This window comes from Triticum urartu, chromosome 5A, assembly GCF_056163025.1.
Source record: "Triticum urartu cultivar PI428250 chromosome 5A, HENAU_Tu73, whole genome shotgun sequence".
In the NCBI taxonomy this organism is placed as follows: Eukaryota; Viridiplantae; Streptophyta; class Magnoliopsida; order Poales; family Poaceae; genus Triticum; species Triticum urartu.
The window spans coordinates 536928383-536989656 of record NC_141877.1 but is presented as its reverse complement, the minus strand read 5'-3'; the positions used below and the strand labels follow the sequence as shown (position 1 = coordinate 536989656).

Genomic DNA, 61274 nt, shown 5'->3' with positions numbered 1-61274 from the left:
ACATGATTAACATCACATGCAATCAAATAATAATAGTGACATGATATGGCCAATATCACATAGCTCCTTTGATCTCCATCTTGGGGCTCCATGATCATCATCGTCACCGGCATGACACCATGATCTCCATCATCATGATCTCCATCATTGTGTCTCCATGAAGTTGCCTCGCCAACTATTACTTCTACTACTACAGCTAACGGTTAGCAATAAAGTAAAGTAATTACATGACGTTTATGTTGACACACAGGTCATAAATAAATTAAGACAACTCCTATGGCTCCTGCCGGTTGTCATACTCATCGACATGCAAGTCGTGATTCCTATTACAAGAACATGATCATCTCATACATCACATCCTTTGGCCATATCACATCACATAGCATACCCTGCAAAAACAAGTTAGACGTCCTCTAATTGTTGTTTGCATGTTTTACGTGGCTGCTATGGGTTTCTAGCAAGAACGTTTCTTACCTACGCAAAACCACAACGTGATATGCCAATTGCTATTTACCCTTCATAAGGACCCTTTTCATCGAATCCGATCCGACTAAAGTGGGAGAGACAGACACCCGCCAGCCACCTTATGCAACTAGTGCATGTTTGTCGGTGGAACCGGTCTCACGTAAGCGTACGTGTAAGGTTGGTCCGGGCCGCTTCATTCCACAATGCCGCCGAATCAAGATTGGACTAGTAACGGTAAGAATATTGAACAAAATCAACGCCCACAACTACTTTGTGTTCTACTCGTGCATAGAATCTACGCAATAGACCTAGCTCATGATGCCACTGTTGGGGAACGTAGCAGAATTTCAAAATTTTCCTACGTGTCACCAAGATCTATCTATGGAGAGACCAGCAACGAGAGGAAGGAGAGTGCATCTACATACCCTCGCAGATCGCTAAGCGGAAGCGTTCAAGAGAACGGGGTTGAAGGAGTCGTACTCGTCGTGATCCAAATCACCGATGATCCTAGTGCCGAACGGACGGCACCTCCGTGTTCAACACACGTACAGCCCGGTGACGTCTCCCATGCCTTGATCCAGCAAGGAGAGAGGGAGAGGTTTGCACCAAAGGCAAAGGTAAGAAGTCCTCCATCTCCCCCACTATATATAGGGGGGAAAGGGGGGGGGCGCCGGCCCTAGGAGATCCAATCTCCTAGGGGGGCGGCGGCCAAGGGAGGAATCCCTCCTCCCCAAGGCACCTAGGAGGTGCCTTCCCCTTTTGGGACTCTTCCTTAGGGTTTCCCCACCACTAGGCGCATGGGCCCTAGGGGAAAGTGGTGCCCCAGCCCACTTTGGGTTGGATCCCTTCCCACTTCAGCCCATGGGACCCTCCGGGATAGGTGGCCCCACCCGGTGGACCCCCGGGACCCTTCCGGTGGTCCCGGTACAATACCGATGACCCCGAAACTTGTCCCGATGGCCGAAATAGGACTTCCTATATATAAATCTTTACCTCCGGACCATTCCGGAACTCCTCGTGACGTCCGGGATCTCATCCGGGACTCCGAACAACATTCGGTAACCACATACAAACTTCCTTTATAACCCCAGCGTCATCGAACCTTAAGTGTGTAGACCCTACGGGTTCGGGAACCATGCAGACATGACCGAGACGTTCTCCGGTCAATAACCAACAGCGGGATCTGGATACCCATGTTGGCTCCCACATGTTCCATGATGATCTCATCGGATGAACCACGATGTCAAGGACTTAATCAATCCCGTATACAATTCCCCTTGTTTATCGGTACGATACTTGCCCGAGATTCGATCGTCGGTATCCCGATACCTTGTTCAATCTCGTTACCGGCAAGTCTCTTTACTCGTTCCGTAACACATCATCCCGTGATCAACTCCTTGATCACATTGTGCACATTATGATGATGTGCTACCGAGTGGGCCCAGAGATACCTCTCCGTCACACGAAGTGACAAATCCCAGTCTCGATTCGTGCCAACCCAACAGACACTTTCGGAGATACCCGTAGTGTACCTTTATAGCCAGCCAGTTACGTTGTGACGTTTGGCACACCCAAAGCACTCCTATGGTATCCGGGAGTTGCACAATCTCATGGTCTAAGGAAATGATACTTGACATTAGAAAAGCTTTAGCATACGAACTACACGATCTAGTGCTATGCTTAGGATCGGGCCTTGTCCATCACATCATTCTCCTAATGATGTGATCCCGTTATCAACGACATCCAATGTCCATGGTCAGGAAACCGTAACCATCTATTAATCAACGAGCTAGTCAACTAGAGGCTTACTAGGGACATGGTGTTGTCTATGTATCCACACATGTATCTGAGTTTCCTATCAATACAATTCTAGAATGGATAATAAACGATTATCATGAACAAGGAAATATAATATAATCAATTTATTATTGCCTCTAGGGCATATTTCCAACAAAAAGGACTAAGGATATGTTTCTCGTATATGGAGGTGACAAAGAGCTCATCATAAACAGTTACGTGGATGCAAGCTTTGACACTGATCCGGACCATTCTAAATCGCAAACCGGATACGTGTTTACATTAAACGGTGGAGCTGTCAGTTGGTTCAGTTCTAAACAAAGCGTCGTGGCGGGATCTACGTGTGAAGCGGAATACATAGCTGCTTCGGAAGCAGCAAATGAAGGAGTCTGGATGAAGGAGTTCATATCCGATCTAGGTGTCATACCTAGTGCATCGGGTCCAATGAAAATCTTTTGTGACAATACTGGTGCAATTGCCTTGGCGAAGGAATCCAGATTTCACAAGAGAACCAAGCACATCAAGAGACGCTTCAATTCCATCCGGGATCTAGTCCAGGTGGGAGACATAGAGATTTGCAAGATACATACGGATCTGAATGTTGCAGACCCGTTGACTAAGCCTCTTCCACGAGCAAAACATGATCAGCACCAAGGCTCCATGGGTGTTACAATTATTACTGTGTAATCTAGATTATTGACTCTAGTGCAAGTGGGAGATTGAAGGAAATATGCCCTAGAGGCAATAATAAAGTTATTATTTATTTCCTTATATCATGATAAAAGTTTATTATTCATGCTAGAATTGTATTAACCGGAAACATAATACATGTGTGAATACATAGACAAACAGAGTGTCACTAGTATGCCTCTACTTGACTAGCTCGTTAATCAAAGATGGTTGTGTTTCCTAACCATGGACAAAGAGTTGTTATTTGATTAACGAGATCACATCATTAGTTGAATGATCTGATTGACATGACCCATTCCATTAGCTTAGCACCCGATCGTTTAGTATGTTGCTATTGCTTTCTTCATGACTTATACATGTTCCTATGACTATGAGATTATGCAACTCCCGTTTGCCAGAGGAACACTTTGTGTGCTACCAAACGTCACAACGTAACTGGGTGATTATAAAGGAGCTCTACAGGTGTCTCCAAAGGTACACGTTGGGTTGGCGTATTTTGAGATTAGGATTTGTCACTCCGATTGTCGGAGAGGTATCTCTGGGCCCTCTCGGTAATGCACATCACTTAAGCCTTGCAAGCATTGCAACTAATGAGTTAGTTGCGGGATGATGTATTATAGAACGAGTAAAGAGACTTGCCGGTAACGAGATTGAACTAGGTATAGGATACCGACGATCGAATCTCGGGCAAGTAACATACCGATGACAAAGGGAACAACGTATGTTGTTATGCGGTCTGACCGATAAAAGATCTTCGTAGAATATGTAGGAGCCAATATGAGCATCCAGGTTCCGCTATTGGTTATTGACCGGAGACGTGTCTCGGTCATGCCTACATTGTTCTCGAACCCGTAGGGTCCGCACGCTTAAGGTTACGATGACAGTTATATTATGAGTTTATGCATTTTGATGTACCGAAGGTTGTTCGGAGTCCCGGATGTGATCACGGACATGACGAGGAGTCTCGAAATGGTCGAGACATAAAGATTGATATATTGGAAGCCTATGTTTGGATATCAAAGTGTTCCGGGTGAAATCGGGATTTTATCGGAGTATCGGGAGGTTACCGGAAACCCCCGGGAGGTATATGGGCCCTAGTGGGCCTTGGTGGAAGAGAGGAGAGGTGGCCATAGATGGGCCGCGCGCCCCTCCCTCCCCTTGGTCCGAATAGGACAAGGAGAGGGGGCCGGCCCCCCTTCCTTCTCTCTCTCCTCTTTTCCCCCTCCGTGCCGGGGTACTGATCCACGGGCACCTATGGGACCGGCGGACCGAGTCCCTTTCGGTTCGGCGGGGGCGGAGATCGTGCAAAGAGCAAATCGAGGTGATGCACGCGAGCGATTTACCCAGGTTCGGGCCGCACGGATGCGTAAAACCCTACTCCTGCTTTGTGGTTTGTATTGATTTCTTGCTCGGGAGCGCGGATTGCTACAGTGCACTTCAGCAGCTAACGAGACCGAGCGTGAGTATTTCTGAGCTAGCTCCCCCCCTCTACGTTGCGCACGGGCCTCCTTTTATATGATCAAGGGGTCACCGACAGGTGGCAACGGAGGCAAAGGGTAGAAATGGAAAGGTGCTACGGTAGGCACAGCTACCCGCTACAGTGTATCGTACCTAACCCTGACGGCAGGAGACAAGGGCATTAAATGCCCGTCTGTGTCGCCTAAATAGCGCAAAAGGGACCGTTAGGGGCGCCACCGCTCGCCACGATGGCAAACTTGTCAGCGCCGCTTGCCACCGCACGCCGCTGGCTGCACAGCCTCCCGCCACGTACGCCTGGAAGGGCCCCAGAGCGACACGTTGGTGGATGTGCTGCAGCGGGCACGGAGAGGTGGCTTGCCGCGGCAAGCGCCTTGCCGCGGTCGTTGTCTTGTCGCGTCCGGGAGCTTGTCGCTCACCGGGCCTTGCCGGGACGCGTGGCGCGCCGTGGCAAGTTCCTTGAGATGCCTTGGGTGGCCTTCCCGGCAAGCTCCTCTTGCCGGGGTCTTGAGATGCCTTGGATGGCCTTCCCGGCAAGCTCCTCTTGCCGGGGTCTTGTCTCTTTGACTTGGATACTTTGTTCTTGAATGGCTCCAAAGGAACCACGGAGGACCTTGGCGGTTACCCGGCAAGCCTTGCCGCGGGATGCTGCGACTGCCCGTGCACAAGTTCGGGATACTAGGGTACCCCTACTCCAGTACACCGACACTCCGCGAATCCTATTCCAATTAGGAAAAGGGGGGAGTCCTACTCATAGAAGGAGTAGGACTCCTCCTGGCGCGCCTCCTGTTGGCCGGCCAGCCCCCCTCCCTTGAACCTTTATATACGGAGGCAGGGGCACCCCTAGAGACACAAGTTGATCCACGTGATCGTTTTCTTAGCCGTGTGCGGGGCCCCCTTCCACCATAGTCCTGGATAATATTGTAACGGTGCTTAGGCGAAGCCCTGTGACAGTAGTACATCAAGATCGTCACCACGCTGTCGTGCTGACGGAACTCTTCCCCGACACTTTGCTGGATCGGAGTCCGGGGATCGTCATCGAGCTGAACGTGTGTTAGAACTCGGAGGTGCCGTAGTTTCGGTGCTTGATCGGTTGGGCCGTGAAGACGTACGACTACATCAACCAAGTTAACGCTTCCGTTGTCGATCTACAAGGGTACGTAGATCACACTCTCCCCCTCTCGTTGCTATGCATCATCATGATCTTGCGTGTGCGTAGGAATTTTTTTGAAATTACTACGTTCCCCAACAACTTCGGCCTTGGAGATGAGACCGGATGGCTATAGGCCAAATATAAAAGTTTATTTTTTTGATGAAACGAAACTTTCTAACTTTGAGCATTTTTCCATTTAAGGCATTCTTAATTATATTTTCGACCATGCCAAAATCTGGTATCAACACCACACCCTCCCTCTTCTGGCGGCTTCGCAGCCGTTCCACTACTGCTTCCTCGCCTCGCACCGTCGCCCACTGCCTCCACTCCCCGCTCGTGCTTCCTCCGGGCTGCACTCCTCGCGGGGCGTCCAGCGGCACGGAGACCGTGGGAGGAACAGCGCCGCGTCAGGCTGACCAGCAGCGCCGGGCTCGTGGTGTTACCCAGCAGGTGTTCGACGTAATGCTGAGGGCACGACCGCGGGCTCTGCGGTTTGGTAGTTTGCGGAATGCATCACTATGCTTATCGTACCAGTGGCTCTATCACAATTTGGCAATCTTCCCGTTTTATAAAGGAATGCAGGCCGCTCTGCTGATTTTATCTTGCTATATTCATGACGAAAAGCAGCAACGGCTTTGCAGTCACAGTCCAGAAAAAAAAGGTCGAGGATCTAAGCCTGATCGGTCGATGGATTGGCTGGCTCTCGCCAGCTGCACCACGGTCATGATCCTTCTCTTCCTGCCGTTGAGCGCTTCCCAACACCGGCTTGTCCCCGGCAGGGCGCTGTCCCCTGGTAACACCATCGTCTCCGATGATGGTGGATTCGCCTTGGGCTTCTTCAACCCCTCCAATTCTTCTCCGGCCAGCTTGTACCTAGGCGTATGGTACAACGACATCCCTGAGCTCACCGTTGTGTGGGTCGCCAACCGAAATACCCCGGCCACCAACACAACTTCCTCAATACCGAAGCTCTCCCTCACCAACAGCTCTAATCTGGTTCTTTCTGATGGTGGTGGCGGAAGCCGTGTCGTTTGGACAACAGCCAACCTGACCAATGGTCTGGTCTCATCTACCCCGACGGCGGTGCTTCTAAACACCGGTAACTTCGTCATCCGATCGTCAAATGGCACCATGCTATGGCAGAGCTTCGACCACCGCACAGACACCTTCCTTCCCAGCATGAAGCTCGGCATAAACTACAGGACGCATACCACCACCAAGCGGCTGGTATCATGGAAAGGCCCCAGCGACCCCTCGCAGGGGCGCTTCTCCTATGGCAGCGACACAAACAGGTCGCTCCAAGTATTCCTGTGGGACGGCGAGCACCCGGTATCTCGTGCCGCTCCCTGGACAGGGTATCTAGCCCAACAACAACTAATTGGGGACACAAATATCAGCGATCATATCATCTACCTAGCCTATGTCAACAATGAGGATGAGGCATACGTCACTTATAGTCTCTCCGACGGCGCCCCGCGCACCAGGTTTGTGCTAACCTACTATGGCGAGTTTCAGATCCAAAGCTGGAGCAGTAGGTCATCAGCATGGGTTGTCATTTGGAAGTTTCCAACTGTTGAATGCAACCGTTACAGTTACTGTGGCCCCAATGGCTACTGCGACAAGACGGTCACGACACCCACCATGCCAACATGCAAGTGCCTAGATGGCTTTGAGCCAAGTAGCACGGAGGAGTGGACCAGCGGCAGATTCTCGGCGGGGTGCCAACGGAAGGAGGCACTGCAAGGGTGGAGTGAAGGCTTCGTGCCCTTGCCGGGGATGAAGTCACCTGACAGGTTTTTGTTTATTGGTGGAGGTAGGAGTAAGTATGAGGAGTATGCGGCAGAGTGTAGCCGCAATTGCTCCTGTATGGCATACGCGTTCGCCAACCTGAGCAGCAGCATGTTTGGAGAACACTGTAGGGTTTCGTAGTAATTTCAAAAAATTTCCTACGCACACGCAAGATCATGGTGATGCATAGCAACGAGAGGGGAGAGTGTGATCTACGTACCCTTGTAGATCGACAACCGAAGCGTTTGGTTGATGTAGTCGTACGTCTCCACGGCCCGACCGATCAAGCACCGAAACTACGGCACCTCCGAGTTCTAGCACACGTTCAGCTCGATGACGATCCCCGGACTCCGATCCAGCAAAGTGTCGGGGAAGAGTTCCGTCAGCACGACGGCGTGGTGACGATCTTGATGTACTACCGTCGCAGGGCTTCGCCTAAGCACCGCTACAATATTATCGAGGACTATGGTGGAAGGGGGCACCGCACACGGCTAAGAATATGATCACATGGATCAACTTGTGTGTCTAGGGGTGCCCCTGCCCCCGTATATAAAGGAGCAAGGGGAGGAGGCCGGCCGGCCCTATAGGCGCGCCAAGGAGGAGTCCTCCTCCTAGTAGGAGTAGGACTCCTACTAGGAGGGGGAAAGAAGTGGGGAGGGAGAGGGAAAGGGGGGCGCCGCCCCCTCTCCTAGTCCAATTCGGACCAGGGGAGGAGGCGCGCGGCCCACCTTTGGCTGCCCCTCTCTCTCTCCACTAAGGCCCATATGGCCCATTACTTCTCCCGGGGGGGGGGGGGGTTCCGGTAACCCTCCGGCTCTCCGGTTTTCTCCGAAATCACCCGGAACACTTCCGGTGTCCGAATATAGCCGTCCAATATATCAATCTTTATGTCTCGACCATTTCGAGACTCCTCGTCATGTCCGTGATCACATCCGGGACTCCGAACTAACTTCGGTACATCAAAACTCATAAACTCATAATATAACTGTCATCGAAACCTTAAGCGTGCGGACCCTACGGGTTCGAGAACAATGTAGACATGACCGAGACACGTCTCCGGTCAATAACCAATAGCGGAACCTGGATATTCATATTGGCTCCTACATATTCTACGAAGATCTTTATCGGTCAGACCGCATAACAACATACGTTGTTCCCTTTGTCATCGGTATGTTACTTGCCCGAGATTCGATCGTCGGTATCCCATACCTAGTTCAATCTCGTTACCGGCAAGTCTCTTTACTCGTTCCGTAATACATCATCTCACAACTAACTCATTAGTTGCAATGCTTGCAAGGCTTATGTGATGTGCATTACCGAGAGGGCCCAGAGATACCTCTTCGACAATCGGAGTGACAAATCCTAACCTCGAAATACGCCAACCCAACATGTACCTTTGGAGACACCTGTAGAGTTCCTTTATAATCACCCAGTTACGTTGTGACGTTTGGTAGCACACAAAGTGTTCCTCCGGCAAACGGGAGTTGCATAATCTCATGGTCATAGGAACATGTATAAGTCATGAAGAAAGCAATAGCAACATACTAAACGATCGGGTGCTAAGCTAATGGAATGGGTCATGTCAATCAGATCATTCATCTAATGATGTGATCCTGTTAATCAAATGACAACTCTTTGTCCATGGTTAGGAAACATAACCATCTTTGATTAACAAGCTAGTCTATTAGAGGCATACTAGTGACACTCTATTTGTCTATGTATTCACACATGTATTATGTTTCCGGTTAATACAATTCTAGCATGAATAATAAACTTTTATCATGATATATAAGGAAATAAATAATAACTTTATTATTGCCTCTAGGGCATATTTCCTTCAGACATGTGACAAGGTTCTTTGTGTGGTCTGGGGAGAATAGACACAGGAAAGGTGGGGGGGGGGGGCTCAGCGGCGAGACACTCTATCTTCGACGTGCAGGCATGGATACAACAAAAGGTATTAGATCTCAGTTGCTCCCTCTTTATCATATTGGTCTTGCCATTTCTCTCTTTTTACAACTTGTTTTGTTTTTAATACCATGTTTCTAGTTCTATCATTCATTTGTGACCATCACTCGATAGAAATAGTTATTTCTCGGTCAATATAATAGCTGCCGGATCAAGATTTTCTCGTCCCTCTTGTAGTTGCACAAATATGATGTTAGTTTGATGGTTGTTAGTGATGACTTAGAAATAGTTATTTCTTATTCAACTGAGAAATAACAAAACCATTTTTTCTTGTATATCTATTTGTTGCACAGGTAAAAGAACAAAGAGCAATGCAGTGAGAATTGTGTTGCCAGTTGTAGGCTCTAGTGTTCTGATGCACCTGTCCGCAACCATCCGTGTAACCGCGAGGGTCGGCTCTGATACCAACTTGTAACACCCTCGATGCGACTATATCTCCCACGTGTCGAGGCACGACTTAGAGGCATAATCGCATTGAAGGCATATGTCGCAAGTTAGGCAATCTTCACAACATCCCATGTAATATATAGATAATAAAAGAGGAGATAACATAGTTGGCTTACACTCGCCACGTCAATCAAGTACATAAATAACATTACATCATTCAAACACTCATGGCCCGACTACGGTGCCAAAATAAAAGATAACCCAACATGCAACACGGTCCCGATCACCCCAACCGGGCACCACTACTGATCATCAGGGAAAGACACGTAGTATCGTTGAGAGTCCTCGTTGAACTCCCACTTGAGCTCAAGCGCGTCACCTGGAGCGGGATCATCAGGCCCTGCATCTGGTTTAATAGTAATCTGTGAGCCACAGGGACTCAGCAATCTCGCACCCACGCGATCAAGACTATTTAAGCTTATAGGTAAGGCAAGGTAAAAATATGTGGAGCTGCAGCAAGCGACTAGCAAAAATGGTGGCTATCCTGTTCGCAAAAGAGAGCGTGAAGAGGAGGCAAAGCGCGAGCGAGAAACTAGAGGGCAACCTGCGCAAGCATTACTCCAACACCGTGTTCACTTCCCGGACTCCGCCGAGAAGAGACCATCACGGTAACTCACACTGTTGATTCATTTTAATTAAGTTAAGGTTCAAGTTATCTACAACCGGACATTAACAAATTCCCATCCGCCCATAACCGCGGGCATGACTTTCGAAAGTTCAAATCCCTGCAGGGGAGTCCCAACTTAGCCCATGACAAGCTCTCACGGTCAACGAAGGAATAGACCTCCTCCCGAGACGTTCCGATCAGACTCGGTACCTCGGTTCTTAAAGACACTTCGATAGGTTAAAACAAGACCAGCAACGCCGCCCGAATGTGCCGACAAATCCCGATAGGAGCTACACATATCTCGTTCTCAGGGCACACTCAGATGAGACATCCTACGAGTAAAACCAACCCTCAAGTTGCCCCGAGGTGGACCCGCAGTCTACTCGGTCGGACCAACACTCAGAGGAGCACTGGCCCGGGGGGGGGTTAAATAAGATGACCCTCGGGCTCCGGAAACCCAAGGGAAAAAGAGGCTAGGTGGCAAATGGTAAAACCAAGGTTGGGCATTGCTGGAAATGATTTAATCAAGGCGAACTATCAAGGGGTTCCCATTATAACCCAACCGCGTAAGGAACGCAAAATCTGGGAACATAACACCGATATGACGGAAACTAGGGCGGCAAGAGTGGAACAAAACACTAGGCGAGAGGCCGAGCCTTCCACCCTTTACCAAGTATATAGATGCATTAATATAACATGGCAATATAATGATATCCCAACAAGTAAATAATGTTCCAACAAGGAACGGTCTCCAATCTTCACCTGCAACTAGCAACGCTATAAGAGGGGCTGGGCGAAGCGGTAACATAGCCAATCAACGGTTTGCTAGGACATGGTGGGTTAGAGGTTTGACATGGAAATATGGGAGGCTTGAGAGCAAGTGGTAGGCATCGTAGCATTGGCATAGCAAAAGAGCGAGCATCTAGCAAAGCAAAGATAGTAGTGAATTCGAGGGTATGATCATCTTGCCTACAAAGTTGTCAGAGTTGACTAGATCCTCGAAAGCAAAATCAACGGGCTCCTCGTTAGCGAACTCGTCTCCCGGCTCTACCCAAACAAGACAAACAAGCAACAAGGACACAATCAACCACGTGCAAGGATCAAACAATATGATGCAAACATGGTATGCTATGCGGGATGCGATGCGGGATGCATATGCAAGATGAGACAAAGAATGCATGAACCTGGCATCAACATGGAAATCCAAGTGTGCCAATGGAAAGATGAGATGAAAACGCTTGAAAAAGATATAAAGAACGCCGGAATCGGAGTTACGGTTTGGAAATGGCAAGCAATTCAAAAATGACTCCGGTTTGCGATTTACAACAAGTAGCCATCTAAATGCAATGAGATGAACAAGCTACAACACCCAAACATGGCAACAAAATACATGGCAGAGATGCATTCATGGAGCTTAACAAAAGTCTAGCACTGAGCTACGGCCAATTCATCCATTAACAGGTTCAAACAAACATGGCAAAAATGCATATGGTAAACAGATTTCAGACTTAGTGAAATTAACACTTGTCTGGAATTTCAGATCAGATAGCACTCCTCGGAGCATGAAAACTATATGCTACAGGACCTGAACATGGCAAAGTAAAGCATGGCATGGAGCTACTCAAAGAGCTTAACAAAAGTCCCTTAGTGACCTTGAGCCAAAAGGGATCAGAAAATACAATTGCAAGCATGTGAACATGGCAAAAACATAATCAGATCACAGACTTAGTGAAAACTGGAGCATGCTGAAACAGATATGAAGTAGGCATGTTTACGAACTCGGTGCACTCACTACAGAGCATGTCATGACAAACTAAGCATACATCCATCAACAATACACAAAATGCAAGCTAGACATGGCAAGAACAATAACATAGCATGCACGGATCAACTACAACATCCTCGGCAAAATCGCTAACAAGTAGACAATCTACCCAGATTCATGAAATAGCAAAAGTAGAGCTCGATTGACTCAAGCTAGGGTGCTCCATAATTGCAAACAAATATAGGGATGGATAGAGCACTACAAGATTAATAAAACATCCTTACTGATTACCCTCAAAAGAGGCACGGATCACTAGGAAACAACATGAACATATGGCCATATGAGATAAACAGGTCAAGGACTTAGTAGAAATTGCTAAGTCCCTGAAATCGGCATTAACAAATGCCTCACTTTGCAAGCTTGTGCTAGTCACCACACACATCACAAAAATACATGGGTTGCACCTCTGGAAAGATGGCAAAACCCTTAACAAAACGTATGTAGAACTCAGGGGCATATCATGCACACAATAATCATGGCAAAAATGACAAATATCTAAATGGAGCAGCAGATCTGACAATTATCTCAAGTAGCACTCTTCTAACAACATTTTGGGCATCAAGATGAACTCAAATGAAAATGAAGCAATGGAATGAAATGATGTACTCTCTGAGACGAACATTTTGATATGGTATATGCGCAAAACGGAGTTATGGATGCAAAGTTATGGCACGATGAACATGGGCATATGAACTAGGGTTTCGGGAGAAAGTCAACCCACATTTTTGGATCTAGATCTGAGATCCGGTGCATGATTTACGAGGATGGCCGGCACTGTTCACCGGCGACGGGGCGCGGCCGGAGTAAGCGGGCGAGGTGGAGGTCGGCGCGGGCCGGCGCCGGAGTAAAAGGCGGCGGTGCGAGGCGGGTGGAGCGGCGGCGGTGGTCGCCGGAAGTGGCTCCGGCGAGGGCTTGCGGCAGTGGCCCGGTGCGGCAAGCCGGGCGGCGGCGGAGCCACCAGGGATGGCGGCGCGGTGGTCCGGGTCGCCGGCCTCGGGGAAGGAGGCGGCGGGAGGCGAGGCGCCTCGGTGGCGGAGGAACGGGCCGGGAGGGCCCGCCGTGGGCTCTTCGGGCCTCAGCGCAGGGGCGGCCGGCGGCTGCCACGTGGCGCGATGGGAGAGGGCGAGGGGACGGCGGCGGACGTGTCCGGCCGGGCGGACAATGTCCGGCGCGGCGGAGGAGATATTTTTTTAGGGTTTCGAGGAGGGGATCCGAGATTTGGAATGGGGGAGGTATATATAGGCATAGAGGGAGCTAGGAGTGTCCAAATGAGGTGCGGTTTTCGGCCACGCGATCGTGATCGAACGCTCCAGATGATGGAGAAGGTTTAGATGGGTTTTGGGCCAACTTGGAGGGGTGTTGGGCTGCAACACACACGAGGCCTTCTCGGTCCCTCGGTTAACCGTTGGAGTATCAAACGAAGTCCAAATGATACGAAACTTGACAGGCGGTCTACCGGTAGTAAACCAAGACCGCTTGGCAAGTCTCGGTCCAATCCAGAAATGTTTAATCCCCACACACGAAAGAAAGGTAGAAATGACCACCGGAGGAGAACGAAGCGCCGGAATGTAAAACGGACAACGGGGAAAATGCTCGGATGCATGAGATGAACACGTATGCACATGCAATGCACATGATGACATGATATGAGAAGCATGACAACGATAACAACACACGGAGACAAAATCCGAACCCGAGAAAATAAAATAACTTAAGGCCGGAAACGGCAAGAGTTGGATTACATATTGGGTAAATCATATCCGGGGTGTTACAGGAAGAAAGGACCAATGAGCTGCGGGACTCATCTATCTTACATACTTCACCAGATGAAATTCTGCTTTGCATCTATGTAGCACTCTTGTGTGTCCAGTAGAACCCCTATGATAGGCCGCTCATGTCATCTGTTGTGTTTGTCCTAGAGAACGGGAGCACCCCACATACATCCCCCAATCTCCCCGCCTACTTTGCGAGACAAAGTGCTGCAACGAATCAGATCAGAACTGACATTCTTAGACCCGTGAACAGTTTTACTCTTACTGAGATAGAGGGACGATGAAACATATCTGTAGTTTTAGCTGTATCGAAATGCTCTCGACGGAAATAATACATTAGATAAATCAAACACTATTGTTAAATATATGGCTAAACAAGTTAGCGATGTCATTTTCAAAAGAAGGAAATATGTATGTATCGTGTGTTGCTTAGTAGTCATTATCTTTGAGTATGTTCTATATTATGTTATTCGTTTGCAGAATAGTCTCAGTTACAAAAACTACTCCCTTCGTCCTACCATGTAAGACGTTTTTGCAAGCTATGTTAGCTTTTTGGGATTTTTCTGTTTTCTTAGTTTTTAATCGTTTCTTTGTCCATTCTTACTTTTTTCTTAATTTTCTTTCTCCATTTATTCTGTTTTATTCAGGTTGTTTTTCTTTTTGTCCTATTCCTTTTGTTTTTTCATTCTTTTTTGCATTTCTTTCTTTGGTTTACTTTGTTTCTTTTTATTTTTTATTTTATTCATTTCTTTTGGTTTTTATTCTACATTTTTTGTATATGTCAACAACATTTCAACATTTTCCCAATCAAATATAACATTTTAATACACAGTCAACTTTTTTTGTATACACATTCTAAGCATTTTTCAAATGCTTGATCAACATTTTCAAATATAAGATTAACAATTTTTGAATATATGGTCAACATTTTTCCAATACACACTTTAAAGTTTTTGAAATGCTTGATTAACATTTTTCAAGTACAAGATTATTATTTTTCTAATACATGATAAAAAATCTATTTACATTTAACAATTTTGAAATGTTTGATTAACATTTTTAAAATGCAATATTAACATTTTTTGAAGACATGGTCAACATTTTTTAAACACATTTAACATTTTTCAAATGCTTGTTCAATGTTTTTTTAAAATATTTGATTAACACTTTTTATATACATGATCAAATTGTTTCATCATTTTTTAATATGTGGCCAACATTTTTTTCTGTACACTTTAACATTTTTCAAATACTTTTTCAAACATTTAACATTTTCCAACTTGCTTAACATTTTGTATAAGATTTTCGTATACGTGATAAACATTATTATCTATACACGTTTAACATTTTTTAAAATTCTTGGTCAAGATTTTTCAAATGTTTTGTGTAAAGTCATTTTCGTAATATATTTATGTAGAATATTTAGACGTATAAATAAACGAAAGTAAAAAATAAAGAAAAACAAAAAACGTGAAAAAATGAACAAAACAAAAAAAGGAAGCTATTGTTTTCTGCGCGCCTGGGCCGGTCCAACTCGCGGCACCTCTTCAGCTTCGTTATCACATCGCCATGGCCCGTGGAAAAAAAAGCGTCGCTCCTCGCCCCCATCCCCTCCTCCGGCGGCTCCGCACTCCACATCACCTCCACTTCCCCTCTCGTGCTTCCTCCGGAGTCCGGACGCTGCAGTAGCCCTGGCGCGGCCTCCAGCAACACAGAGATTGGGGGAGGTTGTCAGCTCTGACCAGCAGCGGTCGGCTGGTGGTACTGGTACTGGTATATATACCCGACAGCTGTTCGACGAAATGCCCAGGCTTCGTCCAGAAGCAGAACTATCTATGGCAACAGGAAGGATGACTGATCAAATCAACCGACAATGCATCGCTATGCTTATATATACCATACCAATGGATCGCTCACAATTTGGCAGACTTGCTCTCTTACATGAATGCAAGTTCTTTCTGTTACAAAGGCAAGTCGTTTGATATCTATATATACTCTGGATCTTGTCCCGGTTCATCATATTTTGTCTTGCTTTATGACGACAAGCAGCAAGCAGCAACAGTCCATCAAATACTTAACCCTGGACTGGAGTACAAGCTAAATGCGGGAAAACTCACAAAATATAAGCATGGATCAGGAGCAGGAGATAGGAGGAGAATCAGAAAGCCCAAGCTGGTCTCTCTTTAGTCTCCGGTCTTCGGTGAAGCATCAGCAGTTTGTGCATATTTTGGCCACAGACATTTGCATCTTGCCCTGTAGAGATTATCTAACAGTTGGAAGTAGGCAACCCTCCAGGTCTTCACGAATAACAAGATGACAAAGACCATCCAAAGTCCCGTGACAAACCCTACAGCCAGTCCAAGATACAAATCTCTCTTCTTTGCATTGTTACCTTCATGGTGATCTTCAGTCACCCCGGGTCGTGAGCAGCTCATGGATAGAGGAGGTCCACATAGATAGTTGTTGCCGATGTACATGGATTCTGAATTAGACAGTGTCTGTAGCTGACTTCCCGAGGGTATTCTTCCAGAAAGATTGTTATAGGACAGATTTAAGCGGCTCAGTGTTGTTATCTCTGTCAAACTCCATGGAATTTCACCGTAAAGCTCGTTGAATGAGAGATCAAGAGATTCCAATCCTCGCAGCAGGCCAATCTTGTCTGGAATCTTTCCACTGAACTGATTATGGGAAATATTCAGAAGCTTCAGTCCAAAAAAGGATGCTATTTCTTCTGGAATCTCTCCAAGTAGATTATTGCAGGAGAAATCAAGGCCAACCATATATACAATTGCACTGGTGTAATAAAGTTGTTGACCTTTCATTACTATTTGTTGGCTGTCATCATATTTTATTGCTTCAATGTGGTTGTCTACTCCTGTACTTCCGAACTTGCTCTCCAAGGGGTTATCAGATCTTGTTTTGCTATATTGAGCCATTGCTTTTAATTTGGCCAAACCACGAGGTATAGCTCCTGATATTCTATTATTTGCAAGGTCCAAGAACTGGAGATGTACTTGCTCTGTTAGCTCAAGTGGAATAGAACCAGAGAACATATTATGCCGTAACAACAAAAAAGACAAATATGGCAATTTCCCTGATGTCCACGTTGGTAGCTCTCCTTCGAACTTGTTGTGGGAAAGATCAAGTAATGTCAAAACTGGACTGTATTGCAAGAATTCAGGGAATTTGCCAGATAGGTTGTTGCTGTGCAAGATCAGAGCCGACAATTGCCTGTTTCCGGGATCTACTGTTGTGTTCAGTTCTTCCTTATCATCTCTACCTTTTGAACATTGCGGAAGTTGTCCTACTAGAAGGTTTTCTGAAAGATCCAACACTTGCATATACTGCAGTTGACATACATATATTGGAATTGTTCCATTGATATGGTTTGCGAACAATACAAGCTCTCTAAGCATTGGAGCTCCAAAGTCCTGGGGAAGTGGTCCCGATAAAGAATTCCTGGAGATATCTAAGAACAATAACGATTCTGGTAGCAGTGGCAGCAAACCTGTGAAGCCATTTGAGTTGAGGTCAAGCATTTGTGCAGAAGTCATAAATTCCAGTGTTGCTGGCAGCCGACCACTTATTTGATTACAAGAGATATTTACATAGCTGACATTGGAGAATACAGTCCAAAACCAATCAGGGACAAGATCAACTATGCCTGCAGCTGAAATGTCAAGTTCGAAAATATCCTTCTGTCCTTCAAGCCACAATGGAAAATGAGGTCCCATTTTGGTACTTGCAAAATTAGCCACTTCCAGGTTAAATGTGGGGATCCAGTTTGAGCTGATAGTGATGTGTACAGGGTTGTGAGATAAACTCAGTTCCATCAAGTACACTAGACTTGCAAAATGTTCCTCTGATGCAGAACCATTCAACTGGTTGTTGTTTAGAATCAATGACCGTAGATTAGTCATCTTGCCAATTCCCAAAGGTATTGACCCCACAAGCCTATTATCAGAGAGTTGAAGATCAGTTAAATTTTCCCACTGTTTAATACTGCTTGGAATCCTGCCAGTAAGGTTGGTAGCAGACAGATCTAAGGACCGCAATTTACTCTTTGTACACGCCGGAAACCCCTCCATAAAATCTGACATATCCTGGTCGATCTCATTTGACCATAGCTCTAGCCAGCTGAGGTTGCACGAGTTTTTGAACAGTTCGGATTTTACACCTGAGAGGTAATTGTCACCTAGCCTCAGTGTCTGAAGAGATGTCATGTTTCCGATTGCATCTGGAAGTTGGCCAACTATTTTGTTACTTGAAAGGTCAAGTTCCTTGATGATGAGGACATCCCAGAACCAGTAGGTTGGATTCAACGTATCAATTCTGTTGCTATATAGATCAAGCACCTGAAGTGAACTCAGATTTGAATGCAGTCTGGGTTCATGTTGTAAACTGAGTCCACATTGACTGAGTTGAAGGACTTCCAGAGAAGGAAGAAGGGTGACCACCCGAACCCAATCAGGAATAGTGCTGAGGTTCACTCCACTCATGTCAAGGGATCTTAGTAAACCAAGGCGAGATAACCATGATATGTCATCAGAATGCAAAAGAGTATCAGAGAAAACAGTGGCCTCAAGGTTAAGGTGGAGCAACCTAGAGAGGTTACCAAGCTGAGGTGGCACTCCCTCATCGAAATTCATGCAAGCAAGGTTCAGATATGTCAAGCTCTTGATGGAGCCTAAGAATTTTGGTATGGTCACACCTACCCCCCCGAGGTTGTTTCCACTTAGATCAAGATGCTTCAAGTGTTGTAAAGCAAGCAAAGAAGAACTTATCTTCCCCTCCAATCCGCCGGATTCCCCATGAGGCATGCACCAAACAAAATTCTTGTCGTCGTTGATGATGGCATTGCGGAGGCTGAGCTTGACGACGTGGCCTGTCTTGTTGTCGCAAGTGACCCCGCTCCACTGGCAGCAGTCATGGCCTCTCCAGGAGTCCAGTCGTTTTGCAGGGTCACTTGTCATGCCGGTTTTGAAGGAGAGCAGCGCCGCCCTCTCAGCCGCGATGCAGCTCCTGTTGGATGTTTCTCCGACATAGGAAGAGGAGGTGGCCATGGACATGGTGGTGGCTGCTAGGACGATTAGAAGGCAGCTGGCTGCACCCGAGGCAGATCGTGTTGCTGTGGCCATTGTGTTATTTCTGTGCAAGGCTAAAACGGAAGCCCAGGGAATGTATACGGTTTATTGCTTGACGCGAGAGGTTGGAAATTCCTCTCCTTCAGTCGCATCGCAGTGAATGCGTCCACACAGTATCCGCCGAACGAAGGGTCAAGTAAGAGTAGTAACACGAAGGGGACGATTATGTCGTGAAAAGGAAAGATTTAATCTGCACAACGGACATTCAGAAATATTAGTGCCTGTAGCTATCAATCAGTTTCAGTGATCAATGAACAAGAGGAAGAAATGTGTGTTGTGTATTGTCGGAACCATGAGCAATCAGGACTTGGGTTGCGCTGCCTTGAATCTTCTATCTTCATTTTCAGTTGAACCATTCTAGCCCTTTCTTCCATGAAGGCATGCAATTGTTTTCCCTCTATCACACTCATTTTTTTCTTGCAAACAATCGCAGAGGAAGGGTCATCTCACGTACGTTTGAAGCTGGACAGATGGCCTGTTTTCCCTTAGACTGTTTCTATAAAGTAGTATAAACTAAGCTTTAATGCTAAGTGAGTTCTCAAAATCTGCTCAAGTTTCCAACATATGTAATCATCTTTCTCTTGATTGTGTGGAGGGAGGGAGGGAGGGGCGAACCCTATTTGACGCTCACTACATCAAATTGCTCGCGATTCACAGGAGGCGTCAAGCCAAGGTGAGTTGGGCTGGCCCATTAGCTAGCTAGTACCTGCTATAGCAATCCTGGTTTTGGGAACCTTCTGGAAGGTTCCTGTCTGGCCTTTTACATTTTTCCTTGTTTTCTTTTTAAAAAAACTTCAGAAATTTCATTTTTTTGTGAAGAATGTTTAATTTTTTTAAAATCTTTTGGAATTTTAGAAATGTTCATGTTTTTCAGAAAAAGATCAAAATTGTAAAAAGTTGTTCACATCTCAAAATTTGTAAAAATCTTCAGTATTTTAAAACCCCGGCTGAAAACCAAAAAATCGATCGCTACAGTGTATAGCTCGTGTCTGGCTCAAGAGAGGATGGAAAATCAGACTGAATGTTTTCACGGTAGCAACCTTTTTCTTTTGACTGAAGATGGGCCTTTTATTTTTTTAGTGGATGTACCCCTTTATTCAATAATAAAAGATCCCCAAGAGACACACACCAAATAAAATTCTCATATCCTTTAAAAAACAAATAAAATTCTCATCGTCTTCGATGAAGACATTGCGGAGATTGAGCTTAACTACGTGACATGTCTGGTTGTCACACGTAATACCGCTCCACTGGCAGCAGTCATGGTCTCTCCAGGAGCCCAGGCGTTTAGCAGGGTCACTTGTTATGCCAGTTTGAACTTTGAAGGAGAGCAGCGCCGCCCTCTCAGGCGCGGCACAGCTCCCGTTGGATGTATCTCCGGCGTAGGAAGATGGTTGTTAGAATAAATTCAAGACATACCGTTGATCATCCGAGAATCAAGCAATCATATGAGGCATGGCATCAAGATTTGTTAACGAGGTTCATTGATATGGCTACATCCCCGGGGCCTGACTACGGACGCTCCTCCCCGTGACACCGTCACAGTACCGCACACGGCCACCCAGGCGCCGGCACACGCGCCGGCTCCTCCTTGCGTGCCTGTGCTATTATGTTGGCATAGGTTACATCGTGTGTCTAGCCCCGCTATATATGAGAGACTTAGAATACAAGTGTCCTATTAGGACACGACTCCATATCCTATCTAAACACAATACAACTACAAGTCCAACTGTAACCTATCTCGTACACTATATTCGACACAATTCCAACAAACTCCACCTTGGCGAATATTCTCCACCATTCTAGATTAGTCAATGCGTCAAACTTCCATGTACATTGGACTTGAGCTTATCCCGTGAGTACCGCTGCTACTCCAAAGACTCGATGTGACTCCGCCTGCAACTTGTAGTCCCTCATTTTCCTGACCACAGTCAACACTCGAGCAAAATTAAGTTCCTCTTTACTCTAGTCTGTGTTCCCAACTTCCAGAGTATCCGTCAACATCATCACACACCGATCACTGACCTGCGTGAAAGTGAACAACTCACATATTGGGTGTCACACATAAGAGTTACCTGATCGAACTCAACATCACCGCTCCTTTCTTGACCGCTTGTCCGAAACTTGAAGGAATTTCACCGTTGCTTGTAGTCATCCCAAGTCAAATTCGCAGTTGTCTCACAACATGTATGACCACCAGAGCCCTGGCCCGTTTTCATGCCCCGTGTGTACCGCACGCCTCGCCGCTATTACCGCGTCGAGCCTCCGCTGTCCCGGTCGAGTCTCAAGGGTCGCGAAACCACACCACTCAACCCCCACTGCAGAGTACCACCGATCGTCACCGACTGATGACGAGTTTCACGCTTTCATCAGACCATTGGGCTCCAGTCCGAACTGCGTGTCACTCGCTTTTCCCCATTGCTGAATAGGCTTCGATTCTCTGAATCCTTACACCGTAGCCCCTCAATCCAGCTCCACCTTCAACATGACTCCATGGTAGATGATCAGTCCACCCTCGCTCCCCGTCGACTTCAATCTCTCATGTGCGCACTGTCTTGAATCAACCCCGCGTCATAGTCTTGTCGAAGCCGCACAAGCCTCGGGCATTTGCACCACGTGTTTCCACGCCCAGAAGTCGGTCACATCAGCATCACGCCCCTATGTCGTCGTCGCCGATTCCACCACCGTCTTCTGTACCAACCGACATCCAGTCGATCCGTCAGATAGTCCAGCCCGACCCAGGCTCGCAAATCTTCTTCGGCAAATTCTAATCCATCACATGATACTTCCATCTTAGCTGACTTGACTTCCCGCAACGCCTTCAAGCATCCCTGTCGTGCCAACAAATTTTCATCCTTGTCTACCATAACCCAAGGTTTTTAGTTCCGTAAACTTCTCCACCTCAAACCTAGTACCCGATGGCGCCATAGTTCTTTGTATGGCTTACCTGTAAAAAATTATCCGAGCTTCCCATGAGATGTCCCAAGTACACAATCAAGACCTTCACGTACTATTTAACGAAACCAAATATTTCTTTGGCCTTCACGTGATGCTCCCTTGGCTTCAACTTCCCATGCTTAGCTTGCTTTGCCAAAGTCAACGCCTCCTGCCAATTCCGATGGATGCCAACGTAATGGATTATTTCCCTGGCCAAATTGATCTGCTGCCTCTCGTGTCTTTGTCTCCTTTGCCGGCTGCTGCCGCTCCTATTAACCAGCGTGCAGGTCTCCGCAACAGAGACGAGGAGAACACGGCTCCTTTCGGACTCGGTCCTGATTTTTTGTTCCAAAACAGAATCTCGTACGCTACCTTTCGTGCCGGCTTCCTGAGCGCTGCCATCATCTGGCCGCTCCACGACCTGGCGTAGCTGCACAATCCCAATCGATGCATCGCTGCCGCCTTCTGAAGCGCACTTTCGCTGCCGCCGCTTCCGCGTTTGTGACCGCTGTACGCTCGCCCGATTGATCCTTTTGATCCATCGCCACACGTCAAGCTTGCTGCACGTACACGTGCTTTTTACTGATATGCTTTCTTCAATCTTGCCGAGAACCACGCCGCGGTTCTCGCCGCACCCGGCTGCATCTCAAACTCGATTCTTCCTTCAGATCAACAATCCGCAGCCTCCGAACAACCTAGCTCATGATACCACTTGTTAGAATAAATTCGAGGCATACCGTTGATCATCCGAAGACCAAGTAATCACACGAGGCACGGCACCGAGATTTGTTAACGAGGTTCACCGACATGGCTACATCCCCGGGGCCTGACTACGGGCGCTCCTCCCCGTGACACCGTCACAATACCGCACACGGTCACCCGGGCGCCGGCACACGCGCCGGCTCCTCCTTGTGTGCCTGTGCTATTATGTTGGCATAGGTTACATCGTGTGTCTAGCCCCGCTATATATGAGAGGCCTAGGATACAAGTGTCCTATATTAGGACACGACTCCATATCCTATCTAAACACAATACAACTACAAATCCAACTGTAACCTATCTCGTACACTATATTCGACACAATTCCAAAACTGCTTACACTTGTGACACTGTATATTCTTTTTTTTCTTGTTCTTCTCAGCCTCATATCTCTTCCGCCACTGCTCACCCTTGACTAGCAAACCTTCACCATGAAAGACTTCCATCGTGTTCTTCTTTCTCATATCATAAGATAGCAATGCCGCAGTAATATCCTCATTCTTGACGGTCTCCTTGCTGTGCGTCAACGTAGTGATCAAATGGTCATAGGATGATGGCAATGAACAAAGAAGCAGAATTGCCCTATCCTCGTCGTCAACCGTCGCACCCAAGCGTGCTAGATCCGTCACGACTTGATTAAATGCGTTCATATACTCCACAAGATCTGACCCCTCCTGCATCCTCATCCCATACAACTTTTGTTTCAGATACACCTTGGTCGTCGCAGTCTTGGACATAAACTGACTTTCCAGCTTCTCCCAGATCTTCTTCGGCAAATTCTCATCCATCACATGATAAATAACCTGGTCCGACAGACACAACCGTATAGTCCCGGCTGCTTTCAACTGTAACTCCTCCCAGTCATCCGCCTCCATCTTAGCTGGCTTGGCTTCCTGCAACAACGTCTTCAAGCATCCCTGTTGTGCCAACAAATCTTTCAGCCTTGTCTGGCATAACCCAAAGCTTTCAGTTTCATCGAACTTCTCCACCTCAAACTTATCCGATGACGGCATGGTTCTTTGTATGACTAACCCTGTGAAAAAAAATCATCCGAGCTTCTTTCCGTGATCCCCAAGTACTTGTGTACTGCTGCAAATCGGAAAAAGTTGCTTTAGTCTTCACGTGATTGCTCCCTGGCACCAATTCCAATGCTGGCTTGCTTTGCCAATTTTCTACACAAGTAGTGCTCCCTGCTCCCGATGGCTTGATGGATTTTTCTTCCGCTGAATCGATCTGCCTCTTGTCTGTGTCGTACACGAGAACTCGGTCCTCCTTTTTTTCCATAACAAATCTCCTGAGACAACCGGACCTACACTGCAGCTGACCTTGCAAAAAAGTGAACAACTCACATATTGGATGTCACACGTAAGAGTTACCTGAACTCAATGGTGGGGCCAGTGCTAATAAGGCAACTCATGGTGATGACTCAGACAGCAGTAGTGATGTTCTCATAGTATCAGACAGGCGGTCAACCAAAAATGAAGCGTGGATGTTGGATTCAGCTTGCTCTTTTCATGCTACACCCAACAGGGAGTGGTTCTCTTCGTACAAGTCTGGTGAGTTTGGTTTAGCCTATGTGGGCGATGACACAGGTTATCGTGTTGCTGGGGTAGGTGACATCAAAATCAAGATGTTTGACGGAGTTGAGCGGATGCTTCGGGGAGTCAGGCATGTGCCAGGGCTAAGGAGAAATCTAATTTCGCTTGGTGTTCTTCATGATGGTGGTATGGTATTCCGTTGTGATCGGGATAGGAAGACCATGAGAATCATGGAAGATGAGGTGACCGTGATGATTGGAACAAGGACGGCTTCGCATCTTTACAAGCTGCAAGGAAGCACTATTGTAGGTGGAGTCACGGAGACTAGAGTTGCGGGAGTAGCAGCGAGGTCTCACGGCGGCGGCGGGTCTGGGGCAGACTCGTCGAATAGCTCTCAGTAAGCTACGAAGAAGACAACACAAGTCCGGAGTACATGGAAGTTTGACGCATGGACAAATTCAAGGTGGTGGAGAATATTCGCCAAGGTGGAGTTTGTTGTGTTTGTGTCGAATATTTTGTACTAGTTGGGTTACGCTTGGACTTGATGTTGTAGTGTGGGTAGGATACTTGTAGTGTCGGAGTCGGACACGTTGTATCCTTGGCCTCTTATATATGAGGAGGCGCCCCAGGTTGTAACCCATGACGACTAGATAGCGACAGGCTCGCAAGGGGGTGCTGGCGGCTTGTGCTAGCGCCCGGGTGGCCGGTGTTACGATATTTTGGGGAGAAGCGCCCGTAATAATTGCCCCGGGGAGTAGGCAAGTTCGCCGAACCTCGTTAACAAATTTCGGTGTCGTTATTGTGCTGTGATTGCTTGTTCCTTGTTGGATCGATCGCGTACCTCGTTGTCGTCACCATGGATATGTTGGTGATTGGTAGGACGATCAAAAGGCAGCTGGCCGCATCCGGGGCAGATCTTCTTGTTGTGGCCACTCTGTTATCCGGGGCAGATCTTCTTGTCATGCCAGTTTGAAGGAGAGGCGCGCCACCCTCTCAGGCGCGGCACAGCTCCTGTTGGATATTTTTCGGGCATAGGAAGGTGAGGTAACCTTGGATACGGTCGTGATTGCTAGGACGATCAAAAGGCAGCTGGCTGCATCTGGAGCAGATCTTTTTGTTGCTGTTATCTTCCCTGCAAGGTTGGCGAGGAAGCGAGATAATATATATATATATATATATATATATATATATATATATATATATATATATATATATATATATATATATATATATATATATATATATATGGTGCATCACTTGACGTGAGAGGTTGGGAATTCCTCCCCTTCGGTTGCATCACGGTGAATGTGTACTATCAGTATCCGCAGATTAACGGTCAAGCAGAGTAGTACCACACAGCAAGGGACGATTCAGTGGCGAAGAGAAAAGAAGGAATCTGCAGAACGGACATTCAGAAATGGTAGTGCCTGTAGTTATCAATCAGTTTCAGTTATCAATCAACAAGAGGAGAAATGTGTGCTGTCTGTTTGCCGGAACCATCAGCAACCAGGACTTCTGGGCTGCTCTGCCTTGTGATGACCGGGAAGGCTTTGCCTTACCCAGATTTGAATCCCCCAAGCTGAAAGCACATTGACGGGAGACGATGTTGAAGAGGAATGAATGCGGATGAGGGAGAAGGATTTCTCTGGGATTTGTTTGTAAATCAGACATTCCACAACGTTCATTCGTTTTTGTAATGTTTCACGACTGATCTCACTGTGATAACATCTGCGAGGATTTTTCAAAAGAGATTGTTATACAATTGGTGGCATGACGCAGTACAGGCTGACACGTTACCTGCTACAATTGCAAAGAACAGTCAGGAGTGGAGGTGACTGTTGAAGTGTTGATACACAATAGCTATCCGTTTATATAGCTTAATGTTTCAGTCACTATTCTGAGTTTCTGATCAGTCAGCAGTGAAGGTCGCATCCCAACTCAGAGGTGGACAGCTGACATGTCAACTCTTGACCACTTGGAAAATTGGAAGTCAATCTACCAGAATTCCAAGAACACTGCATTAGAAAATCATCTGATTCCGCGATCAAACATTCGTCGCTGCTCGGTTCGTCAGAGCATCGCTTGCTTGTAGACCAAGGACTGGTACAACTATCTACTTACTCCCAGTTAGCCACCTTCATTAGTACTAAGATCTTGGCCTGATCGATCAATGGATTGGCCGGCTCTCACTCTCACCAGCTTCACGGCGGTCACAATCCTTATCTTCCTACCGTTGAGTGCTTCCGACGATCGGCTTGTCCCTGGCAGGGCGCTGTCCCCAGGTAACTTCATCCTCTCCGATGATGGTGGATTCGCCTTGGGCTTCTTCAGCCCCTCCAACTCCACTCCGACCAGCCTGTACCTAGGCATATGGTACACCGGCATCCCCGAGCTCACAGTCGTGTGGGTCGCCAATCGAGAAACCCCAGCCACCAACACCACTTCCTCTCCACCAACGTTCTCCCTCACCAACACCTCTAATCTGGTTCTCTTCGATGGTAATGGTGGCCGCCGTGTCCTTTGGACAACGACCAACGTGGCCACCGCCGTGGGCTCATCTACCTCAACGGCAGTGCTTCTGAACACTGGCAACCTCGTTATTCGGTTGTCAAATGGCACCATGTTGTGGCAGAGCTTCGGCCACCACACTGACACATTCCTCCCGGGCATGAAGCTACCGATAAAAAATAGCACACATGGCACCGCTGAGCATCTGGTATCCTGGAAAGGCCCTAACGACCCTTCGTTGGGGCGCTTCTCCTATGGCAGTGACCCGAACAGATCCCTACAAGTATTCCTATGGGACGGGGAGCACTCGGTGTCTCGCAGCGCCCCATGGACAGGGTGCCTAGTGATGAGCCAAAGCCAACAACAAGTCATCAGCGTGGGCTGTCCTTTGGAAGTGGCCGTCTGCTGAATGCAACCGCTACAATTACTGTGGCCCAAATGGATACTGCGATGAGACATCCACCACGCCTGCCGTGCCAGCATGCAAGTGTCTCGACGGCTTTGAGCCGACTAACACGGAGGAGTGGACTGCAGGCAGATTCCCGGCAGGGTGCCAAAGGAAGAAGGCGCCGCGATGCAGTGACGGCTTCTTAGCCTTGCCGGGGATGAAGTCACCTGACATGTTTTCTTCCGTGGGCGGGGACATGAGTACGTTCGAGGAGTGCACAGCAGAGTGCAGAGTGCAGCCGCAATTGCTCGTGCGTGGCATACACGTTCAGCAACCTGAGCACTGGCAGGTCTGGAGGAGACGTGACGAGATGCTTGGTGTGGAATGGGGAGTTGGCTGACATAGGAAAGATAGGGGAGCTTGGCGGTGAGACACTTTATCTCCGGCATGCACGCATGGATGCAGCAACTGGTATCAGATCTAGCTTTGTTATTTGTCTATCATTCTACAACTTTCTTTCTTTTCAATAACATGCTTCTAGTTTCATCATCCATTTTTGTGACAGTCAGTTAATATATTAGTAGTTGTATGATCATGATCTTCTCGTCCCTTTTGTAGTTCCACAATCTGATCTTTAAGTTAAGATGGTTGTTACATGACTTAGAAATACTTATTGCTCTCAAAATAGGCTTTTGCCCTGCTTTATACATAAAGCAACAAAAATGTTTTTTTACTGTGTATGTATTTCTTGCATAGGTAGAAGAGCAAAGAGAAAAACAGTGAGGATTGTATTGCCAGTTTTAAGCTCTAGTGTTATGGTACTCATCTGCGTCTTCCTTGCATGGTTAAAATTCAAAGGTACGTTTCCTTGACCCTGCTAAGTAAACCGTCATATATTTTTTTGCGGGGAAAGTAAAACGTTATATTTGACCACCTTATGGGAGTGTAAGTCTCACCACCAAAACTTGGACTGCATCATGTACTACCATAATAATAATATACCCTTAGACTACAGAATCTTATAAATCCCCTGAGTATATAAAACGAGAACAAATAACTTCTTAGATGGCTTATAGCATAGTTTAACTACCCTGAGGAGTGATGCAATGATAACGTACGATCTAGTACCAAATAAGATGGAGTCCTCATGTTAGAGAAACCACATACTTCTGTTGCCCTATTGCAATCGATCATTCGTACACCATGTCCGCCAGAGCCATTGCACTTTGTGTGTGTGTGCGCGCGCGCATACACACAGAATGGGTCACGTTGATCATAGGGGTTGCTGTCTTGTTTCTTTCCATATCATTGCAATCGCTGCTCGGAGATACTTGGTGTTGAAGGGGTTAGCTTAGCTGAATGTACACTCTGCCACATGGTGGTAGGGACACATCGGGGGTTATTTCATTTGCTTCCATGAGTTCATAAATTGGGGAATGGTATACCGACATTAATAGTCAGGTTTCAAATATAACTTTTTTCTTTTGTTGTGTATGTGATATGCTTATTAGAAGGGAAGCGACTATTAACATTGTGGGAGCAGGCAAGAACAAAAAATGGAGAAATCGAAATAAGATAAGTTTGGATGGTATGAATACCTCTAATGAATTGGGAGAAGAAAATCCTCCCCATGATCAGGAATTTCCATTTGTAAGATTAGAAGAAATTGTGCTGGCAACCGACAATTTCTCTGAGCATGATTGGACAAGGAGGCTTTGGTAAAGTATACAAGGTAACTCATTGAATAGATAGTTTCCTAATATTTGTTCTAATAAGAAGAGCTACCTATTTCATATCGCCAGTCAAATCTAATATTCACATTATATTCTCTAGGGAATGGTAGGTGGTCAAGAAGTTGCAATCAAGAGGCTAAGTAGAGATTCTCAACAAGGAACAAATGAATTTAGAAACGAAGTGATTCTGATTGCCAAATTGCAACACAGAAACTTGGTTCGACTTCTTGGATGTTGCGGTGAGGGAGATGAAAAGCTCCTAATATATGAGTATCTTCCTAATAAGAGCTTAGATGCTACCCTTTTTGGTACGTATTCTAATAACAAACCATGATTTCCTAAGACAAGTCAAAACATTTATTTGCTTACATTTGTTTTTTAGATGACTCAAGAAAATTGTTGTTGGACTGGGAGACACGATTTAGTATAATCAAAGGGGTTGCAAGGGGACTAATGTATCTTCATGAAGATTCAAGGTTCACCATAATTCATAGAGATCTCAAAGTTGGAAATATTTTGCTAGATGCCAATTTTAAACCCAAGATAGCAGATTTTGGTATGGCTAGAATCTTTGGTGATAACCAGCAAAATGCAAATACCCAATGTGTTGTTGGAACATAGTGAGTATCCATTGGAAGAAAAATCATATTGATCTTTTAGATTGAACTTTTATCAGATACCGCTTACAATTGAATTGCTCAAATAGTGGCTACATGGCTCCTGAGTATGCAATGGAAGGCGTCTTCTCTACCAAGTCTGATGTCTATAGTTTTGGTGTGTTACTGCTGGAGGTTGTAACTGGCATAAGGAGAAACTCCATTAGTCAAACCATGGGATTCCCTAGCCTCACAGTTTATGTGAGTACATACAAGACTTAAAAGTCAAGTTTTACTTCTAAACATGGATTAAATTTCCAAAGCGTTTTTAGTTTTAAACACAATATGAATAGGAATACTAATATGACATTCTTGGTTTTTCAGTCATGGAATATGTGGAAGGAAGCACTAGTAGAAAACATGGCTTTGGTTCAGGCCGGGTCAGCCCATTAGTCCCGGTTCAGTCCAGAACCGGGACCAATGTGGGCATTGGTCCCGGTTCGTGAGCCCAGGGGGCCGGCCGGGCCACGTGGGCCATTGGTCCCGGTTCATCTGGACCTTTTGGTCCCGGTTGGTGGGATGAACCGGAACCAATGGGCCTCGCTCCTGGCCCACCACCATTGGTCCCGGTTCGTGGCTTGAACCGGGACCAAAGGCTCCCCTTTAGTCCCGGCTGATGTCACCAACCGGGACCAATGAGGTGCCTATATATACCCCTCGCTCGCGAGTAGAGCACCCCAGTGCTCTATTTTTCTCTGGCCGAGGGGGAGAGGGCTTTGTGGTGCTCTAGCTCACCTCCTATGCACATGAGGTGTTCGATGGAATGCCCGAGCCACACTACTTAAGCTTTCTCCTCTCGAAGCTCGACCTCCAAGCTCCATTTTCCTCGAGATTTGTCTAGATTTAGTGGTCCGTCACGCCCCGTCCCCGTCTTCACCGCCGTCGATCACCTGCGCCGATCTCATCACCGACACCACCGTGGTGAGCCTCTTGTTCTTATCTTCTTTCTGAAAGGAAAAATATTCTTACTTGTATGTTTAGATAGATACTTGTATCATTTTCTTACATTTATTATTGCATCTTATATAGTGCGATGGTTTTGGTATCCGCCCCCGTCGGCCCTCGTCCTTTCTATGATTCGGATGTGGTATGTATATTATCTTTATAACTATTGGTTCATTTATTGTTTATGAAAATTATGCCGACCAACGTGACATAGATTTTATTTATCTAGGATGTATGTGAATCGGAAATGCCAACCGACCCTATTGTCGAGAGGTTAAATTTAGTTGAAGAAGAAAACAATTTGTTGAAGGAAAAAATAAAAAAAATTGAGGAGGAGAAGATGATATTGGAGTTGCATGTTGCGGATGTCGTCGATGATCACAAGATCAAGATGGATGCAATGCGCTTGAAGATTAGAAAGATTAGAAAATATGCCATTCATACCGAGGCTTGGTATCATTATGCTGTTGGATCAATTGTTACCTTGGTTGCGATTATGATCGCATTTGTTTTCGCATTGAAATGTTTTACATAGTTTCAATGTATGGTTTAATTAATTAGATGCTCTGGAGAGCTATATGTTGTTAGATGAGAACTATGTATGCACTTTGGTTTTAATGTGATGATGAACTTCTATTAATTTGGACACTTAATTATATATAATGCACGCAGATGAACCGGCAATGGATGTACGGTGACAGACACACCCGCGAGTACATTAAGGGCGTGCATGAGTTTCTCGATGCGGCTGAGGCAAACAAGCAGAATGGTTTTATGTGTTGTCCATGCATTGAATGTGGGAATACGAGGTCTTACTCTAAACAGAAAATCCTTCACTCCCACCTGCTTTACAAGGATTTCATGCCACACTATAATGTTTGGACGAGGCATGGAGAAATAGGGGTTATGATGGAAGACGGCGAAGAAGAAGACTACGATGACAACTATGTGCCCCCTGAATACGGTGATGCTGCAACGGGGGGAGCTGGTGAAGATCAAGAGGAACCAGACGATGTGCCCAATGATGCTGCAACGGGTGAAGCTACTGAAGATCAAGAGGAACCAGACGATGTGCCCGATGATGATGATCTCCGCCGGGTCATTGTCGATGCAAGGACGCAATGCGAAAGTCAAAAGGAGAAGCTGAAGTTCGATCGCATGTTGGAGGATCACAAAAAAGGGTTATACCCCAATTGCGAAGATGGCAACACAAAGCTCGGTACCGTACTGGAATTGCTGCAGTGGAAGGCAGAGAATGCTGTGGCTGACAAAGAATTTGAGAAGCTACTTAAAATATTGAAGAAGCTTCCAAAGGATAACGAATTGCCCGATAGTACATACACAGCAAAGAAGGTCGTATGCCCTCTAGGATTGGAGGTGGAGAAGATACATGCATGCCCTAATGACTGCATCCTCTACCGTGGTGCATACAAGGATCTGAACGCATGCCCGGTATGCGGTGCATTGCGGTATAAGATCAGACGAGATGACCCTGGTGATGTTGACGGCGAGCCCCCCAGGAAGAGGGTTCCTACGAAGGTGATGTGGTATGCTCCTATAATACCACGGTTGAAACGTCTGTTCAAAAACGAAGAGCATGCCAAGTTGATGCGATGGCACAGTGAGAACCGAAAGAAAGATGGGAAGTTGAGAGCACCCGCTGACGGGTCGCAGTGGAGAAAAATCGAGAGAAAGTACTGGGATGAGTTTGCAAAGGACCCAAGGAATGTATGGTTTGCTTTAAGCGCGGATGGCATTAATCCTTTCGGGGAGCAGAGCAGCAATCACAGCACCTGGCCCGTGACTCTATGTATGTATAACCTTCCTCCTTGGATGTGCATGAAGCGGAAGTTCATTATGATGCCAGTTCTCATCCAAGGCCCTAAGCAACCCGACAACGAAATTGATGTGTACCTAAGGCCATTAGTTGAAGAACTTCTACAGCTGTGGAATGAAAACGGTGTACGTACGTGGGATGAGCACAGATAGGAGGAATTTAACCTTAAGGCATCGCTGTTCGTGACCATCAATGATTGGCCCGCTCTCAGTAACCTTTCAGGACAGACAAACAAAGAATACCACGCATGCACGCACTGTTTAGATGACACTGAAAGTATATACCTGAACAAATGCAGGAAGAATGTGTACCTGGGCCATCGTCGATTTCTTCCGACCAACCATCAATGTCGAAAGAAAGGCAAGCATTTCAAAGGCGAGGCAGATCACCGGAAGAAGCCCGCCATGCGCACCGGGGATCACGTGCTTGCTATGGTCAATGATTTACACTACGTAATCTTTAGAAAGGGTCCCGGTGGACTAGCTGTTCCGAATGACGCTGAGGGACACGCACCCATGTGGAAGAAGAAATCTATATTTTGGGACCTACCCTACTGGAAAGACCTAGAGGTCCGCTCCTCAATCGACGTGATGCACGTGACGAAGAACCTTTGCGTGAACCTGCTAGGCTTCTTGGGCGTGTATGGGAAGACAAAAGATACACCTGAGGCACGGGAGGACCTGCAACGTTTGCACGAAAAAGACGGCATGCCTCCGAAGCAGTATAAAGGTCCTGCCAGCTACGCTCTTACGAAAGAAGAGAAAGAAATCTTCTTTGAATGCCTGCTCAGTATGAAGGTCACGACTGGCTTCTCGTCGAATATAAAGGGAATAATAAATATGCCAGAGAAAAAGTTTCAGAACCTAAAGTCTCATGACTGCCACGTGATTATGACGCAACTGCTTCCGGTTGCATTGAGGGGGCTTCTACCGGAAAACGTCCGATTAGCCATTGTGAAGCTATGTGCATGCCTCAATGCAATCTCTCAGAAGGTGATCGATCCAGAAATCGTACCAAGGCTAAGGAGTGATGTGGCGCAATGTCTTGTCAGTTTCGAGCTGGTGTTCCCACCATCCTTCTTCAATATCATGACGCACGTCCTAGTTCATCTAGTCGACGAGATTGTCATTCTGGGGCCCGTATTTCTACACAATATGTTCCCCTTTGAGAGGTTCATGGGAGTCCTAAAGAAATATGTCCGTAACCGCGCTTGGCCAGAAGGAAGCATCTCCATGGGCCATCAAACAGAGGATGTTATCGGGTTTTGTGTTGACTTCATTCCTGGCCTTAAGAAGATAGGTCTTCCTAAATCGCGGTATGAGGGGAGACTGACTGGAAAAGGCACTCTTGGAAGAGACTCAATAATATGCAGGGACGGATATTCTTGGTCTCAAGCACACTACACAGTTCTACAGAACTCTACCTTGGTGACCCCGTATGTCGATGAACACAAGAACAGTCTGCGCTCTAAACACCTGAAGCAGTGCGACGACTGGATTACATGTGAACACATCAGGACTTTCAGCAGTTGCTTGGAAACACGTCTCAGAGGTGACAACACTGTTTGTGATGAGTTGTACTTGTTGTCCAGGGGACCATCTTTGACTGTATTGACTTACAAAGGATACGAGATAAATGGGAATACATTTTACACAATCGCCCAAGATCAAAAGAGCACCAACCAAAACATCGGTGTCCGCTTTGATGCAGCAACCGAGAGCGGAAATGACACATATTATGGTTACATAGTGGACATATGGGAACTTGACTACGGACCTGATTTTAAGGTCCCTTTGTTTAAGTGCAAATAGGTCAATCTGTTAGGCGGCAGGGTACAGGTAGACCCACAGTACGGAATGACAACAGTGGATCTGAAAAATCTTGGGTACACTGACGAACCGTTCGTCCTAGCCAATAATGTGGCACATGTTATCTATGTGAAGGACATGTCTACCAAACCGAGAAAAAGAAAACATAAGGAAGCGAATACATCATACGATGAGCCAAAGCGCCACATAGTTCTTTTAGGAAAAAGGGACATCCTAGGAGTGGACGGCAAGACAGACATGTCTGAAGATTATGAAAAGTTTCATGAAATTCCTCCCTTCAATGTCAAGGCTGACCCAAGCATCCTGATAAACAATGAAGATTATCCATGGTTACGGCGCAATAAGCAAATGACACAAGCGAAGAAAAAGTGAACACTTTCTCCCGCAACTATTATGATGATACCATGCCAACTTTGTAACACACGAACATGCTACCATTGTCCGTTTTGTACATGCACATGCTATGTGGGTGAAATTATGATACCATCCCAACTTTCAACTTTTTCAGAGTTCATTTAAAAGTGATTGTCCATTTTGTACACGAAGTGCATCAAGTTTTCTCTATAAGCGCATCTATTCTCATTTTTTTAGTAAGTTAATCACAAACTTGTGATTCAAACAATTTTCAAAGAATTCAAATTTTAACTATTCAAATTTAAAAACTAATGGCACTAACAGAAAGTTTATAATTTTTCTAAAACTAATGGCACTAACAGAAAGTTTATAATTTTGCAAACCTAAAAGCAAACAGAATTAAAAATTAAAGCAAAAAACAAAAGAAAATAAATAATGCAAAAAACAAATCAAAAAAACAGGAAAAAACTATTTTTATAGTAAAGTTAATCACAAAATAAAATAAATAAAGCAACAAAGAAAAAAAACTAAAAAAGTGTTTTCAAATTTGAAAACTAATGGCACTAACAGAAAGTTTATAATTTTTCTAAAATTAATGGCACAAATAGAAAGTTTATAATTTTGTTAACCTAAAAGCAAACGGAATTAAAAATTAAAGCAAAAAACAAAAGAAAATAAACAATGCAAAAAAAATAAAAAAAATAGGAAAAAACTATTTTTATAGTAAAGTTAATCACAAAATAAAATAAATAAAGCAACAAAGAAAACAAAAAAACTTAAAAAGTGTTTTCAAATTTGAAAACTAATGGCACTAACAGAAAGTTTATAATTTTTCTAAAACTAATGGCACTAACAGAAAGTTTATAATTTTTCTAACCTAAAAGCAAACAGAATTAAAATTAAAGCAAAAAACAAAAGAAAATAAATAATGCAAAAAACAAATCAAAAAAATAGGAAAAACTATTTTTATAGTAAAGTTAATCACAAAAAAAAATAAATAAAGCAACAAAGAAAACAAAAAAACCAAAAAAGTGTTTTCAAATTTAAAAACTAATGGCATTAACAAAAAGTTTATAATTTTTCTAAAACTAAAAGCATAAAGAATTAAAAAATAAAGCAAAAAACAAAAGAAAAATAAATAAATCAAGAAAAAAACAAAAAAATGCCACCTACTGGGCCACCACGGCCTGAATACGACTAGAAACCCTACCATGGGCCAGGATTCAGGCCCGCAGCAGGCCCAATAGGCCCACAGGCATTGCAGTGACAGATTAGGCCCGAAAGCCTGCAGTTGAGAGGAGCTCGGGAGGGTGGGCGCAGCAGCGCTTATAAACCACTCCCGAGCCCTCTCAACTAGCGAGGTGGGACTAAACTTTTGGGCGCGGGGCAGCACAATACCATTGGTCCCGGTTGGTGCGGCCTTTGGTCCCGGTTGGTGGCACCAACCGGGACTAAAGGGGGGCATTGGTCCCGGTTGGTGCCACGAACCAAAACCAATACTCTGTGTATATAAGCAGGACTTAGGAAATTTTCAGTTTCTCATTGACCATTTGCCCCCGACGCCGCCAGGCTGCCCGTGCTCTCCGTCGCCGTCGCCCCGCGCCCCTGCCCCGTGCTCGCCATCGCCGCCCGCTCCTCGTCGCCGTCGCCCTGCCCCTGCCCCGTCCCGCCCCCGCGCGCCAGCGCCCTCGCCGCCCCCGCCGTCGCCTCGAGCTCCCCTACTCGCGCGTGCCGCCCCGCGCCCCGAGCCCCTGCCACGGACTCGCCGTCGCCGCCCGCCCCTACCCCGACGTGCGCCGCCCTGGCCCGCCCCTGTCGCCGTCGCCCGCGCCCCTGCCCCGACGCGCGCCGCCCCGGCCCGCCTTCGCCGTCGCCTGCGCCCCTGCCCGCCTCCTCAGCTTGGTCCGGCCGCCGGCGCCCTCCCTTTGCAATTTTTTTCATATATATGATTGTTTTTTATATATACATATGCTTGTTTATATATATATATGTAATGATTTTTTTATAGAATATGATGATTTTTTTTCATAGATGATCACATATATGATGTATGCACGAATGTGGACGAAATATGATGTTTTTTTGTTCATAGAACATGATGTTTTTTTAATTCACATATTTTTTTTGTTCATGAGAGAGGCGGGGACGTTGAGGGATCATAGATGTATTTTTTTCAGAATTTTCTATCATGCCTAGACGGATTTTAGACCACGGGAGCACCCCCTCTCTATCGTTGCAAAATTTGCTAAGTGATATTAAGAAGGAAGGAAAAGAAGTATAGGAAAGAAAGAAAATAAGAAGATGAAAGAAAGAAGAAGAGGAGAGGAAGAAGAGGAGAAATAAATAAGAAGAAGAAAAAGAAGAGGAGAAGAAGAAAGGAATAGTGGAGAAGAAGAGAAAATAGAATATTCTATTTTCTCTTCTTCTCCACTATTCCTTTCTTCTTCTCTCTTTTTTTTCTTCTTTTTTTCTTCGATCTTCTCCTCTTTCTTCTCCTCTTTCTTCTTCTTCTTCTTCTTCTTCTTCTTCTTCTTCTTCTTCTTCTTCTTCTTCTTCTTCTTCTTCTTCTTCTTATCGAGGATCGCCGAGGGGTCGAGGGTCGGGAACTAGGGTAGAGGGTCGAGGGATCTAGGGTCGAGGGTTCCAGGGTCGTCTAGGGGTCGAGGGTTCCAGGGTCGTCGAGGGTTCGAGGGGTCGAGGATCGCCGAGGGGTCGAGAGAGGTTTCCTAGTGTCAAAGTATTGAAGAAATCCATGGCTTCATCATTAGCCGGAAGTAACCAGGGCATGACGAAGTCCTCCAAAGTTATTTTGGAATGGTGTCCCGGATAGGATAATTTGCCTTTTTGTATGAATTTCAGCAAAGGCCTTCCAAATAACGATATTTGGAAGGTTCTTGCTGAACTTTGTACAAAAAGCGAATTATCCTATCTAGGACTCCGTTCCAAAATAACTTTGGAGAGCTTCGTACCATCATGCACCTGTTACTTTCGCCTAATGATGAAGACATGGTTTTGTTGAATCCTTTGACACTAGGCAACCTCCCGATCCCTCGGCGATCCTCTCAAACATGAGAGGAAGAAGACGATCGCCGAGGGGTCGAGGGTTCCAGGGTCGTCGAGGGTTCGAGGGGTCGAGGATCGCCGAGGGGTCGAGAGAGAGATTTCCTAGTGTCAAAGTATTGAAGAAATCCATGGCTTCATCATTAGCCGGAAGTAACCAGGGCATGACGAAGTCCTCCAAAGTTATTTTGGAATGGTGTCCCGGATAGGATAATTTGCCTTTTTGTATGAATTTCAGCAAAGGCCTTCCAAATAACGATATTTGGAAGGTTCTTGCTGAACTTTGTACCAAAAAGCGAATTATCCTATCGAGGACTCCGTTCCAAAATAACTTTGGAGAGCTTCGTACCATCATGCACCTGTTACTTTCGCCTAATGATGAAGACATGGTTTTGTTGAATCCTTTGACACTAGGCAACCTCCCGACCCCTCGGCGATCCTCTCGAACATGAGAGGAAGAAGAGGATAAAAAAAGAAGAGGAAGAAAAAAAAGAGGAGAAGAAAGAATAGAGGAGTTCTTCTCCTCTATTCTTTCTTCTCCTCTTTTTTTTTCTTCTTCTTCCTCTTTTTTTATCGGGAACGAGGGTCGCCGAGGGACATATAGATGTAGTGTCGTCGTTGTTGATATATACCCCCTCCCGATAGCTTCAACACGTGGGGGGGTCGATATTACCCCCTCCTTGAAGCGTTCTCGAGGCCACCCCAAACCCTTGAAGCGTTGTCGAGGCCACCCCAAACCCTAGAGAAGCAGCGTCGAGGCCACTAATTAATATATATGATTCCTTACTATGATTAGGTAGCTAGTTCTACGTTTGGCACTAATATATCCATCTGTCATGTTTGAATAATAATTGCCATGTTGTAAATATTTGTAGAAACTATGGACACCGCCCGAGACGAAGCAAAAGAAGCGTTGTTGAGGGACATAATCGCAGAAGGAAGTGATGCCGTCTCGTTGTTTCTCAACGACACCGATGGTCTGGAAGGAGAGGGTGAAGAAGCTGGCTACGGTGACCTAATGCCGGTGCAAGAAGAAGAACATGAGGACGGCTCCGGTGACCCAATGCCGGTGCAAGAAGGAGACCGTGATGACGGCTCCGGTGACTGAACCGAGTCCGGCCAGGTATATATATTAGTTAAGCATGTGCTGACTAGCTGATTGATGCATTCATTGTTTTGGTATGTACACATATTAATTAAGTCTTTGTTCTTTTTTCTAGCCCTCCGGATCGAGCACAACTTCGGTAAAGAGACGAGGCCCGAAGAAAAAGTTGAGCTCGGATGAAAAGTTTGAGATCATAGCAATCGCGCCCCACGGCCAACCGATTGAACCCATCCGAACAAAGAACGCATTTGTTGCTTAGTGCGGGGTTCTGGTTAGGGACAAGATCCCGATAAGCATCCAACAATGGTTTAAGCCGGCTACAGAAGACCCTGAGGTGTCTTATGTCAATGATATGCAGAAAAATGATCTTTGGACTGAGCTAAAGTCAAATTTCACCCTACCGCTAGAGGATAATACAGAGAACCCAGTTAAAGAGCAATTAATCAAGTCTTTTGCTCTTAAGAGGATGGCAGAACTATTCAGGAGGTGGAAGAAAGAGCTGAATAAGTTTGTCGAAAATAATGAGACACCAGAATTCAAGGGCAGATATGAGAAGATCAGAGATCACTGGCCCGCATTTGTGTCCCACAAGACATCAGAAAAGAGTAAGAAGATGTCGGCGACAAACAAGCAAAATGCTGCGAAGAAGAAGCTTCACCATCTCACGGGGTCAGGTGGCTACCTCGTAGCCCGGACTAAGTGGGCCAAGACTGAGAATGATCTGGTTGATAAAGGGATCGAACCAGAGACAATTAGCTGGCCAGACCGTTGCCGGACTTGGTTCTTCGGGGCTGGCGGAACCTTGGACCCTGTAACAGGGAAGTGCATTTGGACGAACGATCAAATGGACATACCAGTCAGGAAGCTTAAGCAGTATATCGAAGCACCTTCCAGACAGAGAGAACGACGAGCTCACAATGGCCCTCGGGAATCCTGAGCACCCTGGACGGACACGAGGCATGCCAGGCTCCATTTCGTGGAAGGTTGGGTTTCTGGACGCAGGCGGTTACAAATCCCATGAGAGGAGGAAAAAAGTGCAGCAGACCCAAATGCAGGCGCTGCAACCAAGGATAGACGCGATAGAGGAACGAGAAGCAAATCGCAGCAAACGTACTGCCGAAGCTTCCCCCGAAGCTACCCCGCCATCTCAGCGCAGAAGCAGCGTGGCTTCCACCGAGCTGCTTCAGCCGGAGCATGCCTTGACGGCTCCTGCCAGCTATCCCGTGGATGCTATCACGGAGTCTCAAAATTGCCACCTTATGACGCAATGGATGAATTTGAAGGTCAAGGCGGCTGTTGGCTCTGTTTATCCTACTGAACCCGGCGCAACTTTTCACTGTCGGCCGATTCCAGAAGGATATGCTAGGGTGATGGTGGATGAAATAACGGAGGGATTTGAGGACCTCCAGCTTGACCACCCTACCGGTGAAGGGGAGACTCGGCTGGGGTCTGCTCTGAAGACTCCATGCCTATGGCGGAAGGAGCTCATCAACCTTCCGAACTGGACGCCTCCGCCTCCTCCTCCTCCTCCTCCGGCGAGTCAGGGCACTCCGCCTCCTCCATCGCCTCCTCCTCCGGCGAGTGACGATCAGGGCCCTCGGCCGGCTCCTTCTCTGGCGCGTGGCGGCACTCCGCCTGCGCCGGCGCGCCCGAGCAGCCAGCCTCCTCCTTCTCCGCCTCGTCAGCAAGGGAGGAAGAGACCCGCCACTGCTCCGGCAGCTGCTCCGGCGCGTCATAGTCCTTCTCCTCCGCCTCGTAAGCAAGTAAAGAAGATAACCGCTTCGTCTGCTCGGCCGGCGTCTAGCAGTACAACCAGAGGCGGGAGGACATACAGATTCGGTCCTTCTCTGAAGAGTCCACAGAAGTTACCATACGAGAGGACCCCGGAGGAGAACGCGAAGATCGCGCGAACCGAAGTGGATGACTGGTTTCAAGGGTTGAAAGCAAAGAGACATCCACCTCCGGAGGAGAAGGTAGATCCGGTGAAAGTGAAGCGCACTCTGGCTGCCCTGGCAAAACCACCCAAGTCTCCGCCGAAAGGCAACTATGAGCGCATTATTGCAAAGACATGGGCCGAAGCGGAGCGGTCGGGAAGTACAGTCAGTGATCAAAGGCTGAAAGAACGACGAGCAGCTGGGAAACAAATTGCCCAGCTCGGCGAACAAGCGAAGCAATCGTGCCCCCGCTCAAGGTGCCTAGCGACATCGTCGATCCGAGGATGGTGCCCGGTTATGGCAATGTTGACGATTACCTGCTCGACGATGTACATTATGATCCCATGGAGGTGTAGATACACAGATACGAGTACGGGAAGCCTCTCGTCAAAGATGAAAAATCTTTAACAACGATGATGCTTACATGATTGGTACTTGAAAATCTGCAGAGAGTCTGGTGGGAGGAGTACTTTGTATGCGAGAGTTAAACCGGAGCATGACCTCGTTGGAATTGAACTGTTGCCTATTCCATTTGAGGAGTTCTATCAGTTTTTCAATCAATTGGCCCTCGATAAAACAACGATCACCTGCTACTGTCTGTAAGTACTACTACTTCTGTCATTAAGTCTCTCTATATAGCTCATCTCTTTCATTGCATGCATTTATAATTATCCTCACTATATTATGCAGATTGAAGATCGCCGAATTGAAGAAAAGACAAATCGGTGATATTGGGTTCGTTAACACATATCTCATAGATGCAACTGAGGTTGAACATCGTTCCGAAGATACCGAGGCCAACTTGCTACGATCATTCAAAAAAAATGAAAACAAAGATATAATACTCTTTCCTTACAACTTCAAGTGAGTGTTACTGTCTTGTGCATATTCGGTTTCCGTTATATATTAGTCCAGGTTATAGTAATGTAATTGATGAGTTATGCATGCGTGTGCAGTTTCCACTATATTCTCCTAGAGATTAGGCTTGAGCAGGGAGTAGTAACCGTCTTGGACACTAAACGAAAAGATCCCCATGAGTATGCGGACATGACTGAAATCCTCAAGAAGTAAGTTAAATCGATCATTACCCACCATATCAGCAACTTTGTTTATTTCCTGATATCAAGTAATTGTTTTCTTTGTCCGGCAGGGTTTGGAGAAAATTCACCAGAAAAGTTCCGGGACTGCCGAAGGAGCTGGAATTTAGACACCCGAAAGTAAGTACTATAGTAGCATGTTTCGCGCATCTCCTAGTGATTCAAGCGCTAGTTTCATCAATATCATTTAGCATTCTTGCTTATCAGTTTGATTGACCTCTATTTCTTGTAAAGTGGTTGTGGCAGGAACAAGGGAATGATTTCTGTGGATACTACATCTGCGAGTCCATCCGCCACACGATCTGTGAGCGGGGCGGGTACTCTGACGAACAATATGAAGTACGTAAATAACAACATTCACAATTTTATTTTATTACCATCATTTGTGTTGAGTTTCATTCATTCATATATATATGTATTGACCCCCTTCTTCAAATTAGATGTTTCGGAAGCGGGATGAACTCCTAGCACCAGCTCGCATGCGAGCAATTCAAGAGGAATTGGCGGCATTATTTCTTGACCACGTGATCGCTGAAGACGGGGAATACTATGTGGACCATGAGTCCGTATGATTATATTTGTAAGAGATAATTATTGTATATATGTAGCCGGTAGTGTCGGATAGATATACGAGAACTTGTTGTTCGACCAATCTCTCGGAGAAGGAGAGGTGGTCGATATCACTTCTCTCTGTATGCATATATGTTCATGACGATCTTCTGTTTCCTTCGTTTTCTTACTAGCTAGCTAGCGTGTCTAGTCCTCTCTATACGTATGTATAGTACGTAGCGTCGACCAAGCACGGACATAAGAGAGGACACTTCTCTCTATTAATTATAGTTAGCTAACACAATATATGAAACACCTAAATTAACCCCCCAAAACCCCCAACCCCCCCCCCCCCCCTTCAAAAAAAAAACAAAAACCCCAGCCACAGAAATGCTGACGCGTGGATGCCTATTGGTCCCGGTTGGTGCCACCAACCGGGACCAAAGGGTCTCCTGCCTGGGCTCCGCGCACAGGCCACGTGGAGGCCCATCAGTCCCGGTTCTGGATTGAACCGGGACTAAAGGGACAGGGTATTAGTACCGACACTTTAGTCCCGGTTCAGGAACCGGGACTAAAGGCCCTTACGAACCGGGACAACAGGCCCTTTTTCTACCAGTGAAGCGAAGACCGAGGAACTGCTAGACTCATGTATCGTAAATACTTCACCGGTCGAAGTTTTGCTTTGCGTCCATGTAGCACTCTTGTGTGTCCAGGAGAACCCAGATGATAGGCCGCTTATGTCATCTGTTGTGTTCATCCTAGAGAATAGAATTACCACACTTACAGCCCCCAGTCGCCCCGCCTACTTTGCACGACAAAGTGCTGAAGTTAGTAATATAAAAAATGACATTCGGACTTTCGCGAACAGTTTTACTCTTAGTGATGGTAGAGGGGCGATGAAATGATAATTTTCAGGTTTAGATGTATAAAATGGTCTTGAAGGAAAAAAAAGTTGATGAATCAAACACTTTGGTAAAATGTATGGCTCAGCAAAATAGCGATGTAACATTCCAAAAATAAGCAATGTATCACCTGTTGCCCAGGAATCATTATGTTGGAATGTGTTTTGTATTCTGGTTCTAGAACTCCAGATAGCAGTCTCAGTTACAAAATAGAAAAGAAAAATATTAAGACACTACTTTGTGTGTGTGTGTGTGTGTGTGTGTGTGTGTGTGTGTGTGTGTGTGTGTGTGTGTGTGGAAATTAAGACACTACTTGACAAAAAGGACTCTGAAGAAAAAAAAACTTCGATGAAGGTGACATTGGATACAAGTGATTAGGTAGTGGTGTTCTTGTCTATGCTTCTTGCAATGTTTTTGTGTTTACATGTAAAAAAGGTGCAGGTCCAGAATCCATGCTTTTATACTAAATTAGGACGACGGATTTGACAACAACCAATTTGTATCTCAAGGAAGCATCTTTTAAACTCAATGGCCCTTTCATTTCCATAACGGTCATAAACATGAACTGACTTCACGTGGCACATCTAGGCCTTGTAGGAAGTCCCTTTTGTTTCCGCTCTGCTGTGTATAATTTTAGCTTACATAAAGTTTGAACTATCGGTGAAACCTGAATGCCTTGAACTCCATTGCCTCGGCGGCGGCCTCAGTGATCGCCCCCCCCCCCCCCCCCCCCTTCTCAGCCAACACCATGTTGTTAAATTGGTGTAAGACAGTAGTGCAAAATGATGCTATTAAGCCCCAGTTATTGCACATCCTACTGTTAAACTATGTGCGGCGACTGATTCATCGGGAACGATTTACAGAAGAGAGACGAGTGCGATACCAATCACACAATTTGATTGTACAACCAATGTGCGAGAACACGCAAAACACACACGTTTACCTACTATGAATCGTCTACATTACAATGCACACGATTGACATAAATGAATTACGATGATGGAAAACATCGCAAACATATATATTACACATTTATGAGAAGGTAAACCCTTTACTCATTTATCAATCTCCTTTTCATTCTTCATTGTTTTTTTGCGAATACTTTCTTTATATTTTTTTAATTGCTCGAGGACAAGCAAGATTTAAATTTGGAGGAGTTGATGGCTCAATATTTTGTCACTTTTGTAAGGGTATTTTCATTGGGTTTTCAAAAGGATTTCGTTAATTCTTGTAATTGTTTTAACACTATTCCTTTAAGAAAGAAGAAAACTTCATTTTAAGGGAAACCAATCAAGATAGTAGCAAATGTTGTCAAATAGAGCAACTTTCCTTTTTGGAGAACATTCACCATAGGCACCAGAACGGAGAGCGAAGAGGTCCACAAACAATTTTCGTGAAGGGGAGGCATAGCAATATAGAGGGAAGTCGCTGCCACAACCACCAGAATAGAGAGAGAAGAGGGCCACAAAAGAATGACTCCCAAAGATCCATTCCTTCTCTTCCGCTCCAACCTTAGTTCATTCATCGCAAACATCACCAACTTGTGAAATTAGGGTTTGTAACTCTATTTGTATTCACTCTGTGATCGAAACTTGTTTAATCACTCATCTTATTGCGGATCTTTGTGATATTATTGAGATGATTTTCCCTTGTTTGATCTTTGAGTTATTTGGTAACTTTCGCTCATGTGCGAGTAATCCCCCATAGGCGTGGGAGATGTAGGGGATTGGTGAGATTCAGTTTGTTATTCTATTTATCATCATTTGTCATGATATTTTCATGATTGATCAGTAAGTTGTTTATGTATGATGAGTGTAATATGTGTTGTCCAATTTAAGGGCCCAAACAATATGATCTGAAGACCTACACAGGTAACACATACTGTTTAGTGTGAATCCGTGACCTCCAGATGACAGATGTTGGCATCTACGTGGAGCTAAGACAATATGAGCATAACTGAAATCTACAACACTTAATGCGTTGGTCTGGGCTTATGACCTCAATTGCAACCATGCTGTGGCAACTTTGATGCAGGACGATAGGGGAGAACAATTTTGACATGGAGGAGTTCGACCACTCAAGGATGAACCGCCTACAGAACCAAAAAATCTATGTGCTAGAATTACAATAGAAGGCAACTGATATTATGATCGGACTGGAACACTTGATGCACCCTGGAGTTCGATCATATTATTCTTTTTAGAGTACACATGTGAAGCGCTATGTCCGCACATATAAACACTCATAAATTAGAGATTATTGTGTACATTTCTAGACAGTTGACAAAAATATGAGATTTCCTTTGAGCAATCATCATTTATATAGGAATATAAACTATAACTGAAACAATATTTGGTCCTCGAAACATATAAGCAAGGCACATTTACACAAATGTAGATTACACAATACAATAATAGCATTTATATAGCAGGCAATATTGCAGATACAGCGGTCTGGCAACTGATATTATTATGCCCGCATCATGATAACTGACATGGTGGCCGCAGTATGGAGAGCGGCCGCTATTTAAAAGCTTAATCCTAGATCAGCTTTTCCAGTTTTTTTAGAGGAGGCTTTTTTTTAGGAGGTTTTTTATCACCCCTGCCGGCAGTGGGAGTCACCGCTGGCCTGGTCACTTGCTTTACTTTTGTCATGGGCTGGGAACGAAGCGGTTCGAGGACGAGAGACGAAGCGGCCCATAAATGGCCGGAAAGAATCTGGCCACGTAACATTTCATGCCGGCCCGTGGCTCATGAAAAATAAAGGCTCGCTCCTCGCCCACGCCCTCCTCCGACGGCTTCGCAGCCGTTCCTCGCCTCGCTCCGTCGCCCGGCCCCCTACTTCCTCCAGTCCACTCCCTCCGGGCATCAGCAGATGACGCGGCAGTCCTCGCGGGTCGTCCAGCGGCACGGAGACTGGGGGAGGAGCAGCCTCGTGTCAGCTCTGCCCAGCAGCGGCTGGCAGGTGGTATTGCCCGGCAGCTGTTCGACGAAATGCCCATGCCTCGTGGCAGAGTTATCTATAGCACCTAGTGTTCTGCGGTTTGGTACTTCTGCGGAAGGATGACTTGATCCAACTGAAAATATGTCACTATCCTCGGGTGAGCAGCAGCCTCGTATCAGTTCTGACCAGCAGCGGCGGCGGGCTGGTGGTATTGCCCAGAAGCTGTTCGACGAAATGCCGAGGCCTAGTGGCAGAGCTACTACAACACCGACGGTTCTGCGGTTTGGTGGTGTGCACAACGATAACGTGATCTGACCGAGAATATATCACTATGCTTATGCCAATGGATCTCCCGCTGTTTGGCAAACTTCCCGCCTTATAAGGAATGCAGGCTTTGTAGTCCTGCTCGTCCTTCCGGGTCACCCACCCACTTGGGCTGCTCTGCCTTGTAATGACCGAGAAAGGCTTTGCTTTACCCAGATTCGGATTTTCTATCATGATTTTCAGTGGAGCCATTCATGTTCAATCCATGTAAGCTGTCCATACAAGTACATTTACAATCCTTTCTTGCATATTTTTTTATAGAAAAGGAGGATCACCCCCTGCCTTTTCTTACACGAAGCTATGCCATTATTACCCCCACCAATCTCACACTCTTTTTCTTGCATTTTACAGTTCCAGAGGAAGGGTCATCTTACTTACGTCTGAAGCTGGATAAATGGTCTATTTTTCCTCAGATTCGTGGTACAAACTAAGCTTTAGATGCTAGGTGACTTCTCAAAAACTGGTAATGTTTCCAACATGTGTAATTGTGTGGAGGGAGGGATTATTCATGTACCTACCCGGCAAACAAACGGTCACTCGATGGGAGTACTGACTATACTTGTAAATTAACTACGAGGATCAGAACATCTCTAGCATAATCCCTATATGGATCCCTATGCCTAAAAACCGTCAAAATGGGAGGAAAACTCATTCTAGCAGATTCTCTATATGACATCTTATCCCTATAATGTTCAGTGACAACCCTAGAAACACGGTGAATCCCACCTCTTCCGCCCCTATCCATATAATTTTGATTCAGTGAAGTCGGCATACTCTATATGTTCTAGTGCCAGAGAATGCAAGATAAATGCCTCAGTAATTTGGAGGAAAGGGGCTGGACAAACACTGTTTTGTCCCTTGTGCCTGGTACACGATGACACGGCCATGCTCATCCTACTGTAATACTCCTGCACCACACTACAAATCATTTGAGAACACTATTTTCTTACTTCTATTTTCATGGCAACGTTTGATGAATTATATTTGTTTCCTTTTCATGTGTTGTACAGTAATTTCATTCTTGCTTGTTTAGTTCCATAATTTGTTTTCTCACTCCTGCATTTTCTCTTATAGCATGATCGGTTGAACATGAGAAGCTTATACTTAGTTGCATAATAATATATACTTGTACATGCATCTGTGCAGTCACTTGATTTTTCTTGTCAACATGGTATTTCTTATTATTCTTGTTCTGATTAATCAGTTATGGCTTTCTAGTATGGGGAAATTTGAATACTATGCAGGGGTTCTCAAGTTTGTGTACTCCAGAATTGTTTCTTGTCTCACAGCTACAAATTAGAACAGCTAGATCTAGATTAACATTATTTCTTAAACAGTTTCTGGGTAAAGAATGTAAATCACAGGGTCAATTTTACTTGAAGCTATTTTAGTGCCACATGCAGTTTCTGACTTTTTTTACACAAACACCAGTATTTTTAGGAGTTTCGATGAATTTTCCCTTTGTTTCAGATTTTTTTTTCATTCACCCCACAATCTCCATCTTGTCATAATTTTTCATCTACTTTGCTAACACTCTTGATATGCAGTTGGAATTGGAACAAGCTATATTTCTAGCATTTTAACCCTTTCGTTCTCTTTCGACTCCCTAAAAACAATTTATCAGCTACAGTTTACGCGTGGATCAGCAATAATGCACCGGGTCTTATGCTTGTGCCCGCACAGGTAAGACATGCCCATGGCCCTGGCCCTGGCCCATGACAGGCACAAAAATGTCACCCATACCCGTTGCTAGTGGGCATGCCCACATCACCAGCATCGTAACACTTTGCACGACAACTTAGCAACAACGGAACAACTGTAGTTTCCATTCCAATCAAGCAAAATTTGGAAAATCCCCGAGATTAATCGAGAATAGTCACATAGTCAATTTTTAAAAAGATAAACTGACATAGAAGTATAATTATATCGTGCACAACAAATATGGGAAGTGTTCCTGGGGCTAAATGGCCGTGCTAATTTAGGGCTCACTGGTCACCCTTGCCCATTTACCCAGGCATAAGATGACATCCACAAACACATGGTAAATGGGTAATTGGACCAGACTTCCATCCAACTCGTCTGCCCGAATGTCTGGAATAGTCTGCTGAAGTTGTCATGGCAGTTCACCGAAATGTCGTTCACTCCTTGGACTGATTGGTGCGGCGATTGTCCTCAGAAATACTGAGAACCTTATTGCCTGGTTGCCAAATGACACCTCGTTGTGGAAAAACTTAAATCACCTGATCGACACAGTCATCCCGATCATAAAGGTCAGGATCAGCGTTGTCACGTGTGGCGATGCCTTCCTCGTTTGGTGGTTCCCTTCTTTAAAAGGAACATGTAGGCCAAGTTTATATATTACGCTGAGACGTGGCAGTTGGTTGTCTTTGGGTACCAACCGCACAACTGTTGTCTTGGATGGAACACAATTGCCCTTTGGAACCATCACATCATGTGGATCAATACATTCTCGCGTTTAAGGCCAGTTTTAGGCAATGCTCTCGTGATTAGTTGGTGATCTCCTTCAAAGATTGGGCTTGTACCCAACCATAATGGTACAAAGTGGTTATGTAGACTTCTTAGGGCAAGTAACTTCTAGGATGCCCTGATGATTGATTGGTTCAATGATCGATGTCATACTTCTGTTATGATATTTGGTCAGTTGTGCAAGGTAGAACACTCAGTCAAGATATTTATAAATATTACATGGACTAGAACAAGACATTCCAATACGCATGACTTACACGAATTATGTTGTAGATGGATGCAATTTTTTCCCCATGTTCTCTCGAACACTCATGTTCTTCCACAAGTTGTGTCATACATTTCTAACATTATATCTTTCTATATGCTCTTCAACACCACCCTACTTCCCTAACAATAATTTATCAACCACAATTCATGTGTGTATCACCAATAACAATATTATCGTACAAATGATGTGGGAAACCCTCGGGTATAATGTTAACTCTGACCATGTCTAAAATGGCCCCATGAAGTTGTCATGACATCTTTGTCACTGTCACCCTGTTATTCATCCTCCTACTCGTGCTGTCGTTGTGTGTGCCCAACCAATCACCAACAATTTTGTCAGATGATAATTGGTGCCTTCGCCATGGTCTTTTGAAGCACGTGGCGGTAAAACTAATTTCCTTTATGAGTGTCCAAGTCGACTTGGAAACAGTTAATCCTCAGTCAACTGTTGGTAGCCCTTGGATCAAAGTTTTCCTTTTCTTCCAATTGCACGGATCGGACGTTCGACCGAACATTGTGAGTGTTCAGTCGCCTTAGGAATAGTAAAACCCTTTCGAAAAACGACGTTTGGATTCATACCGTGCGCCGTGGTTTGACCAGCTGAGTTCACACCGCCGGTCGTTGCCATTCTAAGGTCGTAAGCCACTGACGTGGACAGCTGAAATGTCAACTCCAAGACACTCTCAACTCGAACCAGAATTCAAAGCTTTGCATTTTTCAGTCACCCCTTTCATTATCAATCTGACGTGAATGCTGGATCTGGTCACCAATTTGTCAAGAAATTAACACTAATCCGTTGTTGCGTGTAAAGACCAAGCATCGATCCAGACTTTGCACTTTTTAACAGCATGTCAGCATTAGCAACAGAAGTACTGAACAAGGTACCATTAGTACATTGCCAGAGCACGTACGTACTGCAGAATATTTCGGCCTGATCGATCATGGATTGGCCCGCTCTCACCTGCTACACTGTGGTCCTGATCATTCTCTTCCTGCCATTGCGGGCGTCCGACGACCGGCTTGTCCCTGGTGAGCGGCTCTTCCCTGGCACCACCATCATCTCCGATGACGGTGCCTTCGCCTTGGGCTTCTTCAACCCCTCCAACTCCACTCCGGCCAGCCTGTACTTGGGCATATGGTACAACGGCATACCGGAGCTCACTGTTGTGTGGGTCGCCAACAGGGAGACGTCCGTCACCAACAGCACTTCGTCTGCGCCGACACTCTCCCTCACCAACACCTCCAACCTCGTTCTCTCTGATGGTAGCAGCGGCCGTGTCGTTTGGATGACTGATGTGGCCGATGCCTCAAGCTCCATTGCAGCAGCAGCAGTGCTTGAGAACACCGGCAACCTCATCGTCCGGTCACCGAATGGCACCATGCTGTGGCAGAGCTTCGACCACCTCACCGACACGTTCCTTCCTGAAATGAAGATACGGATCAGCTATGCCACGCGCGGCACCGGCATCCGCCTGGTGTCCTGGAAGGGGCCCGACGACCCATCATCGGGGCGCTTCTCCTACGGAGGCGACCCGGACACGCTCCTCCAGTTATTCCTCTGGGATGGGGCCCGCCCGCTGGCCCGTAGAGGGCCATGGACAGGGTACCTGGTGAAAGGCAAGCACCAATACCAGCAGGTTAACGGCAGCTTGTCCGTCATCATCTACATGGCCATCGTCGACAACGAGGAGGAGATCTACACCACTTACACAGTCTCTGCTGGCGCGCCACACACGAGGTATGTGGTGACCTACTCTGGAGATTACCAGCTCCAGAGCTGGAGTACCAATTCCTCATCATGGGTTATCCTCGCCAAGTGGCCATCCCTTGAGTGCAACCGGTATGGCTTCTGTGGTCCGTATGGCTACTGTGACCAGACAGCAACGCCCATGCCGACATGCAAGTGCCTTGATGGCTTCGAGCCAGCAAGCACTGATGAGTGGGCAGCTGGTAGGTTCTCGGCAGGGTGCCGGCGAAAGGAGGCATTGCACGGATGCGGTGACGGCTTCTTGGCCTTGATGGAGATGAAAGCGCCAGACAAGTTCATGTTTGCTGGAGGGAACATGAGCACAATGGAGGAGTGTGCGGCGCACTGCACCCGCAATTGCTCCTGTGTGGCGCACGCATTCGCCAACCTGGACAGTGGCAGGTCTGGAGGAAACGTGACAAGGTGCTTGGTGTGGGCGGGGGAGTTGATTGACACTGGGAAGTTCGGCGAAGGACTTGGCAGCACCACATTATATCTCCGGCTTGCAGGCTTAGATGCAGCATCTGGTGCCAAATTTTCTCCCTATTTCTTGTTATTTTGTCTATACCAACACACTTTCATGATTAGATCATTCACTTGCCTTTTTATGGTATTTGTGCATTGCACAGGTAAGAAGACAAAGAGCACTGCAGCTATCATTGTACTGGCAGTTTTAGGAACGGCTGTTGTGGCAGTCCTATGCATTTTTGTGGCATGGCTAAAATTCAAAGGTACGTATACAGTTTTTCCTCATGTGAAAGTTCATTCGGCCCTGAACTATAAGTTTGTATACTATTGTATTGTAATATCGGACAAAAATCTTATAAATCACTGAACAATACCAAATAATCCATTAGGTGGTTTCGAGTGTGACTTAGCCAGTGTGTCAATCGTATAACCACAATGGGCAATCTAGAACAATAGCTCGTCATGGTAATATGAACTCAAGGATACTTGTGTTCAAAACTTCAAATGTTTGCTTGGGGAGAGGATGGCATAAACTAGAGAGGAGGTGTCTAGGGAGAAAATGTTGTTCTTGTAGCACGTCAACCTCAATTTAGACATTAGGCGGGCATCATTTTGTCAGGTATACCATCTTCCACGCTGACATAAGCGCCTATCAAGTTATTTGATTTGGTTTCTAGTCCACAAGAGAATGTTCTACTGGTGAAATATAACATTTCCTTTTTATGTCAATCATACACTCACGAGACGAGAAATAATTATAACATTCTGCAAGCAGGCAAGAACACAAAGTGGAGAAAACACAAGACGCGTACATTTGATGGTATAAGTACCTCTTATGAACCAGGGGAAGGAAACTCTCCACATGATCATGAATTTCCATTTGTAAGTTTCGAGGAAATTTCTCTAGCAACAAACAATTTCTCTGAGACATGTATGATTGGACAGGGAGGATTTGGAAAGGTCTACAAGGTAACTTGATCATTTGGTACATTCCGATAGTTCATTCTAAAATCAAAAGTTGTTCATATTTAAAAACAGGGTCTAATTTCCCATTAAACTTTTTAGGTATTATTAGGTGGGCAAGAAGTTGCTGTCAAGAGGCTAAGTAGTGATTCTCAACAAGGAACAAAGGAATTCAAGAATGAAGTAATTTTAATTGCCAAATTACAACACAGAAACTTGGTTCGACTTCTCGGATGTTGTGGGGAGGGAGATGAAAAGTTGCTGATCTATGAGTATCTTCCTAACAAAAGCTTAGATGCTACCCTTTTTGGTACATATTTTAGTAACAACCCACAATTTCACGAAACAATCCAAAGCAAATCAATTCACGTTTATTTGATGTACAGATGATTCAAGAAGAATGATGTTGGATTGGACATCACGGTTTAATATAATCAAAGGGGTTGCAAAGGGACTTCTGTATCTCCACCAAGATTCAAGACTAACTATAATTCATAGGGATCTCAAAGCCGGAAATGTTTTGCTAGATGCAGAGATGAAACCGAAGATAGCAGACTTCGGTATGGCGAGGATCTTTGGCAATAACCAACAAGATGCAAGCACCCAACGTGTTGTGGGAACATAGTGAGTAACCTTTTCAGCTTATATAGACCATGTAAACTTGCAATCAAGTTCTAATAATGTGAATGCAATGGTCACACAGTGGATACATGGCCCCAGAATATGCAATGGAAGGTGTCTTCTCCACCAAGTCCGATGTCTACAGCTTTGGTGTGCTAGTACTTGAGGTTGTGACTGGTATAAAAAGAAGCTCCAATAGTCACATCATGGGCTTCCCGAGCCTCATTGTGTATGTAAGTGCCCACAAGAGTTCTATGAAGTTCCAAAATTTAGAAATAGATCAAGTTTTTGAAGATTCTTTTTGATACTTTTTCTTGTTTCAGTCATGGAATATGTGGAGGGAAGGAAAGACAGAGGATTTGGTGGACACATATATCATGGATACTTGTTCACTGGATGAAGTTTTGATTTGCATCCATGTAGCACTCATGTGTGTCCAGGACAATCCAGATGACAGGCCACTCATGTCGTCCGTTGTGTTCGTCCTAGAGAACGGAAGCAGCACACTTCCACCCCCTACTTGCCCTGCCTACTTTACACGACGAAGTGCAGAAATGGAGCAAATTAGAGATGATATCCTGAACTCCAGAACCAGTTTTACTCTCACTGAGATTGAGGGTAGATGAAATAACTATTATTTTATTTAGACATGTCGCAGCGCCTTTCCCAGTGAAATATCTTCCAAATTTTTATTGTATTTCATTTTGTTGCCCTGCTCATATGGGAAGAAAAAAAAACTTAGATAATATCATGAACTTTCAAACTGACAACATAACAGCAAAATGACTCAATGGATTAATTAGGTAGGGAGTTGCTTTCCTTCTTATTAGAAATGTACATTTGTGTTTACCTTGAAGAGTGAAACCCACGTACTTGTTCATTCGGCCCACTAGTGACAGGTCTGCTCGTCAAATCCTGGAAGTCGGATGTGGTTTCTAATCTTATATCCATCTTTTCCGCACGACGGCACCATGGCTGTGCTAGGACAGTTCACAAAGGAGCAAGATTGCAATCAAAACTGATTAATGTCGGCATTTTCAGGCTGCAACGCGCCACGATGCGCATCAGCACAAGGGGTTGTGATGTTAGTCCCTTCACTGATGTTATTGTACAATATTGATCTGCATATCTTTTATGGTCGATTTCTGTACTACTAAATTTCTTTTCTACAATACATATTACAAACTTCCTTGATTTAGATGGAATTACCACGCGAGTGACAATTCTATTTTATCCCCGCTAATTTGTATGTAGCATGATGCACTGGTGCTTGAATTCAGATTTATTTTATCATAAATTTTGTGTGTGTACTGATGAAGCGAAAAATATTTTATACTTTCTACGACAGAGTTAGTTAAGCTAAATCAACGAACAACTATGGACGAAATAGCACCAATCCTAGTTCAACAAATGAGCACTCGCCAAAAATGAGCACTCCCTTGAACCTCCGCCGGTCTGATGGTCCATGTGTCTTCTTAAAGTACAGTACATTATTGTTTCATCAGGAGGTGACATTCCCTCGACCCTAATACGTCTTTGGTGATTTTGTTAACATTCACTTTTCATGACTGTAATCTTCCGTAAGCGCTGTGCGCGTGGGGAGGGGGTTGTGGTTCAGCGTGTGCCTCTATATTGTGCCGGGTGTTTCAAAAATATACATAAGCATGCTAGAACAACGGGGTTTGACAAAGTTAGAGCGTGACATTTAGTGTATGACAAGCATTTTACTGACGTGGATCTGCAGCTTCTGGGCTGATTTGACGAAGTAAGCATTAGGCAGAAAGGAGCCCACATTTCCGTCCTAGTCAGCAGTGGGACATATCGAATATGCAGAAGTGAACTAGCCACCCAGCCAGATAGATGGAAGAGGAATGAACGCGGAGGAGGGAGAAGGATTTCTCTGGGATTTGGGGATTTCACCCGCGCAGGACGTTTTTATTTACCTGAAGAGCATTATGATTAGCTGCCTGTTCCCCTAGAGAAAGATTAGCTGTCTATTTGTTTTTGTAATGTTTCACGACTGATCTCAGCATGATAACATCTGCGAGTATTTTTCAAAATATAGTATAGGCTGACACGTTGCCTATATAAAATATTAAAATATCACAAAGATCACTTTGTACTCCCTCCGTTTTTATTTACTCCGCATATTAGCTCTGGTCAAAGTTAAACTTTATAAACTTTGACAAAGTTTATAGACAAAAATATTAACATACACAATAACAAATCAACACCATTAGATTAATTATCTAATGTACTTTCACATCATATAGATTTGTTATGGTAAATATTTATATATTTTTTTATAAACTTGGTCAAACTTTAGGAAGTTTGACTTCAGTCAACTTTAATATGCGGAGTAAATAAAAATGGAGGGAGTATATATATACTGTTGCTGCTCCATTTGCATAAGAAGAGTCCCGAATGATGGTGACTGTTGAAGTGTTGATAGACAAACGATGCTAGGCGCCGGTCGCACCTTAGCCGCCAGATCGGCCCATCCCGAGCCGTTGGATCCTTATCCAATCAGGTCGTCGTCTTTCTCTCGCGAGCGCGTAACGAGTGTCGTCTACCTCTCGCGAACCCCGTCTCGCCGGCCGCACGCGTTCCCCCTCGTCGCCGCCCCTCCCTCGCCTACCCTCCTCGTCCCTGGTCGCCGTCCTCGCCGGCCATCTTTCCCGGCCGCCCTGGTCGCCGGTCCCAGTCCTCGGCGGCCGTCCTCGTCACTGGTTTCGCCCCATGCAACAGCCCACCCCTGCGGTTGTAGCTTCCATGGCCACCGTTGCAGCTCCGGTGGCGACGACCGAAGCTCACCGGTGTGCTTGCCGCACGCTCATATCCAGTTTGCAACAAAAAAAATCGAGCGTCAGGGGAGATGCCCGGTGCTGCAACCGACGATGGAAAAAGCTACAATCGCTGACAAAAAAAGCTTTAACCGGCTATGAAAAAAAGTTTCAACTCGTACGACGGAAAACTATGTACGACTAAAGAAAAGCTACAACCGGCGATGAAAAAATCTTCATCCGGCGATGAAAAAAGCTTCAACCGTGGAGCCGTAAGCCATGGACGACAAACAAAAAGCTACAACCGGCGGTTACAAAAGCTATAACCGGCAATGAAAAAATCCTCAAACTAATTGTCTTAGCTGTGAATCCCGCGATGAAGATGACGTCGTTTTGCTGCAACCATAGTTGGTTTTGCTACAAACGGCGTTGGAATTTGCTGCAACCATTTTCACAGCTACTTGTTGCTGCTCCGCCGAGCTCCCACGCCTACCCATGGCCATCATCGCCGCGGTGCCGTTCCTGGAGGAAAAAGGTTCAACGGTTGCAGCTCCGTGTGGTGGGTTGCAGCTCAGACGTGGTCGGGTCCGAGCAGATCTGGCCGAGGGCAGACGGATCGGCTGATTCCCAATGGCGGTGGCGCCCTGTGAGGCCTCTGGCCGGCGAATGCTGACGATGGCAGCGGGAAGAGAAAGAGACGAGCGACGGGAAAAAGAGAAACAGGAGGGAGAAGACGCAACGTGTCGCTAGGTGAGTCGCTTGGTACGTTCACGCATAGACGCGACCGGCCAAAGCTTCGGCCGGTGCCCTGTCGTGAAACGTTTCCCATAGACAAAAGCTGTCCGTGTAACCTAATGTTCCAGTCACTAATCTGACCAGTCAGCAGTGACGGTGGCATCCCAACTCCCGACGTGGACAGCTGAGATGTCAACTCTCAACTACTCTCAGCTACCAGAAGTACAAGAACTTTGCGTTATTCAATCATCTCCTTCCGCAGTCCAACACTCGTGGATGCTGCTTAGTCAAATTAGGCATCGCTTGCTTGTAGACCAAGGACTAGTACAACTATGTACTTATCTCCACTTAGCCTAGCAAGAGTTAGCTGGGTCTTAATTAGCACTAAGATTTTAGCCTGACCGATCATGGATTGGCCGGCTCTCACCACCTGCACCGTTGTCATGATCCTTCTCTTCCTGCAGTTGAGTGCTTCCGAGGACCGGCTTGTCCCCAGCGAGCCGCTCTCCCTGGAAGCCACCATCGTCTCCAATGATGGTGGATTTGCCTTTGGCTTCTTCAACCCCTCCAATTTAACAACGTCCAGTCTGTACCTAGGCATATGGTACAACGGCATCCGTGAGCTTACGGTCGTGTGGGTCGCCAACCGAGAAACCCCGGCCACCGACACCTCTTCCTCTCCACCAATGGTCTCCCTCACCAATACCTCTAATCTGGTTCTCTCCAATGGTAATGGTGGCCGTCGTGTCCTTTGGACGACCAACGTGGCCACTGGCTTGGGATCTTCTACATCGATGGCAGTGCTTCTGAACACTGGCAATCTCGTCATTCAGTCGTCAAATGGCACTATGCAGTGGCAGAGCTTCCACGGCACAGACACATTCCTCCCTGGCGTGAAGCAACAGATAAAGAATAGCACACGCGGCACCACCGGCTGTCTGGTGTCCCCTCGGAGGGGCACGCTTCTCCTATGGCAGCGACCCGAACAGATCCCTCCAAGTATTCCTATGGGACGGGGATCACTTGGTGGCTCGCAGCGCCCCCTGGACAGGATACCTAGTGATGAGCCTACACCAACTACAACTTGGGGCTGTCACGAATGCCAGTGGCCTTCGTCGACAATGACGATGAAACATATGTCACTTATAGTCTCTCTGAAGGCGCCCCACGCACCAGGTTTGTGCTAACATACTATATATGGTCAGTATGAGGCTATGAGCTCCAAAGCTGGAGCAGCAGGACATCAACATGGGTTATCCTTTATAAGTTTCCGTCTGCTGAGTGCGACCGCTACAGTTACTGCGGCCCGTATGGCTACTGTGACGAGACGGCTGCGGCACCCATCGTGCCAACATGCAAATGCCTTGATGGCTTTGAGCCGACTAGCACAGAGGAGTGGACCAGTGGAAAATTCTCGGCAGGGTGCCGACGGAAGGAGGCACTGCGAGGGTGTGGTGACGGTTTCGTGGCCTTGCCGGGGATGAAGTCGCCTGACAGGTTTCTGTTTATAGGTGGGGGCAGGATTAAGTTCGAGGAGTGCGCGGAGGAGTGCAGCCGCAATTGCTCCTGTGTGGCATACGCGTTTGCCAACCTGAGCAGCAGCAGGTCTGGAGGGGATGTGACGAGGTGCTTGGTGTGGAACGAGGAGTTAGTTGACACAGGAAAGGTGGGGGAGCTCGGCGGTGAGACTCTCTATCTCCGGCGTGCAAGCATGGATGCAACAACTGGTACCAGTTCTTAATTTCTCCCTCTTATTCCTATTGGTTTTTTCATTTCTCTCTTTCTATGACTTGTTTAGTTTTCAATAACAAGCTTCCAGCTCTATCATTCACTGTGACCATTGCTTTGTTGCTAGCAATAGTCATTTCTCGGTCCATACTAATAGCCTTCGGATGAAGATCTTCTTGTCCCTTTCGTACTTCATATGATGTTAAAATTCAATGGCTGTTAGTGATGACTTAGAACAATTTATTTCTTAGTCAACCAAGAAATAGTTAAATCATATTTTCTTGTATATGTATTTATTGCACAGGTAAAAGAATAAAGAGCAATGCAGTGAGGATTGTGCTGCCAATTTTAGGCTCTAGTGTTCTGGTACTCGTATGCATCTCCCTTGCATGGTTAAAATTCAGAGGTATGTTTAGTATACTCCTTTTAGTAAAATGTTATATTTGCCCAGATTATGAGAGAGTACATTTTCCCGGCCGAACTTGGACTACGTCATCTACTACCACAATATATCCTTAGATTATAAAATCTTCAAAATCTGTCGAATATATAAAACGAGATCAAATAAATTTTAGATAGTTTAGAGCATGGTTCAGCTACTGTTTGGAGTGATCTAATGATAAAATGTAATCTAGTAGTAGATAATATGGATTCCACATGTTAGATAAATCACATTGTTGTCTTGCCGCTTTCCATATTCAGGCTGGGGGTTTCAACCACCTTTTCTAATAAAGGGTGATATTGCTTGTTAAAGAGGTTAAAAACAAGAGAAACATCTTGTCACACAGCTGCTGTCACTATGGCTGTGTCTGGTTTTTGTTCCAAGGGAGTGGGTGGGTGGGTGGGGGGACTATGTAGACGCGCCTCCTGGATTATTTCCTCTAATTCCATGAGTTTGCAAATTAGGGAAAACTATGCATACCTCAATAGTTATATGAAGTAAAATATAACTATATTATTTCTTATTATTGTGTTGTGCTAATTAGAGGGGAAGTGACTTTTAACATTATGGGAACAGGAAAGAACAAAAATTGGAGAAATCCAAATAAGATAAGATCGGATGGTATGGGTATCTCTGACGAATGTGAAGAAGAAAACCCTCACTATGATCAAGCATTTCCATTCGTAAAACTAGAAGAAATTGCCCTCACAACCCAAGATTTCTCTGAAACCTGCATGATTGGAAAGGGAGGTTTTGGTAAAGTATACAAGGTAACTCTATGCTCTTTCCTAATATTCATTCTAGTCATGAGAGCTAATTTTTTCATATAGCAAATTTAAATCTAAGATTCCATTACATTTCTCTAGGGAATGTTAGGTGGTCAAGAAGTTGCAATCAAGAGACTAAGTAGAGATTCTCGACAAGGAACAAAAGAATTTAGGAATGAAGTGATTCTAATTGCCAAATTGCAACATAGAAACTTGGTTCGACTTCTTGGATGTTGCAGCGAGGGAGATGAAAAACTCCTGATATACGAGTATCTACCTAATAAGAGTTTAGATTCTACCCTTTTTGGTACATATTCTAATAACAAACCATCATTTCTAATTCAACTCAAAACATTTTTATTACAGTTGTTTCTTCTGTTAGATGAGTCAAGAAAACTGATGTTGGACTGGGCGACAAGATTCCGTATAATCAAAGGGATTGCAAGGAGACTTCTATATCTTCACGAAGACTCAAGGTTCACCATAATTCATAGAGATCTGAAAGCTGGAAATGTTTTGCTCGGTGCAAATTTGAAACCCAAGATAGCTGATTTTGGTATGGCGAGGATCTTTGGCGATAATGAAGAAAATGCAAATACCCAACGCATTGTTGGAACATAGTGAGTACCCACTAAAAAACTCATATTAATTTTTCAATAAATTCAATCTTACACTTGAAATGATCAAAATAGTGGCTACATGGCTCCTGAGTATGCAATGGAAGGAGTCTTCTCTACCAAGTCCGACGTGTACAGTTTTGGCGTGTTACTACTGGAGGTTGTAACTGGTATAAGGAGAAACTCCATTAGTCAAACCATGGGATTCCCTAGCCTCACAGTTTACGTGAGTACACACGACTTCCTTTAACTTTCATTTCCAGAAGTGCATCAAATATCTGAAGCATCTTTTGACATAGACATTTTAAATTGATATGATCGATGTTCTTGGTTATTTCAGTCATGGAATATGTGGAAGGAAGACAAGACTGAGGAGTTGCCTGACTCATCCATCATAGATACTTCACCCGATGAAGTTTTACTTTGCGTCCATGTAGCGCTATTGTGTGTCCAAGAGAACCCTGACGATAGGCCGCTCATGTCATCTGTGGTGTTTGTCCTAGAGAACGGAAGCACCACACTTACAGCCCCCAATCGCCCTGCCTGCTTTGTGCGACGAAGTGCTGAAATGGATCAAATCAGAAATGATATTCAAACTTCCGTGAACAGTTTTACTCTTACTGAGATAGAGGGCAGATGAAATAAATCCTATTTTTAGACTCATCGAACTGCTCTCGAAGGAAAATCTATGAATTTAACACTACTGTAAAATGTATGGCTCAACAAAATAGTGATGACATTCTGTAAAAAAGAAAAGAAAATAGTGATTTTTCATGTGTTGCCTAGTAGTCGTTATCTTTTAATATGTTTTATCTTTCGTTTTTTGTCTGCATGACAGTCTCATTTACCGAAAAAGGCTTTCACCCCGCTTTATATATAAAGCAGTGATCAATAGCACCCGGTACAAATGCACACTCCCACAACACACGCGCGCGCACACACACCCAAGGCATGATACATAGGCGATGAGCACAGCAACACAATTCCTAGCACTACAAGAGCAGCCGGGGGCTTCCACAGTGCACACGCCACCGCGAAGAAGTGAAACCGCATATGACGAACCGTGGGCTCCAAGGCGGCGCTTTCAGGAAGGATACGACACCGGAGCGCCGCCACCAC

At 45.6% G+C, this 61274-nt stretch overlaps 2 protein-coding genes and 3 pseudogenes across 3 annotated transcripts; 4 read left to right on the top strand and 1 right to left on the bottom strand.

Annotated features, from left to right (window-relative positions):
* The first annotated feature begins 6268 nt into the window (after positions 1–6268).
* On the top strand, positions 6269–11360 carry LOC125507294 (S-locus-specific glycoprotein S13-like). Its single transcript, XM_087521549.1, has 4 exons — positions 6269–7490; positions 9210–9326; positions 9631–9700; positions 11073–11360. The coding sequence occupies exons 1-4, from the start codon at positions 6269–6271 to the stop codon at positions 11119–11121; spliced, it is 1458 nt and encodes a 485-aa protein (XP_087377675.1). The 3' UTR covers positions 11122–11360.
* A 4535-nt stretch (positions 11361–15895) lies between these two features.
* Positions 15896–19556, bottom strand: LOC125530047 (receptor-like protein EIX2; annotated as a pseudogene).
* A 6973-nt stretch (positions 19557–26529) lies between these two features.
* Positions 26530–43266, top strand: LOC125530046 (G-type lectin S-receptor-like serine/threonine-protein kinase B120; annotated as a pseudogene).
* Positions 43267–50130: 6864 nt separating this feature from the next.
* Positions 50131–54277, top strand: LOC125510353 (putative G-type lectin S-receptor-like serine/threonine-protein kinase At1g61610). The gene is made up of 7 exons (XM_048675505.2): positions 50131–51558; positions 51661–51762; positions 52275–52468; positions 52565–52772; positions 52849–53086; positions 53166–53316; positions 53407–54277. Exons 1-7 carry the CDS (start codon positions 50226–50228, stop codon positions 53707–53709), a joined length of 2529 nt encoding a protein of 842 aa, XP_048531462.1. The 5' UTR covers positions 50131–50225; the 3' UTR covers positions 53710–54277.
* Positions 54278–56906: 2629 nt separating this feature from the next.
* Positions 56907–60897, top strand: LOC125510354 (receptor-like serine/threonine-protein kinase SD1-7; annotated as a pseudogene). The gene is made up of 7 exons (XR_015602609.1): positions 56907–58328; positions 58634–58735; positions 59348–59541; positions 59638–59845; positions 59921–60158; positions 60231–60381; positions 60496–60897. The product of XR_015602609.1 is annotated as a receptor-like serine/threonine-protein kinase SD1-7 (transcript).
* The last annotated feature ends 377 nt before the right edge of the window (positions 60898–61274 follow it).

Excerpts from the sequence above, each read along its gene's own strand:
- LOC125507294 (XM_087521549.1), top strand. The coding sequence starts at position 6,269 with ATGGATTGGCTGGCTCTCGCCAGCTGCACCACGGTCATGATCCTTCTC. Across the intron at positions 7,491-9,209 it reads GAGCAGCAGCATGTTTGGAG|GACATGTGACAAGGTTCTTT; the intron begins AACACTGTAGGG and ends ATATTTCCTTCA. Across the intron at positions 9,701-11,072 it reads TCTAGTGTTCTGATGCACCT|ATGCATTAATATAACATGGC; the intron begins GTCCGCAACCAT and ends CCAAGTATATAG.
- LOC125510353 (XM_048675505.2), top strand. The coding sequence starts at position 50,226 with ATGGATTGGCCCGCTCTCACCTGCTACACTGTGGTCCTGATCATTCTC. Across the intron at positions 52,773-52,848 it reads CTTAGATGCTACCCTTTTTG|ATGATTCAAGAAGAATGATG; the intron begins GTACATATTTTA and ends TTTGATGTACAG. Across the intron at positions 53,317-53,406 it reads TCCCGAGCCTCATTGTGTAT|TCATGGAATATGTGGAGGGA; the intron begins GTAAGTGCCCAC and ends TTCTTGTTTCAG.